The 72089-nt window shown below is 45.8% G+C and overlaps 1 protein-coding gene across 1 annotated transcript; it reads left to right on the top strand.

Annotated features, from left to right (window-relative positions):
* Positions 1–37883: 37883 nt before the first annotated feature.
* LOC117837199 (alpha-1,3-arabinosyltransferase XAT3) lies at positions 37884–44407 on the top strand. The gene is made up of 3 exons (XM_034716788.2): positions 37884–38141; positions 38845–38916; positions 43021–44407. Exons 1-3 carry the CDS (start codon positions 38024–38026, stop codon positions 44208–44210), a joined length of 1380 nt encoding a protein of 459 aa, XP_034572679.1. The 5' UTR covers positions 37884–38023; the 3' UTR covers positions 44211–44407.
* The last annotated feature ends 27682 nt before the right edge of the window (positions 44408–72089 follow it).

The raw sequence follows: 72089 nt of genomic DNA, 5'->3' as shown, positions 1-72089 counted from the left end.
TCGTCAAAACAAGAAGCCAGGAGGAACTCATTGCGGACTTGGATGAAACTTTCTATAGTTTACGCGCTTTCCGATGGAAACTCAATCCTACTAAGTGCATCTTTGGAGTACCTTCCAGCAAACTACTCAGGTTCATCATTAGCCATCGCGGCATTGAGGCCAACGCGGAAAAAATATCTGCCATCACAAACATGCAAGCACCAGCTAGCATCAAGGATGTGTAGAAACTTACAGGCTGCATGGCCGCTCTCAACCGGTTCATCTCGAGACTTGGAGAACAGGGACTACCCTTCTTTAAGCTTCTCAAACACCAGGACAAGTTAAAATGGATGGAAGAGGTAGACAAGGCACTAACACAACTCAAAGAATTTCTGTCAAAGCCTCCTATACTCACTGCTCCTTCTCCAAACGAAGACTTGATCCTATACATATCTGCTACTACTCATGTCATTAGCACGGCAATAGTAGTCGAACGGTGTGAACCGGGCCACACTTACAAGGTCCAACGACCTGTCTACTTCGTCAGCGAAGTACTCTCGGACTCCAAAACTCGGTATTCACTGATACAAAAACTCTTATACGCAATTCTGCTCACCTCTCGGAAACTGCGCCATTATTTCCAGGAGCACAACATCACAGTCATCTCTGAATTCCCGCTCGGTGAAATTCTTCACAACAGAGATGCCACGGGTAGAATCTCCAAATGGGCAGTTGAACTCGGACCTCTCACCTTGGACTTCAAGCCAAGGACAGCTATCAAATCCCAAGCCTTGGTCGACTTCGTAGCTGAATGGACTGAAAATCAAGTACCAACACCAGTCGAACAGCCGGAACACTGGGTAATGTATTTTGACGGGTCCCTCAAACTTGAAGGGGCCGATGCAGGTGTATTACTCATCTCCCTCAAGGGAGACCAGCTCAAATATGTACTGCAAATCTTCTGGGAAGCATCTAACAACAAAGCCGAGTACGAAGCACTGCTACAAGGCCTTCGCCTTGCAATCTCCCTCGGTATCAAAAGACTACTGGTGTACGGCGACTCGCTAGTCGTTATAAACCAGGTCAATGATGAGTGGGACCAGAACAAAGACAACATGGATGCTTACTGCAAAGAAGTCCGTAAGCTGGAAAACAAGTTCTCAGGCGTGGAATTTCATCACATCGTCCGCGACAACAACATTGCCGCCGACGTCTTATCCAAAATGGGCTCAACTTGTGCAGAGGTTCCAGCAGGAATTTTCGTACATGAATTGTGCAAACCGTCCATACTCGAACAAATAACACGGCCAGCGGTCCCGACTGCTGACGTCTCTCATGAAATCATGATGATAGAAGTCGACTGGAGGACACCCTTCATCGACTACATCAAAGATCACCAGCTACCATCCGACAAAAATAAGGCTGAGCAAATCTCCCGACGAGTAAAAAATTACGTCCTAGTCGGAGACAAGCTTTACATGAAAGGTGCATCATCCGAAGTACTCATGAAGTGCGTTACCCGGGAAGATGGCCAAGAAATCTTAGAGGAAATTCAAAAAGGAATATGTGGCAACCATGCCTCTTCACGGACAATAGTTGGCAAAGCTTTCAGAGCACGCTTCTACTGGCCAATGGCTCTGACCGACGCTAAACAACTAGTCCAGAAGTGCAAAGGTTGTCAATTCTTCACCAAACAACAACATGTACCGGCCTACAAACTAGTCACCTTACCTCCAACATGGCCGTTTGCCTGCTAGGGGCTCAACATGATAGGGCCGTTACCAACTGCGCCAGGAGGATTCAACCGAGTACTCGTGGCAATCGACAAATTCACCAAGTGGATCGAGGTCAAACCAGTCACTTGCCCCAAGGCAGACTGGGTCCTCGACTTCTTAGATAAAATCGTACACCGCTACGGCTTTCCCAATAGGATTATCACAGACCTAGGGTCAAACTTCAACAATCATGACTTTTGGAAATACTGCGAGAATAACAGCATCGACGTTCGCTATGTCTCGATCGCTCACCCGCGAGCCAATGGACAAGTCGAGCGTGCTAATGGCACGATACTCGACACCCTGAAGAAAAGACTACATGACATTGGGAACACCAAAGGCGGCAAATGGCTCAAAGAGTTACTCAATGCTCTGTGGAGTCTACGTACCCAACCATGCAAGACCACTAGGCTCTCGCCCTATTTCCTCGTGTATGGCTCGGAAGCCATACTACCCGCCGATATCATGTGGAAATCACCTTCAGTTGAACAGTACGACGAAGAACTGGCAGAAGAAACAAGGTGAACAGATCTAGATAGTCTCGAAGAAGCAAGATGTGCAGCGCTAGTGCAATCTGCCAGGTACCTTGACGATTTGAGGCGTTACCACGACCGCAACGTCAAGGAACAATCTTTTAACTTGGGAGATATGGTCCTCAAGCAAATCCAAGACACAACAGGGTTGCATAAACTCAATTCACCATGGGAAGGTCCCTACATCATATCGAAGGTCACGGGACCTGGATCTTACAGATTGCAAGAGCTCTTAGGAGAACAAGTGCCAAACTCTTGGAATATAGAACACCTTTGTCGCTATTACCCATAGCAGCACCCGAGTAATCGCTTTGAGGCAACAACTCATGATGACTACTCAAGCTAACAGCTCGACTACTGGCTTCAAGATACATTAGTCTTGACTCAAGCATCATCAACTCAACAAGGATCACTGCCATGGCACAATTTCCGTCAAGTAATTCTTTACTCAAAATTGAAGATACGTCAGCAAAGTTACATACGAGTAGGAGTACTCGAAATACACAAAGACTACAAGCAACTGCCTACTGGCGGGCTGCATTTAAGCCTCAGGCTTTTACTATATCACAAGGCCACTCAGGTCTGCTGACTACAATGGGAAGTGCCTACATGCAAGGAAGCTGCGCAAAATGCAGCCATATCCAGGTCCTCTACCCAAGGCAACACTAGGAACTCCTGCATCGCCACTGCCTTGATAGCGGCAATGATGAATCCCGCGCGACGCGCCTAGAGGGAACCAAGGCTGCTCTTTTCCTAGCCTTGCGGAGCCAATCCACTCTATGGCCACACCTCCACCTCTAAGAGAGCGGGATAAAGACCGCGGCACTCATCACCCATCACCCGCGAGTTTCAGTGCGTACCCCACTGGATCACAAGCTGCAAGATGAGGCGCACGATGAAACCTCCTACGAGGATTCTTCTAGCATCGCGGCTATCCCTACGAGCGCAGGAGTCTGTGGAGGGAAGGTGGCCTCAATCTACGAGGAATCTTCTAACACCGGTGCACTCTTTGACGGCTCTCTACACTCAAACAAAAGCAACCGAAGGCAATCCATTGCTACTCAAAAACTTGGTTTGGGTCGACCTCCAGATGGACCTATTTATAGCCGAAAGATGCAACTACCACCTACCCAAGAGTTACTGTGCGCCCGTGATCAATGAAGTCTGATGACTTCTGACTCTGCCCACGTGAAGGCACTTAGGATACAAAGGACAAAAGAGTACAGTACACCCGTGCATCCACAAAAAGACAAAAGAGTACAGTACACCCATGTACCCTCAAAAGTAGAGTACTTGACAGCATTGCGACTACTCGAAACTCAGCACTACTCTAAGACAAGCACGACCTACATCATTACCTCGGGCGCACCCAACCCCAGGACTTAGGGTCGAGCGAGGCGGTGCTCCTCCCCAAAGGGTCGGGCTTAGTCGACCCCGGGACTTTGGGTCAGACAAGACAAAGTAAAAATACTCTTCGCAAGACAATCACTTCAAGCAACAAAACAATGGGCAAGCATTCATTTGTCAAAATATTGTTCAAAGTACTCGACAGATTCAAGAGTACATAAAAACGCTCAAGGCTCTTCTGGAGAGACAAACTCCGACATCTTCGACGCGATAGGCTCCGCCTCCTCGAGGTACTACGCATATGCTTCTTTTGTGCAGTTGCGAGCCACGCCATCGCCAGCTGCCACCAGGTCCGTCCTCGGGTAATATGACTTCACGACTGCAAGGACCTATTTGCAAACAGCTTTACAAAGTCCCGCCACTTTACTCGGGGCAGCCTTCAATCGCTCGACTAGTGATTGCGGCCCTGCGCCTTCTTCCACGAGGGCTATGGCGTTTACCAAGTCTTCAGCTGCCACAGTTAACTCCTAGAGTTCACCTCGGAGCCTTCCCATGGTCTGGGCATGATCTCTGCATGCCACCATGGCCATGGCAAGCATCACGCCATTCTGCATCTTCCTGTCCCGTTGATGCTTGCAAGCAGCCTGTGCTTCCTTTAGCGCAGCTCTAAGACGTTCAGCTTCATCCGCCACTCGATCGTGCGCGTTTCTCCAGTCGAGGACCTGGCTCCTTGCAGCCGCCTCTTGCATCTTGAGCTCTACAAGACAAAACAAGTTCAACCACAGCCGACTACAATTGGACATACTCAGAGTATGCAAAGTACTCACCTTGATACTTTTTGTTCAGCGACTTGTAGCGGTTCTCCATATTTTGCTGTAGGACTGCGTGATCCGACCGTTCCACAGCAAAAGACTTCGCTCCAACCTCATGAACCCTCAGAGCTTCTGTCAGTCGAGCACATTCCTGCTCCAATTGATGACTTCATTCCTGAAGGGTCCGAGTATGCAACGCAATACGATTAGTTAATAGCCTCACAATTACTCGATCTATGTGACAGCTCAAAGGAAATTCACCTGGAAGCTCCAGAAAACATCGACGGCCCTCTGGAACTCCGATTCAGAGGGCAGGCTGAGCACTGGTCTTTGAGTACTCTCCGCAAGATGAGGAGTTGTACCCAAAGTGGCACCTACAACATTTCTCATCAGTCACATGATTGATTACGACTACAATAACAAGACTACAGAGACATACCTGAAGCAGTTGCCTCTTTGGATTTTTCCACTACAGCCAAAGATCTGCCAGTGGATGTTGCTAGGGTAGCACTTCCCAAACCCAATGCGGTGGCGGGAACTTCCACCGAACGGATGACGTCTTGGAGCATAGACATGGTAGCTCCAAGGCGACCGGCGTCGACTTCGGGTACCTCCTCAACAATTAAATCCTCCAAGGGTGCTGAAAATGTAGTCGGGGGATCCGACTCTACCCCTGTCTCCACAGAGATAGTTTCCTACGCATCCCTGCATCAAGAAATGTCATTATACGACTTCAAGACAACTTAAAGATATACACCGGATAAGCAATCTCACCGAGTTGAGCATGGCGGAAATCGCACACGTTTCCTCTCCACAACAGATGGCCGAGTAGTCGGCGCCGCAGGAACAACCGCCGGCGCTGTCTTCTCACCAAGACCTGTAAAGTAGAAGTCAAGACTGCAATTCAACTCAGACAAGTGAAACTAGTCAGGACAGAATGCTTACCACTGGCGATCACACTGGACAACAAAGAACCAGTAGCGACTACTAGCGACACCTCCTTTTGCAACACTAGCTGCTCCAGCGGGCGACCCCAGGACTGCCTGGTCAGTAACGTGCAGCGTGGCGGCCGACGGAGTCGGTGCGGATAGCTCGGGGGCTACTCCAACTTCTGTTTATGGCACCCTCTCTAGCACCATATCAACAGATACATTACCGACGTCCGGGTCGGTCATGACTACTTCTTCAGAAGCAGCCTCATCATCACCAAACGCCGTGTCAACAATCTTTATGACCAAGACAAATTAGTCACAACAATAGCAAGTTCAAATTCATCAGCTACAGATGAGTTCACGACTACATACCTTGGTACCCCGAGCTTCTCAGGGGTTGAAGCAGAGTTAGCCACAGACATCTTGCGGACTACTCTGCGTTTCTTAACAGGATGAGAGGGTTCATCATCTGACTCCTCAACAACAGTTTCTGACTCTTCTTCCGACTGCGCCAAATAGCCGGCAAGAACTCGAGACTACAAAAAACAAGTCGATATTAACAACAAATATCACACAAGTCAAAAAGTACAAGTCAGGTGCAAAGACATACCACTTCTGGCTCATACCAGGCATCGTACTGTCGAAGAGCCGTAGGGATTACTAGTACTCCCTGATAGTTCCTTAAGAACTTGGCCAGCAGCACCTCTACATCATCATCAGATATATCCTCATCGGACATACGCGATGGATCCTTAAGACCAATTTACTCACTTCCCGAGTGAGCACGGTTTTGAAGCGGTTGGACTCTTCTCTTCAGAAAGCTGGCCGCCACATTGATTCCAGTTAGACCGAGTGCCTTCAACTCGGTAATTTGCTGTATCAAGTGATCAAGCTCAGGGGTGTCTTCGGGTTCGCTCACCTAGTTTTCTGCATGCTTGGGCGCGTGACTAGTCACCACATGCAAGCGAGGTTCATCGTTCCCAATTTAGAACCACCTCTTCTTCCACTCCCTATGGGAGTCAGTCAAGTTATACTCAATGTATGCACCCGAGTTCCTGAGTTGGAACCCAACGCCTCCAAAGACTTCTGTCCTATGGACACTAGGCTACGGCTTACAGCGGAACAACTTCCTAAACAACTCGAGACTTGGAGGAACTCCCAAATACACTTCGCAGAGGTGTACAAAAATTGACATATGCAGTACACCATTGGGGTTCAAATGCACAAGTTGAAGCTTATAGCACTCGAGAATACCTCTGAAGAAGTCAGAGGTGGGCACTGCCAACCCCCTCTCCACAAAGTGCGCGAGCATCACTGTCGCGCCTGGATGTTCCTCAAATTGCCACGCATTTGGAAATGCGGGGCGCCACTCAAGAATTACCTTCGGCTGCAGAAGCTTCGCATCAACTAGTGCTTGCACGGCTTCCTCTTTCATCACTGAATGTTGCCACGTTGCTCCAGGCGGCGGCGGCGTGGTCTTGTTCATTGGCCCCACCTTCGGTGCCGGCAGCACCAGTTCTTTCCCCTTCTTGGACTTCACCTTGCCCGTCGCTGGAGCCTTACCCTGGATCTTTTCGGGTTTCTTGCCCATCTTCTTGGTGCGCATCCGACCGACTTAACCTCAAGCTAAAACGGCACTCACCCTCGGATCTCTCTCAAGGGGTGGCTATGGCGGCGGCGGCACTTGCAGCGGCGCAAATGTGGAGCAGGAGAGCAGGGGAGGAAGAAAAACAGATCTGATTACCGTATGGCGTAAATCTAACCGAAAGGGGACCCTCCAGTTTTATCTCCGCTAGCTCCGGTTTCCGCACGTCAGTTACGCAACGGATGGATTTTAAACAGATTAATTGCAGATTAATCACCTTAAACATTCAACAACTACTCTTTTCAATGGACTGCTAACCACTTCAACGATAAAAATCGCCTAAGTGCTCGGGGGCTGCGGGTACCATACCCGATGGTCAGTTTTTTTTTCAAGATTTCCAAGGGTAAAGCAGACAAAAAGCTGGATTGACCCTAAGCCTGACTCTTCGACTCAACCTAAGGCTCGGGGCTACTCCATATGGAGTGCGATTGACATCGCACTACCATATAAAAATTCTCGGAACAGAAACAACTTGAAGGAAAAAGAAGAGTACCTTCCAGCCACGCGATAGTACTCGAGCACTTCAGTCCGCAACCTCTACGACGAACTACTCAGATAGCGCCCACAGTGCCCAAGACTGTGGCGCACGACTACAAAGTACTCGAGGGTTTGTTGGGCATGCACCCCAGGCCCACGAGTAGACCTTGGACGACCCACTAAGGGGCGTACTCGGACACGATCAGGACAAGGGATAGGTGTATCCCACTTGGACTAGTCGAGTATGTATATGGAAAACTACTCGGGCCTTACCGAGTACAACTCTGTAATTGTACTCGACTAAGACTCGAGCATGTAACTCTGCCTACTCGTGTATATAAGGGTGGGCAGGGACCCCCCTCAACAACAACTCCAGTTTATCCAGGATCAATACAAACCAACACACAAGACATAGGGTATTACGCGATCTAGCGGCCCGAACCTGTCTAAATCGTGTTCCTTGCGTCAGCATTGATTCCTTGATTCTCGACGATCCTTACCGCACAAAAGACCACCTAGGGTACCCCCTAGGCAGGTTGCTGGTCTAAAACACCAATAGTAAATGTGCTAGAAGTCAGTATAGTACAACCAATAAGTTAGTTAGCCACTTGATCAACCCATAATCCCCTAGGGCTTCATGGACTAACTCTCATCCTTAATGTACCAATGCAAGTTTTATCGAAATGAGTGTTTAGGGCTTGTTGCTTTCTCTGGTGTATGCTTTTGGCTCGGATACCAGCTGTGGCAAAACCACCCAAGTTAACCCGGCCCAAGTGTACTCAACATCGCCTCAAATGTGAATAGACACTTTAATCTAATTAAAGTGGTAGTCTGTTGAGTTTCACCTGATAAAACCACGTGTTTCTGATCAAAACAAGCATACCAATCTCACATGAAGATGAGTCCAGAGATTACAACAATCGAAATAACATATTATAGGTCCCAAATTAAGTTATTACAAACCAAGTTTCAAACGCATAAAGAGTGTTCAAAGTTCAAAGCAGCGGAAAATAAGCAAAAGTTCTAATGTCAATACACAATACCATGGTGAAGCCTTCCATGATATCACTCACCACGATCCTCGCCCACCGAGGACGGGTTCCACTCAACCGTCCATCTCGGAGGGAGCTGGCACGGCCAAGTCACACTAGCAATCATGTTATCAACATCAACATTACTTAAAAACATAGCCACAAGCAAGCCTGAGTATACTAATACTTTGCAAGACTTACCCGTCATGTGGTATCTAATCCATCGACTCCTAGACATGCAAGGCTTTTTGGCTGAGGGGTTTGTTTTGCCAAAAGCTTCTAAAGTGGATCCTTACTTTCAAGTTTTAGCATCAAGTTCTAGTTGATTAACCATTCTAGGTAAGCACCTATTCTAAACAAGCATGGTAGAATAAGCAATTTAATCAAGCATCAATATTAAGCATCATCATTTGTTCCTCTTCTTACTCAGTGCAGAAAGACGGTTAAGCAGTCCCAAACTGTGGGAAGCAAATGATTCGAATCAAATTTCTTAACCTTGCAAGGTGGAGCTAAACACACGACATATGCGTACCACACTGGGTTCACATATATCAACTGTTTCCATCGATCCCCTGCACGTGTCCAAGTCCCACTTCTCTTGGATACAAGGCCCCACCGGTCCCAAAACGATGCCATACCGAGGCTGCACTTGTATCCACATGATGCATTGTGGGAACCTGGTTCTAGAGAGAGCGGGGAGTATGTCCACGCCCCGGTTCAATCAGGTACTAGGCTTCCCGATCCCATACTTGGTATGTGTTTAGTACTTTCAAACATTTGACCACAACTCTAACATATTTTGACCTTAGCAGTTTTTTCCTCTAAACAGATGGGACATCCACCATTTCAAAACATATTACCATGCCCCGCCCGTCAACCTTATGATTCCAACATAAGTAAACATGCAACTCCTATAGCTCGTGGGTGAAAGGAAATCACTTGACTTTTACTGTGTCCCGATTTAGCATAGCAACTAAACGACTTATCATGCTAGTAATCCAAACATGGGTACTAGGAGCATGCAACTAAGGTTTCAAGAAACTCCTATGAACTTAATGCACAAACATAAGTAACATAAGTATTGCATAAATTGGAAACTAGGGATATGCTCTAGGGCTTGCCTTCTTGTACTACATTAGCTTGGGGCTCTTCCGATTTGAGGTTCGGGTCTTGAGTCATCTCGATCAGGTTCAATGCAGCAGTAGAGTGTTGTTCTTCAGCTTCCGGAACCAACTCGTATGTACCATCAGCGAGATTAGCTTCTACACGAGATGCATATGCGTAAGATTTCAATTACAAGTTTTTATGGTGTAGATTGCATTTCGTTAACATTGTAAAAGTTAGGGTGCATTTTGACCACATTCACTGAGACAAGTTTGTACACCTTTCTTTCTTTTTGGTCACCTTCACCTAAACAAGATTTTTAACAAAGCAAAACAGGTGGGTTGTGAAGATAACCTAGTTTTTACTTTGATGGTGATTTTATACACATATAAGATTATAATAACTTAGAATTCATAAAAGAAAGGTGGTATCATGTTGGTACTATTTAGCAATCATTTCAAAAGTTATCCTATTGCTGAATAAAAACACAATTAATCATTTTGCTAGTCTACCATTTCTAGTAGCAATATTTATTAATAAACTAGCTCTTAAACATGAATAAATGTTTCTGGAAGTATCTGTTAAGATATGAATATGAAATTTTTACATAAGCTTTTCCTTTACACATGTGATCTACTGTATAAATTTGAGGTGCATTTGACATCTACATAATTTACTAAAAATCAAACAGTTTTAAAATGCAGAACATGAAGAATGATTTTTAACTAGAGTTTCATCATTAGGTTGGTTCCACACATTTTACCGAAGGGTTACCAACACTAACATATGCTACTGTAAATTTTTCAGTGTTTTATGAGCATGAAAACTATTTATCACATAATAAGGAAATTAAACAACATGTATTTTCGTAAGCAATGGAAAACACATATTTTATAGGAGCAAGTATTTTTACTAGTCATACATGGACATCAAGATTCTAGCAAAATATAGCTTGCATTTTTATCTACTGTCCACAATTTAAAATGCAAATAACAAGATTAAACAGGAATTAAGCATTTGAATTTAAAACTATAGGAACATCATGGATTCCAGTAGCACAACTTACAGATCCAAAGCATTCATGTTAAAAGAAAGCTAACCAAAGTGGTTTCACTTTTTTCAGAGCACTATATGATTTATAAGGCATTTATTGGCTTTTATGCTTGAGGGATATGGGAACCCTATGGGTCCCCACCAACAAAGATACTAGCCGGACCTGACAAGTGGTCCCGCCCGACCAGGGCGTGCGGGCTAAGGACATGAAGTTACTTGGAGTACACGCCAAGGAGGCCGAGCGATTCAAATCAACAAGGATATTGCGGAACGCGTGTTGTAGTCCGACTCCGATTACCTTCCCTGTAACTACCAAGTACATTAGTTTCAAACCGACTTGAAACCCTAAGTCATCAGCTTATATATGGCGGCCAAGGGAGCCTCCCGAGGGCATCAAATCTCTCAAGCAATACAAGCCACCAAGCATGCAGGATGTAGGGTATTACTCTCCGGTGGCCCGAACCTGTCTAAAACCCCCATGTCCCTTGTGTTCTCGCAATCACCTTCGAGTTCTTGGTTTTACAATCACTTCCACCTACAAATCAACCACATGGGTAACCCCCTGGTGGACTACTAGGCTTCAAAATCCGATAGGGGATATCAAGAGTCTTCCTGTGCCGGCGCCCTAGAGTTTGAGTGATCCATCGAAATACATTCTCCCGCCATTCTACCATGAAATTGACTAGTGCCTGGGACTTGATTGCAGTCCTTGACTTCAATTCCAGGGACAATGCTGTGAGTTCTACTACCCACTTAAATATTTTTCTCATTGCATCCCGATTGTGGAGAATTTCTCCCGGGTGAAGTCTATGATGATGGAGATGTTGTGCTCCTAGATGTAGTGTTGTAGCTTTCGCGAGGTGAGTAGTATTGCGTATAGCAATTTATAAACTAGTGGATATCTAGCCTTGGAATCCAACAACAACTCGCTGACAAAGTAGACGGTCCTCTATACTTTGTATACATGGTCGAGTTTCGGTCTTCCAACCACGATCGCCGTACTGATGACGTTAGTAGTTAAGGTGATGTAGAGCCGTACTATGGAGTTGCTGACTTGATCAATCATAGGGAGCCTGAAGGGATGCATTGGACAATGTTTGTTGAGGACTGTGTAATTGACACACATCCTCCACTCTTTGTTTTCTTCTTTCGTACTAGGATGAGGTTGTCAAGCCACTCTGGATTCTTTTCTAAAGCCCGCCGTGAGTAGTTTGGCCACCTCTTTCTTGATGGCTTCCCTTTTATCTTGGGTGAATCATCATAGGTGTTGCCTTTTTGGTGTAGCTTTTCGATCCATGTTTAACAAGTGCTCGATCAACTCCCTAGGCACCCTCGGCATATCTGCTGGCTTCCACATGAAGATATCTCAGTTGGCCCGAAGGAAGCTGACGAGCGCGCTTTCGTATTTAGGATCCAGCCAAGAGCCAATTAGGGTTGTCCGGAGCTATCACTAGTCTCAAGATCAATGGCTTTGATGTCTACTTCACTTGCCGGCTTGACCCTGGTTGCCGCCAACTTCTTTTCTCGGATCTTGAGTTCTGACGGGGATAGTTTTTAGGATATGGCGAAGACTTGCATCATCGAATTTGGTACTTGTGTAGTTGTTGCTAGCTCCACGGCTTCTGTGTCACAGTCGTATGATCACTTCAAGTCTCCGTGGACGAAGAGTACTCCCTTAGGTCGTGGCATCTTGAGTACTAAGTACACATTGTGTTGGATGGCCATGAGTTTGGCCGATGCTAGTCTTTCGAGGATAGCATGGTATGATGTTTTGAAGTCTCCCACCTCAAACCAAATGTATTCTGTCCGGTAGTGTTCTTTGGTCCCAAAGGTAACTAGCAAAACCACCTGTCCAAGGGGTACAGCCGTGTTGCCCAGAACAATCCCGTAGAACGAAGAGTTCATTGGGGTGAGCATATAAGTGATGTTGAGGCCCATCTTCTTCAGTGTCTTGGCGAACAGTACATTGAGACCACTACGCTATCGATGAGTACTTTGGTGAGACTAGAGCTAGGGACTAATGGATCCCTGACTGTAACAACTCTACCTTAATTAGGTGTGGTTAAACTTAAGAAAGTCATTAATCACTAAGTAGAGGAAATGAAATGTCCAAATTGCCCCTAAAAAGCTCATTTTTGGAGTTAAATAAGAAACATGAGATTTTATATATAAACTTGAAATTTTGTCCAAATAGGAGTTGTAAAAATTTTATTTGCAAACAATTTTTATTCATAGCAATTAAGCTAATTTGGAGTGGGAGAAGGTCAAAAACAGGAATCAATTTAGGAGTACATCAAAATCCTGCAAATGACCTAAGTCCTAGAATTTATGTTTTTCCTCAACTTTGCAACCTGTTATCTCACAATTCTATATCTAAACTCGAGTTAGACCCCTAATACAAGTTGTAGTACTACGAGTGTGTTACAACTGTGTTATACTGACCCAAGTCTAATTCACAACCAAACCTGTTCAAAAGCTTAGTCAAAGTCACTCAAAATAGTCAAACCAGCACAAAGTCTAGAAGAACGTCTAGAGCGCGCATCTTGGCAAGCCCGTTCCTCCTAAAAGTAGAACTGAACTCGAGAAAAGTCCTTAATAGAAGTTAAAGTCCTAATATCAAAGAACAATTCCTTCAATAACACCCTTGCCTTAATTCAAATCCCAAACCCCTCAAAATTGCATCAAAACCGGCCAAAATCCCTGAAAACAGTCAAGTTCCTGAAATTGCCCAAGTTTGGGACAAACGCGTTATACTGATTTTTGGAGCTTCTTAACTTGAAATCCATTTAGATTTCAGGTGAAAACCTTTTGTAAGACATGGAGCTAGAGGTTAGGGTTACAAATCGTAGAAAGGAAGTTTTGGGCATGCAGTTCAAAAAATTTTATTTTAAACGCCCAAAAACCCAGCCTGTTCCGTGCCCTTTTTGCTTTGTCCCGGAACGCACCGAGCCAGAACGCACCGTGCCACGACGCGTCACCCCAGCGCGCTGCCGCCCCATGGCACACCCTTACCGGTGGCCCACTAGGGCCCTATCGGCGGCCACGATGGGACAAGACGTGCACCGCGACCCCCAATCCAGCGCCTTACTTATCTTTTCCCCCTTCCCATTATCCTCACCACCCTATCTATGCTCGAGCTCTGTCTGCCCCAACATGCCACGCCACCGCCATGGACCAGCCGGCTCTGCCTCCCTAATGCGCTGCCTGACTGCGACGTCTCAATGCCCGGCTTTGCCAACCAACGGTCGCAGCAAAGCTGCTTCTTCGCGCCCCAAATCACCCCGGGCCAATGGCCACGAGATAGCGCTTGAAGCTCGTGCCGCATCGCCAATGGCGCCCCTCCTCTAATGGCTTGCCCGCAGCCCCACCGTGCCCTCTCGTCCTATCCATTGAGCCGCTCCCAAGCATGCCTCGCCTCACTCCCCGCACCCTCCCCGCGACTATTTAAGCCCAATGCGCCACCGCTCGCCCTTCCTCCCCTCTCACCAAGCTCCGCCGCCCCTGTTTCCGAGCACCGCCGAGCCACCCTCCCGTGGAGCCCCTATCTCTGCTGCTCCCCATCCCCAAGTCGTTCTGCCTCCATCGAGCTCCTTGTCATGCCCCAAGCGTCACCAATCTCTTCCCGGTGAGCTCGCGCGCCTCCCGCGCCTATTCTTGCCCTCGATTAACCCCGGGACTCACCGGAATCAAGCCGAGCTCATCGCTACAAGGGCCTCCCTGCGTCTCCCACCTTTTTTCCACGGGCCTTAGCGCAAGAACCAGGGACCCTTCGCAATTAAACCTTAGTCGCAAGGCTTAGATGGCAAGTTTGCCTCGGTTTATTGTTTATTTTCGGCAGAAAATAGGATAAACTTTGTACATGCACCATAAATCGTAGAAAACTCAGAAAAATGCAAAATAAATTTTGTTGGACTCAATGAACTGTCTTGTTTCATATAAAAATGATCTTGCATATGTTACTATTATAAATATTGTTTTATGATTTATTTCTTATCTAGGCCATTTAAATCATAGTAAATCGAAGAAACATGTAAAAATGCTAAATTCAACTCTAGGATCTATGTTTTAGATAGTAGGAACTTAGAAAAATGGTTAGGAGTCTAGTATAGACTTTTAAGTTACTATTTTAGTTTATTAATTGAAATCTACAGGTAGATTTTTCATTTTGCATAGGGTTTTAATCCAGAGATGATAAAAATGTGAAACCAATTGGGATAGGTCAGCGGTGAAGTGTAGTTTGTAGAAAAAGTATAGACCTTGGTCAAAAATAGAAAGAAACCCACTTTTCTTTTTAGAGAAAGAGAAATAGGATTAATAACTGGGAAATAGTTGTCCTTCACTAAAAATCATGAAAAATTCACCAAAGTCTCTGCAATGCTCCTCCGACCCACTGTTAAAGTTTCACCCTCAGAATTAGTGTAGGTTTTGAGATAAAAATAGTGAATTACATGCTACCATTGGGTAATAAAATAATTTTAATTATTTTTGTACTAATCTAATGGATCCCAAATTTTTATAGTAACTCATTGATAACCTGAGTGAGATACTGCTATTTTCTCAGTATCTTATGTTACTGTTTGAATATGGAAACAAATTTTGGAAAATGAAACGGTTTAAATGAATAAAGAAAACGTTAAGTCCTAGTAAGCTTAATTGGTAATTTTTGGAAAAGGTACATAAAAACATTCAGAAATAAATGACTTTCCAAATGAACCCCAAACAATCCTAAAAGCAACCCCCACCCTCCTTGTGAAGCTCTAAGTTGTAAGAACCTTATATATGTACACAATCACCATCAAAGTCAACCCCAAGTTTTAAACCACGACACACCTTACTTCATGAAGTTAATGAAAGTTTAGAACCTTGTTTAGGTGAATGTGGTCAAAATGCAACTTACACTTCAACAAAAATTCATGTCTTGCATCCTTCATATGAAAGCATGGAAAATTCATGAATGCATATGCATGTCGTGTAGAAGCTAATATCGCTGACGGAACCTACGAGCTCCACCCCACGTCGGAAGAGGAACCCACTGTAGAGCTACATCATGTGGAAGCTGAGCCCGAGCCAGATCAAGACCTGGAAGACCAACAAACTTTCTCTGAACCTGAAGGCAAGCCCCGGTGCATGCTTCCCTATTTTTGAATTATGCAATATGTTGATGCTTATGATTGTGCATTTACGTTTATAGGAGTTGATTGAAACCTTAGATGCATGAACTTAGTACCTTTGATCTGAACACTAGTTGCTAAAGTCGAGTAGTTGCTGTGCTAAATAGGACTCGGTAAAAGTCGAGTGATTGCCTGTCACTCGTGAGTTATAGGAGTTGTTGTTTACTTATACTACAACTATAAGTGAACGCTACCTTCAGGTCCCTCCAAGTGTCGAAAGACTTCTTATCTAATGACTCGAGCCATGTGAGTGGCGTAGCTTCCATGCAGATGGGGAAGTAGATGACCTTGGTGTCGACATTTCCTCCAGCTGCTTGCACTGACAGCGAGTGGCATCAGAGCCATTGGACTGGGTCCTTCTTGCCATCGTACTTGGTGATACCCGGGGGTTTGAATTTTTTAGGTAGAATTGTCCTCCTCACATGATTGGAGAAGCTGGGGAACCTATTAGAATCATCCCCTAGGTGTTCGACTTCTTGCTCACACTCGCGGCACCGTCTGTCAATGATGGTACGGGCGTTGCGGCCGGCGTTGATCTTGTTGCAAAGATCTTCTAGTGGGCATTCAAGCTCCGAATTAGCCCCACAGTGGCAACGGCCTCCCGAGGGTCCCACCCGACTACCCTTTGCTCTAGCTTGGCTTTTTCTGGCACCTCCAATTTGACTTGGTCTAGATGGAGTGCATCTATGGCTACTGCAATGTTGACTATGCTTGGATGAGGAGTGTTGAACAGAATGCATCGGGTTCTACTAATCAAATTGTTCGTACGCACGCTCTGCCAGTTCAGCCAATTGTCTAGTGTACTTGTCTTGTGGCATTGCGCAGGTAATGAGATCAATGGATGCGATGGTGGCAAGGGGAGTACGATGATGACATGATTGAACTACTTCAAATGCGTTATCCAGGTTCAAGATTGACAGGTTTGTGTTGGACGTATGCCCTAGAAGAAATCATAGAGATGATGACATTCCATTTGTATCCATGATTTATATTGTGTTCCTTGAATATCCATTAAAGTCTACTTGAATTGATTTGCAATTATGTGAATTGTATGTGAAACTCTTTACTTGTATGGTTATTCTAAAGTTATCCCTAGTCAGAGTTCATGTGAGGACACACATGAATATTAGACTAGCACATGTATTAGTTGATGACTATATTTCACAAGTCATGGACATAGAGATGTTAAACTAATAATGTGGGCACATGTGGAGACACGTGCTAGGACTGACCCAACACGAGAAGTAGTTCTCTCTTTACACAACATACACGCTTTGTCCTTAGACCTGATATTGTCGCATGTACTCAAGATGTGGATCGACTTACTTAGGGGCTATCAAATGCTACGCCGTAACAGGGTAGTTATAAAGGTAGCTTTCGGGTTTGTCAAGAAGCATGCTATAAGACATGGTCAATCAAGATGGGATTTGCCACTCTCTGATTGAGAGTGATATCTCTGGGCCCCTCGAGTGATCAGATCCGAAAATGCATGGCCATGCTACATACGGTTAAGAGTTAACCTACAAATGGATTCCAAATCATAGGATAGAGAAAGAGCGGTCGGCTTGAAGCTAGACCAAATATCATGAGGCAAAGGGAATAGCATGTATATAATGTTGTGATGGTTCGTCTGATATGGTCTTCGTGTGCGGATAGGAGTTGGCACGTCTTGCTAGAGGCCGCTACCGACTATTGGGCCGAGTAGGAGTACTCGGGCCATGTCTATACGTATCCGAACTCATAGGGTCACACACTTAAGGGGCTGGAAGCCCAATTCAGATGTGATCCGAGTTGGATTAGGTTTAGAAGTACTAATGGGCCTCGGACCCATAGGCCCGTTAGGAACCTCTATAAATAGAGGGGTGGGGGCGCCCTAGGCTTTACACCTTTTGGCGAAACACATCTGCTGCGCCTCCCATGCCCTCGCCTGTTGCAACTCACGAACCTAGCAATCCGGCTTGCGACGCTTCCTCCCTGCACGTGTGGATACCTTGGAGGTGTAGCACCTACAGCACTTGGACGAGCCACCGACGAGCTACGACGAGCCGCTGACGAGCCACGACAAGCCGCCGACGAGCCACGACGAGCCAACGATGAGCCGCGGAATGAGGGCAATCTTGCTGCACGTGGACGAGCTGCTGAGGAGCTGCTGGACGTTGACATGATCGACTACGTATGACTACGCTGATCGACTTCGCTGCATCGACGTGAATCTACATCTTCTGCACCAGAGCATCGAGTGGTAATCCCATGATCCTTATACGGCAGTTTTCCTAGTTTACGCGGCAGAAAATTTTTGATTTGCGCTAGTGTAGCCTACCTCATATCCCAACAGTGGTATCAGAGCCATAGCTGTTTAGTTTTGGATTCGGGATGTGTGCATATGGAGATATGCGAGTTTTCAGTTTGATCTATATCCTGTTTTCGTGTTCTTGCTACAATGGTAGTGTAACGACATACTCCTACTGATCGGGTTTCCGCCATCGGAGTTAAGTGATACATGTAATTCTAGTTGCAGTGAGCGAAGATCAATGTGATTCGTCGAATCGAAATCCAGGTTCATACGCCAGGCGCATGAGATGTGCAATAGTAGATTGGATCTACTACCGGGTCGGGATTTTGCCGTGTGCGTGTGCTTCGGTAAATCAGCCGTAACTTTTCGATATGATCTCAGATTGGGGCGAATTTTATATGAAAATTGATCTACAGAAAAAGTAACACGTGAAATTCAACCGCTTTGCTGTTTTTGGCAAAATTAGATCTCCCAAATTCGGCTTGGAAGCTGGAGTTTCGAGCCTCCGAAGTTTGGAACGTTAGGACGCTTAACTCTGTTTTGCAGGATGTATGTATCTTGTGATCAGTATGGCCCCTTTATGTATGTGATGCATGTGTGTAACTCATTCGTGACCTACATGTCGCGCGTACGGCAGCACGGCTGGAGCCATATGTGTTGTCACTTTAATGTATTTAATGGTCTGCGTACCAATCTGTGATGATCCAAGCAACTATGTAATCTTCATTAGTAGCTTCTTTACTAGCTATTAAGCGTAATAGCATGTTCTAGTTCTTGGAGGACTCATCACCAGGAGGATGGCGCACATAGAACATGGAGATGGAGATCACCATAAGAAAACGGGCCATACTGTGTCACAACTGTATGAATGCTATTCTGTTTATGTTTTACTTTCTGCATGCTGTGATGTTAGAAGTAGAACGATCCCTCACAAAGTTTAAGTTAGTATACCCTCCCAACTAAAACTTGCACCGTCCCATGTCTTGTAGAATTAGTGGTGGGTCTATGAAATTAGGGTGCCACTAGTTTTCCTTGACTAGACGGGTTTGTGTCGGACACTTACATGCATAAAGGTTGGTTTGCTTGACAAGGTTATCTTAACGGTTAAGGACCTTGAGGCATAAAGGTTGGGCGCCGAGACATGGAGATGTCACCGAACAACAGGAGTCATATGTGATATGATTAGCAAAAGTTGCTTACCGATCTACCTTGTTTGGTAGCAGTGATGCTAAAGCTCACTAGTAGACTTATTAGTTGTGGATCCTGAATCACTAAGTATCAATAGAGGGATATTGATTTTAGTGGGAGTAGATTCTGTTAAAATAGTTTAATGTGATTTGCTCTATCATGGATATGTTTGTCTTAGTGTATTTTGCGTTACTTTTGTTGTAGATTAAATGGCACCTAGCAGCACTACACCATTTGCTTTGCGTTCGGTCCTTGAGAAGGACAAGTTGAATGGAACAAACTACTCGGATTGGATCCGTAACCTGAGAATTGTTCTCAGGGCTGAGAAAAAGGAAGATGTTCTAGACAACACACTACCAGAAGAACCTTCAGATGATGCACCTACTGCTGCTAAGAATGCTTACAAGAAAGCATGTGATGCTAACCTCGAAGTAAGCTATCTTATGCTTGCTTGCATGGAACCCGAGCTGCAGATGCAGTTCAAAACAAACCATGAGGCACATGATATGATCGTGGCGCTTAGAGACATGTTCCAAACACAGGCCAGGACTGAAAGGTTCAATGTGTCTAAGGCCTTTGTGGAGAGCAAGCTAGCAGAAGGCGCAGTAGTACACGTAATCAAGATGGTTGGTTACACTTAACGGTTGGAGAAGCTGGCTTCCCACTGGGCCAAGAGTTGGCCACTGATTTCATTCTTTCATCTCTTCCGCCTAGCTATGGGAACTTTATCTCGAACTACCATATGCATGGGACGGAGAAGGGTCTGAATGGCCTGTGTGGCATGCTTAAAACAGCAGAGGCTGACATCAAGAAAAGCGCTAGCAGCAGCCATGTGATGGCTATACAGAAAAGCCTAACTTTAAGAAGAAGGGCAACGCTGGAACGTCTAAACCAAACCCAGCGCCCAAGGTTAAAGCTGGACCTGGACCTGCTCCAGACAAAGAGTGCTTTTATTGGCATGAACTTGGTCACTAAAAGAGAAATTGCAAACAGTACCTAGCTTCGTTGAAGAATGGCGGAAGTAAGAGTACTTCTACCTCAGGTACGCTTGTTGTTAATGTTATAGACAACATTTTTCTCGCTGATACAATTGTTAATTCTTGGGTATTTGATACCGGATCGGTTGCTCATATTTGCAATTCGATGCAGGGAATGATAAGAAGTAGAAGCGTGGAAAGAGGAGAAGTTGATTTCCGCGTGGGCAATAATGCAAGAGTTGCTGCGTTGACCGTCGGGACGATGCAACTCCACCTCCCGTCAGAATTTATTATGGAGTTGAATAATTGTTATTTCCTTCCTAGTTTAAGTCGAAACATTTTGTCTCCTTCATGCTTGATGAAGGATGGTTATTCATTTGCGGGTGAAAACAATGGTTGTGTGATCTCTAAGAATGATATGTTTATGGCTTTTGCACCCATTGTGAATGGATTGTTTGTTTTAAATCTTGATGGTTCACGTGTCTGTAACGTAAGTGCTAAAAGGCCTCGGCCTAATGATTTGAGTCCTACCTACTTGTGGCATTGTCGTTTGGGTCATATAAGTGAAAAACGCATGAAGAAGCACCATTCTGATGGACTTTTAACTTTGTTTGATTTTGAATCGTACAAGACATGTGAGGCTTGTTTGCTAGGCAAGATGACCAAGACGCCTTTCACAGGTTTTCATGAGAGAGCAGTAGACTTGTTGGAACTCGTACATAGCCTCGGCTATTGGATCTATCATGTATGCAATGATAAGTACTCGCCCAGATGTTTCATATGCGCTAAGTATGACAAGCAGACACCAGTCTGATCCAGGTGAGAGTCATTGGACAACGGTGAAAAACATTCTTAGTACTTGAGAAGGACTAAAGATATGTTCCTCGTCTATGGAGGTGAGGAGGAGCTCATTGTAACAGGTTAAACCGATGCTAGTTTCCAAACCGACAGAGATGATTCAAAGTCACAATCAGGATTTGTGTTCATGCTAAATGGTGGTGCTGTTAGTTGGAAGAGTTCCAAGCAGGAGACGGTGGCCAATTCTATGCCAGAAGCCAAGTACATCGCGGCTTCGGAAGCCGCGAAGGAGGTTGTTTGGATAAGGAATTTCCTCATTGAGCTTGGTGTGTTCCCGAATGCGTCCAGCCCATTGAATCTCTACTGTGATAACAATGGGGCAATTGCGCAAGCAAAGGAGCCAAGGAACCACTAGAAGAACAAACACGTAATGCGGCGATTTCATCTCATTCGAGACTTTGTTAACCGGGATGAGATCGAGATATGCAAAATACACACGGATCTGAACATTTCTGATCTGTTGACCAAACCACTCCCGCAGGCTAAGCATGATGCGCATGTAAGAGCTATGGGTATTAGGTACCTTCTAGATTGACTCTAGTGCAAGTGGGAGACTGTTGGAGGTATGCCCTAGAGGCAATCATAGAGATGATGACATTCCAGTTGTATCCATGATTTATATTGTGTTCCTTGAATATCCATTAAAGGCTACTTGAATTGATTTGCAATTATGTGAATTGTATGTGAAACTCTTTACTTGTATGGTTATTCTAAAGTTGTCCCTAGTCGGAGTTCATGTGAGGACATACACGAATATTAGACTAGCACATGTATTAGTTGATGACTATGTTTCACAAGTCATGGACACGGAGATGTTGAGCTAATAATGTGGGCACATGTGGAGACACGTGCTAGGACTGACGCAACACGAGAAGTAGTTCTCTCTTTACACAACATATACGCTTTGTCCTTAGACCTGAAATTGTCGCATGTACTCAAGATGTGGATCGACTTATTTAGGGGCTATCAAACGCTACGCCGTAACAGGGTAGTTATAAAGGTAGCTTTCGGGTTTGTCAAGAAGCATGCTATGATACATGGTCAATCAAGATGGGATTTGCCCCTCTCTTATTGAGAGTGATATCTCTGGGCCCCTGGAGTGATCGGATCCGAAAATGCATGGCCATGCTACGTACGGTTAAGAATTAACCTACAAAGGGATTCCGAATCATAGGATCGAGAAAGAGCAGTCGGCTTGAAGCTAGACCAAATATCATGAGGCAAAGGGAATAGCATGTATATAATGTTGTGATGGTTCGTTTGATATGATCTTCGTGTGCGTTTAGGAGTTAGCACGTCTTGCTAGAGGCCGCTACCGACTATTGGGCCGAGTAGGAGTACTCGGGCCATGTCTATATGTATCCGAACCCATAGGGTCACATACTTAAGGGGCTGGAAGCCCAATTCGGATGTGATCCGAGTTGGATTAGGTTTAGAAGTACTAATGGGGCTCGGACCCAGAGGCCCGTTAGGAACCTCTAGAAATAGAGGGGTGGGGGCGCCCTAGGGTTTACATCTTTTGGTGAAACACATCTGCTGCGCCTCCCATGCCCTCGCCTGTTGCAACTCACGGACCTAGCAGTCCGGCTTGTGACGCTTCCTCCCTGCACGTGTGGATACCTTGGAGGTGTTGCGCCTGCAGCACTTGGACGAGCCACCAACGAGCAACGACGAGCCGCCGACGAGCCACGATGAGCCGTCGACGAGCCACGGCATGAGGGCGATCTTGCTGCACGTGGATGAGCTGCTGAGGAGCTGCTGGACGTCGACATGATTGACTACGTACGACTACGCTGATCGACTTTGCTACATCGACACGAATCTACATCTTCCGCATCAATGCGTCAAGTGGTAATCCCGTGATCCTTATATGGCAGTTTTCCTGGTTTACACGGTAGAAAAATTTTGATTTGCGCTAGTGTAGCCTACCTCGTATCCCAACATCGGCATCAAAGAACTACTGGTATACGGTGACTCTCTAGTCGTCATAAACCAAGTCAATGACGAGTGGGACTGAAACAAGGACAACATGGACGCTTACTGCAAAGAAGTCCGCAAATTGGAAAACAAGTTCTCAGGCTTGGAATTTCATCACATCGTCCGCGACAACAACGTAGCCACTGACATGTTATCAAAAATGGGCTCAACTCGTGCAGAGGTTCTAGTAGGAATTTTCATACACGAACTGCACAAGCTGTCCATACCTAAACAAGTGACACCACTAGTAGTCCAGACTACAGACGTTACTCGAGAAATCATGATGATAGAAGCTGACTGGAGGACACCCTTCATCGACTACATCAAAGATCACAAGTTACCCTCTAACAAAAATCAAGCTGAGCAAATTTCCCGATGAGGAAAAAACTATGTTCTAGTTGGAGACAAGCCCTACAGGAAAAGTGCATCATCAGGAGTTCTCATGAAATGTGTTACCCGTGAAGATGGCCAAGAAATTCTAGAAGAAATTCACAATGGAATCTGTGGCAACCATGCATCTTCCTAAACAATAGTTGGCAAGGCTTTCAGAGCAAGTTTTTACTAGCCAATGGCTTTGGTCGACGCAAAATAGTTAGTTTGGAAGTGCAAAGGCTGTCAATTCTTCACTAAACAAAAACATGTCCCTACCTACAAGCTAGTCACAATACCTCCAACATGGCCGTTTGCGTGTTGGGGGCTCGACATGATAGGGCCATTACCAACTGCGCCAGGAGGATTCAACCGAGTACTCATGGCAATCGACAAATTCACAAAGTGGATCGAGGTCAAACCAGTCACTTGCCCCAAGGCAGACTGAGTCCTCAACTTCTTGGACGAAATCGTACATCGTTACGGCTTTCCTAACAGAATCATCACAGACCTAGGGTCCAACTTCAACAATCACGACTTCTGGGAGTACTGCGAGAACAGTGGAATTGACGTTCGCTACGTCTCGGTCGCTCACCCACGAGCCAATGGACAAGTCGAGAGTGCCAATGGTATGATATTTGAAGCTCTTAAGAAACAACTACATGACGTCGGTAACACAAAAGGAGGCAAATGGCTCAAGGAATTACCCAATGCTCAATGGGGACTACGAACCTAACCATGCAAGACTACTGGGCTCTGTCCCTATTTTCTAGTATATGGCTCAGAAGCTACACTACCCGTAGACGTCATGTGGCAATCTCCCTCAGTCGAACAATACGACGAAGAAATGGCAGAAGAAATAAGGCGAACAGATCTAGACAGTCTAGAAGAACCAAGATGCGCAGCGCTAGGACAATCTGACAGATACCTTGATGGGTTAAGGCGTTACCACGACCGCAACGTCAAAGAATGATCTTTCAACTTAGGCGACATGGTCCTCAAACAAATCCAAGACACGTCAGGGTTGCATAAACTCAATTCACCATGGGAAGGCCATTACATTGTATCCAAAGTTACAGGGCCCAGATCTTACAGACTACAAGAGCTCTCAGGAGAACAAGTACCAAACTCTTGGAATATAGAACACCTCTGTCACTACTACCCGTAGTAGACAAAAGAACTCGAGTAATTGCTTAAAGGAAAAACTCATGTCAACTACTCGAGCCAATAGCTCGACTACCGACTACAAGATACACTACTCTTGACACAATACTACCAACTCAACAGGCATTCCAGCTCTGGTACAAAGCCTCAGCGGTAGAGTAATTCTTTACTCAAGTCCGAAGATACATCAACAAGTTACATACGTGTAAAGGTACTCAAAATACAATACAAAAGGACTACAAGCAACTGCCTACTGGCGGGCTGCATTTAAGCCTCAAGCTTTTACAATATCACAAGGCCACTCAGGTCTGCCGACTACAATGGGAGGGACCTACACGTAAGGAAGCTGCGCAAAATGCAACCATATCCAGGTCCTCTACCCAAGACAACGCCAGGTACTCCTACACCGCCACTGCCTTGACAGCGGCAACGATGAATCTCACATGCCGCGCAAAGAAGGAAACAAGGCTGCTCTTTTGCTAGCCTTGTCGAGCCAACCCACTCTACGGCCACACCTCCACCTCTAAGTTAGCGGGATAAAGACCACGACACTCATCACCCATCACCTGCGAGTTCCAGCGTGTACCCGGCTGGATCACGAGCTGCAAGATGAGGCGCGCGATGTACCCTCCTACGAGGATTCTTCTAGCATCGCGGCTATCCCTACGAGTGGTAGAGTCTGTGAAGGGAAGGTAGCCTCATTCTACGAGGAATCTTCTAGCACCGGTGTACTCTTTGAAGGCTCTCTACACTCAAACAACAACAACCGAAGGCAATCCATCGCTACTCAAAAGCTTGATTCGGCTCGACCTAAAGGGCGGTCTATTTATAGCCAAAGCGCTGCAACCACCAACCACCCAGAAGTTACTATGCGCCCATCATCGATGAGTCTAGATGACCTCTGACTCTGCCCACGTGAAAGCATTCATGCCACAAAGGACAAAAGAGTACAGTACAGATGTGCACCCCCCGTTCAAAGAGTAACAAAGCAGAGTACTCGACAACGGCGTGCCTACTCAAACTCAGCACTTGGGGCAACTTCAAACAACAAACTATGGACAAGTGTCAATGCACACAAAAATATCGTTTAGAGTACTCGAAAGTTTACAAGAGTACATAAAAGCTCAAGGCTCCTCCAGAGATACAAATTCAGACATCTTCGACGCGATTGGCTCAGCCTCCTCGAGGTACTGCGCATAGGCTTCCTCTGTGTAGTTGCGAGCAACGCCGTCACCATCCGCCAACAAATCTGCCCTTGGGTAGTATGACTTGACCACAGCAAGGACTTGTTTGCAAACAGCCTTGCAGAGGCCGGCCACCTTACCCGGAGCAGCCTTCAAGCACTCGACTAGTGATCGAGGTCCTGCGTCCTCTTCCAAGAGGGCAATAGCATTCACTAAGTCTTGAGCGGCATCAGTTAACTCTTGGAGCTCGTCTCGAAGTCTTCCTACGGTTTGGGCATGATCTCTGCATGCCACCATGGCCATAGCAAGCATCACTCCATTCTAGATCTTCTTGTCTTGCTGATGCTCGCAGGCAGCCCGTGCTTCCATCAGCGCAGCCTAAAGATGTTCAGCCTCATCCGCTACTCGATCATGCACGTTTCTCCAGTCAAGGAGTTGGCTACTCGCAGTTGCCTCCTTCCTCTTGAGTTCTGCAAAAATGACCAAGTTCAAACAACCGACTACAGTTGGACATACTCAGAACATGGAAAGTACTCACCTTGATACTTTTTATTCAAAGACTTGTAGCGGCTCTCCAGTTTCTGCTGCAAGACTTCGTGATCTGACTGCTCAACGGCAAAGGATTTCGCTCCATCTTCATGAACCCTCAAGGATTCCGTAAGCCGGGCACACTCCTGCTCCAATTGTTCGTTTCGCTCCTGAAGGGCCCGAGCATTCCTTTGCGTCCTGTCATAAAGATCCTGCAAAGCAAAGCAAACGATCAAGTCCCTTAGTTACTAAATCTGTTAGACAAGCGAAGAAACAGACCTGGAAGCTTCGAAAAACATCAACAGCTCTCTGAAACTCCGACTCAGACGGAAGCCCGAGTACTAGACCCTCAGTACTCTTCACATCGTGAGGAGCTGCACCCAAGGCGGTACCTAAAGATAATAACATTAGTCAACCCAATACTACGACTACAATACCAGGACCCCGGTTACATACCTGGAGCAGTTGGTTCTTTGGATTTCTCCACATCCACTACAGCCAGAGCTCCGCCAGTAGACGTCGAAAAAGATACAGTCCCAGAACCCAAAGCAGCTGAGGGGTCCTCCACTGAGTGGATCACTTCTTGGAGCATAGACATGGTAGCTCCAAGGTGACTAGCATCAACTCTGGATACTTCTTCGATAGACAAATCCTCCAAAGGAGCGGAAAGAGTAGTCGGGGGAAACGACTCTACTCCTGCCTCTACAGGAATAGTCTCCTCCGCATCCCTACATCAAAATATAAAGTCATCACACGGCTTCAAGAAAGCTCAAAGATACACACCAAGGATAAACAACTCAACGAGTTGATCGTGGCGGCAATCGCACACGCTTCTTCTCGGCAACAGGTGGTCGAGTACTTAGCGCCACGGGAGCAGCTGCTAGCGCTGTCTTCTCGCCAAGACCTGGAAAAAATAGGGTCAAGACTACAACAAACTCAGACTAACAAAAAATAGTCGGGAAGAAAGCTCACCACTAGCGATCACATTGGATAACAAAGAGCTAGTAGCAACTGCTAGTGATACTTCTTTCACAACGTCAGCCCTTCCGACAGGCAAACCCAGAACTGTCTGACTAGGGACTGGCGGCACATTAGCTGATGGAGCTTGGACTGTCAGCTCGGGGGCTACTCCAGCATCTGCTGGCGGCACCTCCTCTGGCACCTTCTCAATAGACACAACACCGATGCCCGGGACGGTCATGACTACTTCTTCGGAAGTAGCCTCATCACCACTAGGAGTCACATCGACATCCTTTTCAAAACAAAAGAAATCATCAAAGGACTACAGGGTAAACTTTACCAAGTCACCAATAAGTACACGAGTACATACCTTGGTACCCTGAGACTTCTCAGGAGTTGAAGTCCAGGCCGACTTAGCAGCAGATCTCTTGCGGACTACTCGGCGTTTCTTTACAGGAGGAGAGGGTTCGTCCTCTGACTCCTCAACAACAGATTCTTCTCCTTCTAACTGCGCCAGATAGCCAGCAAGGACCCGGGACTACAAAGACAAGTCGATATTCAAAACAATAGCTCAAAAAGTTCAAAAGGTACAAGTCAAGTAAAAGACCATACCACTTCTGGCTGATAGCAAGCATCATACTAACGAAGAGTTGAAGGAATAACTGGTACTCCTTGATAGTTCTTGAAGAACTTCGCTAGTAGCGCCTCCACATCATCGTCAGATATATCCTCAGCGGACATACGCGATGGATCATCAAATCCCGAGTACTCACTCCCCGCGTGAGCCCGTTTCTGAAGAGGCTGAACTCTTCTCTTGAGAAAAGTGGCCGCCACATTAACTCCAGTCAAGCCCAGTACTTTCAACTCGGCAATCTGGGTCAACAAGTAGTCGAGCTCTGGGGTATCTTCAGGCTCACTCACCCAGTTCTCTGCATGCTTGGGGACATGACCTGTGACTACCGGCAGGCGAGGCTCGTGGTTTCCAATGTAGAACCATCTCCTTTTCCACTCCCCATGCGAGTCAGTCAAATTGTAGTCAATATACGTGCCCAAGTTCCTGAGTTAGAACCCGGCACCTCCAAAGATCTCTGTCCTAGCGGCACTAGGTTGAGGCTTGCAACAAAACAGCTTCCTAAATAGCTCAAGGCTAGGAGGAACCCCCAGGTAGACCTTACACAAGTGTACAAAAATTAACATATGCAGCACACCATTGGGATTCAGATGAACAAGTTGAAGCTTATGGTACTTGAGGATACCTCTAAAGAAGTCAAAGGTGGGCACTGCCAACCCCCTCTCCACAAAGTGTGCAAGCATCACCGTCTCATTCGGATGTTTCTCGAACTGCCACGCATTCGCAAAAGTAGGGTGCCACTCGAGTACCTCCTTCGGCTGTAGAAGTTTGGCATCAACAAGCGCCTGAACAGCCACTTTCTTCATCACGGAGTTTTGCCATGTCACTCCAGGCGGCGGCGGCGCAGTCTGGTTCGTCGGCCCCACCTTCGGTGCTGGCAACACCAGTTCCTTCCCGTTTTTCAACTTCACCTTGCCCGCCGTTGGAGCCTTGCCCTGAGTCTTCTCGGGTTTCTTCCCCATCTTCTTGGTGCGCATAAGATGATCGCAGCCACAGCAAGAGCAAGATAACCTCAGATCTCTCTAAAAGAGCTGCAATGGCGGCGGTGGCGCTAGACAAATCGCGGCGGTGGAAAAGAGGAGCAGAAAGGCAAGAAGCAGATCTGTTACACTGGAGCGTAAACCGAACCGAAAGAGGGCCCTCCAGTTATATCTCCGCCACCTTCGGATTCCAAGCGTTAGTTACGCAACGGAAAGGTTTTAAACCTATTTAATGCCATAACATCCAACGGCTACTCCTATCAATGGGTTTTGACCACTTCAACGATAAAAATCGCCCAAGTGCTCGGAGGCTGCGGTACCGTACCCGATGGTCAGAATTTTCTTTTTCAGATTACCAAGAGTAAAATAGTCAAGAAGCAAGATTGACCCTAAGCCTGACTCTTCAACTCAACCTAAGGCTCGGGGGCTACTTTATATGTAGTGTGATTGTCATCGCACTACCATATAAAAGTCTTGGAATAAGAAGCAACTCAAAAGAACAAGAAGAGTACCTTCCAGCCACGTGATAGTACTCGAGCACTTTGGACACTGCAATCTCTACAAAGAACTACTCGGATAGTGCCCACAATACTCAAGACTGCGGCGCACGACTACAAAGTACTCGGGGGCTTGTCGGGCATGCACCCCAGGCCCACGAGTAGACCCTGAACAGCCCACTAAGGAATGTACTCGGACATGATCAAGACAAGGGGATAGGCGTATCCCACTCGGACTAGTCATGTATGTATATGGAAACTACTCGGGCTGTACCGAGTAGAACTCTGTAATTGTACTCGACTAGGACTCGGACATGTAACTCTGCCCTCCCGTGTATATAAGGGTGGGCAGGAACCCCCCTCAAATAGAACAACTCCAAGTGCATCTAAGATCAATACAAACAAACACACAGGATGTAGGGTATTACGCGATCTAGCGGCCTGAACCTATCTAAATTGTGTTCCTTGCGTCACTATTGACTCCTTGATTCTCGATGACCCTTACCGCATAAAAGACCACCTAGGGTACCCCTAGGCGGGTTGCCGGTCTAAAACACCGATAGAGAGTTGTTTTTGAATGAAGCCCTTAGAGAGTTGTTTTGCTTAAGGGCAGTTCATATGCTTAGCGTGCTTTACATGGGTTGCTTTAATCTTAGTCTTGACTAATAAACTATGCATAATAATGTGGGTTCCTAATGTTTTAGCAACATGGAACCTTAGGGCTTGAGCAAATGTTCGAATGATGGTTTATGGAAATAAGAAGAATGGATTTAAGGTTTCAGAGAAGTTTATGTCTTGCTCCAGTTAAGGACTGGTACGTGGAGCGACCACCCAGAAAATCCGTGCAACCACGAGACCTAATCGGGTTTGGGCTTGGCAAATTAATTAGAAGAAATCAGTAATTAGAAGAAATCAGGATTAATTAGGATAAATTAGGAGAAAGTAGTGTACCATACTCCCCCTCCCAAATTATATAGTCGTTTTGACTTTTCTAGGTTCATGTGTTTGTATCCATTTAAATATAGTGTATATATACATGTATACAAACACCTATGAACTTAAAAGAGTCAAAACGATTTATAATTTGAAACGGAGAGAGTAAATCGAATGTATATATCGTCTAGTGTGTGCTTCTTTTATAAAACGTAATTATATACCAGGTAAACGAGAGTTGCATACATGCCCATCGGGACCCCTAGCAGTATGCATGGAGAATTCATCGATCTATTGGTATATGGATGTTTGCGTCCCAGCAGTGAATTCTTGGTCATTTGACTTCAGAGGTCAGATCAATTTCCCTGCATGATCCGATCCATTCCTTGCGTGATTCCTGCTGACTTCCACCAAATAGTGTGTTCTTGATTAGCATGCTAGTGTATTTTTTTATAGATTGGATCATGGTATCTATCTTGAGAACTGCGGTCCACAGAAATAGGTTTTGATGCTAAACTATTTTTTATCCTAAACGTGAATAGCTTCTCGTCTAGCTGTAAGTTACAACTAGCTTAGTTATGACTATTCACGTTCTATGGATCAAAACTTATGGTGGAACTGTCCTCCCCGGAGTGAAAAAAATTTCGATAAAAAAAGTTTTATTAATTTAAGATAGTCACATCTCGATACAGATAGTCAGATATGTTGAAACACTTGTAACATACTGTCTTATAAAAGAAACAAAGAGAAACCTTTGCAGGATGACACGCATATTGATCGAATTCGAATCGTGCATGATAATCCTATCAATATGGCATGCATGTACAAACCCATTGGTAAAAAAGTTCTCGAGAAACGAAGATATGAAATCTTTCTTGACTGAAACCGCGTCGCGGTGAAAGCCAAATAATTAGCCACGTCATCATGATGTTACCTAGCGAACAATATCCTCTTCCCTTTTTTTCAGGTGCCGCTTCCATATATTGTTTGGAATTCTATAGACTACTATGAAATCTGGACACTTCGGAGAAGAGGTCCTAAACTTGATATTCCTTTTCTTTTCCACTCCCAGCCCCACATGAGGACCTTATCTTTATATTTAGGGTCTCTTTGGCAGAGCTCCACGCAGCTCCAGATCTAAAAAAACAGTAGCTCCACTACAGAGCAGCTCCAACGGGGATTTATGTTCTCACCGTGGAGCTGAGCAAAAGTGTTTGGCTGAGACAACAGCTCCAAATCCAGAAACAGAGTTTTTGGTTGGATTGTCCACTAATACCCTTGGTATTTTCCATTTTTTCTTCTCATTTTTTTCTGAAAAAAGGAAAATGGCCGGAGGAAGAACATACATGTCTCCAACTACTACGAGATGAAACTGTCATTTTCCAGATTCATTAGCAAAAGTTAAAATAAGGAAAAAAATGTCATTTTCCAGAGGAATTGCAAGCAACGCAATCACGTATTGACGTGTTTTTTATATATACGTATGCATCTAGTTTCATTCGTCTACACTGACAGGTAGTTAGGTATTACACGACGACTTTGATATGCTAATTCAGCTGAATTTTATCCCGTTTTTCAAGGTTGTGTAGTTTTACAACTTTGATATGCCCAGTCATTTTCCCCAGCAGTTGATTAATTGTTCATACATAAATAATTGTCCATACCTTGAAAATAAATTTGATAATTCACTACTTCATTACATTCTACCTCCAAGCAAGAGCAAGATTGGTGGCCAGCTCATCGCGAAAAATATCCATTGTAGTGACACTGCCTTCTGAAGTGGATCCATCCGATGGAACTACAAATCGATTGTACCGTTGCGGTATTGTAAGGACAAAATTAGGATCACGATCAAACCGAACAAAGTCTGAATCCTCACTATTATGCTCACGAATGAAATTGTGAAGGACCATACAAGCAATAACTACCATTTTTGTTTCCACATCGGGTAGTTCGGCATTTTGTATAAAATTTGCCACTTCATTTTCAATACGCCAAAAGATCGCTCAATCATATTTTGAATAGAAGAATGGATGCGATTGAATTTTTCCTTTGGGGTTTTTGGTTCCATACCTCTGTGCCACTCAGGCATATGATCCCTCTCACCCTTATATGGAGCTAGATAACCTGGATGATTGGGATACCCTGCATCGACAACGTAGTATTTACCTACAAATGATGACAAAAAATAAATTTATTTGTAGTCACGTATAATGGTAAAGTAACTATTCCAATAAATTTTACCTTGCGGTGGATGTGGAAAGAATTTCTTATCCACACTCAATGCATTGTATAACACACTTGTGTCATGCATAGCTCCTAGTTGGCCCGTTGACACATATGTGAATCGCATATCGAAATCACAGACTGCTAAAACATTTTGGGTGGCTATCCCTGTCTTCCCGATATACCTCACTTGATCATCCGGTGGAAGGGAAACACGAATATGGGTGCCATCAAGTGCTCCAATGCAATCTTTGAAATGTGGATATGCTCGCTTATCATCCCTTATTCTCCTATGAACATTATGAAAATTTGGATCTTTTGGCCTAATGAAATCCTTTGCCATGGCCATCAAACAGTTCAGAACATTCTCAAATTTTCGACTAATAGTTTCACCAGAGTGCTTGAATCGATTTTGACATTTTCTATTAGACTCATTTCCCGCACAGATAAATAAGAAAATTCCTAGTCTCTCTTCGGTAGACATGTGCAATGATGGTTGTAGCCCATACCTCTGTACCAATAAGCCATGAAGATCAAAGAAGATTTCTGTGCTCATACGCAACTGGCTGTGGCATTTGCCTGGAGTGTGCAAAGTCTCCCAAATAAAACCCATTCCACTGGTGGTAGATGTCCTTGTAGGGTTTTTAATAAGGAACATATCAACATATATTTGAGCAAGCATAGCACCTCCTAGGATAGTTTTGAAAAATTCCTCATTCTCATCACTAGAATCATCACTAGACAACTGCAAGAATAAAAATAACATGTCCAAATAACAACGTAAGATGAATAAAAAATAACAAATTGACCATCACAAATTATCCACACAAGATAGATGAATAAAAAATGACAACAAATTGAGCATCACAAATTTGTCCATATGACATAGATGAATAAAAATGACATGTCTAAAAAAAAGATAGCAAATCACTCGACCATCACTTTGCAAACATCATATCGTACTTCCTATTAAGCCAACTAAACCTAGCCTCATTGGTGGGAATAGTCATGAACATTTCCCTTTGCTCTTTCTTGACAAAAAGCTCAGTTGCCACAAAATGCTCATCACTGCCACACGCAGCCCCACATGCGGCAACATGGTCCATTACTTGTTCAATAGTGATCCCAGCTTGCCTGCTTGCCACAAAAGAGGAAGCATTATCTGATATCTTGGAGATTTGTTCTTGTATAACTAATGCTGTGCTTGCCTTATGTTTCTTGTTAGGTTTATCAAGGATCACATGGACTTTTTTCTTAGCATTGGCAACGGAAGGAGAAACCTCCTGGACCTCATCGCCATTGTCTAAATCATTGTTACCACCCATCTCTAACCCATCCTCGGCATCATTGAAGTTGGAACTCATAGGATTGGGTGCTTCTTGGCTTGGGGGTATGATGAGGTTGGAACTCATAGGATTCCAATGATCTTGCTCTTCATTAATGATGTTTCCAAACATCACCTTCAACTCATCTTCATTTTGGAGAGGCCTATTCTTAAATTTCCCCATGCCAGGAATGTCCTAAAAGTGTTTGACAAAGGTATTAAATTGAAATTATACAAGACTAATATAATCTATATATGAACAAAATACCATGCGAGAAGTGCTCACTTTTTTTGTTTTTTTCCACCACTTGGCGTCCATATTGATAGTTCCCTTCTCCCAGTTCCAACCAGTACCAATTTGCTTTCTCATTAATTTGTTCCATGCAGACAAATCACCCCTCAACTTATCCCACTTGTTCTTAAGTTGACTTTTTTTCAACATGATACCGGTACTCTGAAAAAACCTTTCTTTCACCTCGAAATATCCCACATTATTCAAATGAGTGTTTGGTCGATTTCCTTTTCTAACTTGTTCTGCAAACAACTTGCAAACAATGGTGGTACAGCCATCATTCCAATCCATATGATCACCCTATTAATGATTTCTCCAAAATATTGTTCAAATTCCAACTCTATTATACAACAGCTCCACTACAATGGAAGAAAAATATACCTCATCATCCCTTGCCCTTTTATTAGCTGATGCAGCACGCCTCCTAGCTTGCGCAACCGGCGTAGAAGATGCCTGCGACGCCATCAGGAACTCATCGCCGATCACCGCGTCCTACATGCCATTTGCCAATAATCCAATTAGTATAGCCTATCAGAAGATGCTGTCACAATACTAACAGAGTTAAGATTTATGATCTTTTATAATCTTGAAGTCCTGAACAATGAATGAATTAGCTCAGATTTGATAGCTGTCAACTAGGCGAGTAATTCTGTAAACTGATTTGCCACTTGCTTGCGTTGGACAGTTTCATCTATATTATATCTGTTAGCTGTAAGTTTCAATAGCCTCACGATCAGAAATAAAATCTTCCTTTCACCACTAAATACCAAAGAATAAACATGAACTCATTTTGCATAAAAGTGGTATCTATTCCAATTATATAGTCTGTGCAATGCTAGATAGAACAAATGAAATCAAACTATGCTCCACAGCCTGCATTCGTCAGTATTCATTTCCGAGATGAGTTTGCTTAATGCCCTTTTACCAGCAAGGTAGCAAATGTGCACTTGGTGTTAAATGCTAGTTTCCCCCAACACATGGTATTTTTCTGTTGCATCAGACTATGGGCGAGTTACAATTGCCAGGCAGAACAAGATGGCCCTCGACTCCAACTTCGAAGTCTAGGGCCACCTTGTTTACTCATAAGCAACGATAAGATTTATTTTCTGCCCTAAAAAAATGATAAGATTTATTTTCAGTAGAACAATGGCCACGCAATTTCAGTTCTAATTACGAATGATGAAAAATTGCCAATTGTGAGCAACTAAAAAGTCAGTTTGTATTAATATGTCAGAAAGGTTGCACACCATATTCTATACGGGGAGCTGGAGCAAGAGTGAACCAGTATAACATTCATCGATGGTACAATGTGGTGAACCAGTATAACAAATACAATGCATATAACGTTCGGTCATTTTTCCCTCGGGTGCAAATGCAATTATCGCTATCATGCTGAACAGCTTGCCTTCAGGTTGCGTTCAGCACGAATTAGCTAGTCTCCGCAATGTGAGCAAATGAAATGAAACTAAGCTCCCAACACCAAATGACGTTATGATCTGCAACTCAGATCTCCACATAATTATTATAACATGATAATCATGAAGCCAGGGGTAACCCAGAATGGTTTGCAAGGGGGCAATTCAATGGAACCCATTTCATGCAACTGTCTTTCACGAGTTGATTAACAATATCAGAGACAATATCAGTTGAGGCATTACTCACCAAGCCATCCGCGGCTACACTACCACTGCCGGCCGCGCCGCCCAGGTCAGCCACGGCCCGGCTTGCGCCGCCCAGGCCAGCCGCGGCCAGGCTTGCGCCGTCGGTCGGGCCGCCCAGGTCAGGCGCGGCCATGCTCCCGCCACCGCCCATGGCCGGAGATCCAGTGATGCCGTCGGGATGGGGAAGTCCAACCCTAGGGGCCGGATTGGAAGACGAAGGGGGCGGAGGAGGTGGAGGAGGTGCTGATCTCCTCATTCCCGGCGGCAGTCCGGCCACCGACGGTGACGAAGGCGCTGGAGGTGGCGGCCGGCGTTGGACGCAGTGGCATGCGCTGGAAGAAGAAAGGTCGCGGGAGGAAAAAAGAAAGCAGCGTCGGAGGAAAAAAGAGAGGCGGCGCGGAGAAAAGAATACGCGAACCGGTACGAGGATGTGTAATCGATGGTATTGGTGGGTAATTTCCACCAACTCCATGAGGGGTTACAAAACCAGCGTTTTGAGAGCACCCCACCTGGGGTGCTCCGTGAATTTGGTGGATCTGGGAGCTGGATCCAGTTTTTTTGCGGATCTGGATTTCACGGAGCTGCACCGTTTGGCTGGGAAAAATGGGAGCGGAGCTGTTTTTAAAGATCTGGAGCTGCGTGGAGCTCTACCAAACAAGTCCTTATAATGCCGAAGCCTCCCAGTGACTCCGTTTTACCTCGCTTCCTCTCGATCGTCCAAAACGCCGCGTTATTGTTCAGTTGGACAATCAAATGGTCGATAATATAGTTGGAAAAGGGAATGGTCTCTCCAATGATACTGTGTGTAATACCTTTAAGACAACTTTTTTTTAAGGAGGCTGCTACAGAGAGAGCGGTCTCCAAATAGTTTTCCACCGAGAACCCCCCATCTCCTTATATGTTCGCTGCTTCCTCGAGAAAAACATGTCGTCTTCTTCTCCCACCTCGTTCTTATCTTCCTGTGACCTACGACGGCGCTTCCCGCCCGTCCCGCCCCCACTGCTCCACCAGCTTTCCCCCTTGCCGATGTAGCCTTTGATGCGGGGTGCCTCACCCTGCTCTCTCCTACCCTTCCCCTGCCTTCCCCACTAGCCCGCCCAGCTCCGGCAGCGCCGCCACATCCACAGCCACCTCCCACAACCTTCGCCAAAGCTAATCGCTACCGCTACAAGCCCAAAGCCACCCCCCACGCCCGCCCACCCGCCAGCAACCCTTCCCAACTGGCCTCCTCCACCACCCCCCGCTTAGCTCTGGCGGCGGCACAACCACCACAACCACCACCCACAACCTCCGCCACAGCTAATCACTACATCTACAAAGCCCAGAGCTCCCTCGCCACCAACCCTTCCTAACTGGCCTCCTCTACCACCCGGTTGGCAGTGCCATCACCACCAACTTCGCCGCCCCAACACCCGCGACAGCTGTTGGGCTTGCCACCGTTGTCGGCATGACCATCCCTCTTAAACCTCCGGCCATTGTACCCCCACCCCCGAAGAACTTAGAAACCCCGAATCCCTTCACCACGCCCCCACGGCCTCTACCATTGAGAACTCTCTCGATTTAGATCGCAGAAGAAGATGTGTTGGGATTACTTCCTTCAACGCTTTGTTACTTCTCTCTCTTTCCCTTTTTGTATTCCAACTCGTCCATATTACTTCCATGTCTTCTCCAAATCGAGAGAGGGTCCTCCGGCTAAGCTTAAATTGAGAACTCTCTCGATTTAGATTTTGTGTTTATTTAAATAACCTATTACATAATCTGCGTCGATCATCTATCCGAACGCCGCGCATTATTCTAGTACGATATGCAAATCAATCCTCACGTCTTGAAATAAACAATGTCGCAGAAATTTTATAACGATTGGCTCTTCCTTCTGAACTCTGATTCCATTAGCCTGCACGTGCATGGCTTTAATGCTGCGTGCAAGTCAACCCATGGACTTGTTGGCAAATCGAAGCGCAAACGTGATTGAAGATGGACAGCAAGTTCAAATAAATAGCACACATCACTGACACACACACAGTAGCTGCTAACTAGCTGGGTAGCAGCTTGGCTACGAGCAGTGCTTACTGGCTAGGGTTCAATTGAGAGGATCTGAGAGGTCTGGTTCGAGCTTGTGGAGATGAGGGGAAGGCACAAGAGCAAGAAGCATGGGAGCAGCACCGTGGCGCTGTGGCTCCTGCTGCCTCTTCTCGTATTGATCGTGCTCAAGACCAATCTCCTCCCGCAGGTTGCACGCTGTAAGTCGCTTTTTCATGATGTTGGAGAAGAAAGATTGCTTCTTTCTCTTTTTTTTTTTGAAGGAACAAAGATTGCTTCTTTCTTCATCAGCTTTTGCTTCCTCGTTTACTAGTTATAATCAGAGCCATCGTCTTCCCTCTTGACATTTTGCTTTTTGTATATGAGTGTCGATCATCTGTAACAGGCACTTTGCTCCATCATTCTTTTTCTCTGAAATTAAATAGATTTTAAATACTAATATGACCAAACTCTTGGTAGATAATGAACATAAATTTCCCGTTATGACCTGCATCTGAAGATGAACACGGGAGATGATTAATTTTCCATATATCACTTCCATTAAAATACACATACAGAGACGATTAGACCGTCTCCTTTTTCATGTAGGGAACCAGATTAACCAAAATATTATCTGAAATGGTCACAAGGTTTCACCCTCGATGAGCTTAGTTTCTGTACTGAACCTTTTTGTAATCGAATATACATCTTGTTGTCAAAACTAAAGTTTCACCTCTCCATTCATGTTCTGGACGGAACAGGATGGCAGCAATGCCACACAACGTAGTGAAGGTAGAAGATGTAGAATGGCAAAGATATGCCAAGAAACTTAACAACTGTAAATTACATCAGTGATGCTTCAGTTCTCTTCCTCGATTTGTATTAACAAGAGTTTACTCCATGTGGCCTCTCATTCAAATTCAGATTCCATTGTCGGCTCACCACCTTCTTCTGCATCAAGAGACGAGACGACTGGCGGCGGCGACGCGACGAAAGGTAATTAACTATACAGTTTCGCAGAACCAAGGTTTGCATATTCGAGAGTGACTTATTACTGACCAGTGCATTCACGTGCTACTTGCACACTACCATATAGAGGAACCAGCCATGACGAGCTATCACTGATGGTTCAATAGATGCAAATATTGCTTGATTTATTAGAAGGAAAAGAACCATCAACTATAGGCAATTAAAAGATTGGAGCCAGCTAATCAGTTCTATTAGATTACAGAAATGTGATGTCTCCGATGCATCCCATGTGATAGCGGATGAATTCACGCAAAAAAAAAAATAGATGTATTCAACTGAGGGTTTAGGATTACACATATAGCCCAGGATCAAGGCAATCTCATCCACCATGACTTATAGAAACAGAATCAGGGGACATTGCCGATGGGGCATACGCATGAGTTATACGGGAAGCCGGCTGGGCAAGAGCCTTGGCGTGCAAGCCTAGGGAGACAAAGACGGAGGTTGATAACATCTGGATTGGAACTCTATAAACACCGAACTAGGAAGTCATTTGGTGAAGATATCAACAAATTGAGACGTCGTCGGGATATGAAGAATCGTGAACATCTCCAGTGGCAACCCGCTCACGCACAAAGCTAAGTGTAGATCAATCTTGACATTTCGTGCGCTAATGCTGAACCAGGTTGGTGGACAAGTAAACGGTGCTGACATTGTCACGATAGACAAGGGTGGAGCACAGTAGGGGACAATGGAGCTCTTGGAGCAGTTGTCGCAGCCAGCTCACATCAGCAACCCCATTGGTGACAGCTATGTATTCAGCCTCTACATTGGAGCGGGACACAGTGGTTTGTTGCTTAGAGGACCATGAAACCAGGTTGGAGCCAAGGAAAACAGCAAAGCCAGAGGTAGACCTGTGCGTCCAGACAACCAGCCCAGTTAGCATCAGTATACACAACAAGCTCAGACGGTGACGACGCCTGAAGAAGAAGTCCATGGTCCAAAGTGCCATGGAGGTAGCATAGGATCCGTTTCACAACCGAGAGGTGAGGATCGTGTGGACCATGCATGTGACGGCACACCTGCTATAAATGTGAGATTTCCGGCTGAGTAAACGTATGTGAGAAACTGCAGTGCTCCGACAAGGCTACTAGAGTAGCATTGCTGATAGGGTTACCTATCGCGGCTGAGAGCTTGGCATACAGACCACCAAGGCAACGCTGAACAGCCACACCCGAAAAATGATGCAGCTCTCTGAGATCCTTCATGGAGAATTCCTGCTGGAGGGCAGTGATAGTGTGACGAAGGAGATCAGGACTAGGAACTGTCAACACTATGTCGTCCACCTAGAGGAGCAGGTAGACTGTGTTAGCGGCGGTGGATGAACAACAAGTGTCTGACTTAGCTTCAACAAATCCAAGCACGAGCAAGTGAGACGCGAAGTGGTTGGACTATGCGTGAGGGGCCTGCTTCAAGCCATAAAGCGACTTGTTGAGCTTGCAAACATGATTCGAAACAGTGGGGTCGACGAAGCCAGTCGGTTGGGAACAATAGACTGTCTTAGGCAGGGTGCCATGCAGAAAGGCATTCTTCACATTGAGATAATGGATGGGCCAATTCTGCGAGAGTGCCCGGGATAGAACAGTGCAAACTATGGCAAGCTTCACAACCGTGAACGTCTCATCGTAATCCACACCTGGGTGCTGGGAGAAATCGTGTAGAACCCAGTGAGCCTTGTACCGATCAAGGGAGCCATCTGCATGGAACTTATGATGAAAAATCCACTTGCCGGTGACAATGTTGGCACCTGGCAAACGAGGCACAAGGTTCCAAGTGTCATTGGAGAGCAGGACCGCATCTTCTGCCTCCATAGCACTACACCAATTGGGATTGGCGAGAGCGCTACGGTAGGTCTTTGGATTCGGCAAGAGTGTCAACGTGTGGAAGGCTGTTGGCAGGTAGAATCCAAGCTTACATGTGGCCATGGAGTGCTGATTGACAACTGGTTGGATGGCCACTGCCCCACAAGGAAGATGCGAGGTACCGACAGGTCATGTGACAGCCAGCCGCACAGGACCGTGAATTGGCCGCGACCGGCAGGCATAGGTGCACGCCATCGAAAAGACCAACAAAGATGGCACCAGGATTGCAGGGCGGGGGCAGTAGAACTAGTGCAGGTTGTCGGGTAAGTGCCGTGGCCGTGCATGGCGGGGCACGGGCACCAGTCCTGGGGCCACGCATGGCGCAGGCATCGGACTTGCGACCACGTGGGGCACGGGAGCAGGCGAGGATGTTGCAGCCGTGCATGTCGTGGGCATAGGTTTTGATCCAGGAGGCGTGGATCGAGGGGCCACGCATAGTGCGGCGCACCGTGGCCGCGCGTGGCACATGTAGTGGCATTGGAACCAAAGCGGTGCCCTGTGGGGACAGCAGGGCGTGCGGCGAAGCACCGTGAGGTCATAGGCAGACTTGTAGGGGGAGCTAGAGGACCAATAGGCGGAACCAATGCCTCATACTCAGGGGGAGAGATCAGATCACTTTGGACACCCGCAGCTTGGGCATAAAGATTAGTAACGACGGTGTCTTCATAGGTGTTGGCGTCGTGGTGACCATGGTCTCCATCGTCGTCCTCCTTCATTGGAGGATTGGCCCGTGAATGTGCCAATTCGGCCTCGCGCACGTGATCAGCGGCAAGGCGGCGCTCGCACTCAAGGGCGTTGAGGGTGGCACACACGCGATCTTGTGCGGCGGAGGCAGCCTTTGCGGCAGCTTTGACGGCGAGCGAGGGCCTCGCACTCCATTCCTTGTTCGGCCACGTGCTGCTTGGCATCGATGGCGGCGCGCTCACGCTGCTCCATGGAGGTGGCGGGGGATTGAGGTAGCAGCACCATGGGATTGCGGCAAGCGACGGTGGCGCATGCGCTTAGGGTTTAGCAGAAGCTAGAGGTCAAGGATTGTGATGGTCTCTTGATACCATGACAGCGGAAGAATTCGTGCAAAAACTAGATGTATTCAACTGAGGGTTCAAGATTACGTCCAGGATCAAGGCAATGTCATCCATCCTGGCTTATAGAACTAGAATCAGGGGAGATTGCCGAACGGGCACACACGTGAGTTAGGGCAGCTGGCAATGCGAGGGATTGGGATAGCCATCCCGATACCTACTCTGTTGAGCATACTTTTCCAGCAGATTTATCAAATTTTAGCTTAGAGAGTGGGATAGCCATTCCCTCGGAGATGCTCCAAGCGTAGAGAGAGAAAGACGAAGCTTGCTAACACCATGAAGTATATCAAACTCTGTAACTGTATAAAACGTAGCGGCTATATTAATTAAAAAAATCATTTGTGACTCAGATGCACGAAATTTGAATATTGTGATAGTCATGTCAGTGTTGTTTGAACTAGGTTCGTGGAATAGTATTTTTATTTTGTGCCGCACAAGTTGACCGGTAGAACGAAATATTCTAGGCTCTAGCTACACTTGGTGGTCAGGCGGCCGAAGCGCACGCTTAACTTCAAGCAGACCAGTACAATAGTGTGCTGAACTATTTCTCTGCAGAGTGCAAATCAATATCTCCAAATAATTACAGCATGATTAGTACTCTATTTTGAAGCAGGTATTATTATTGTGTTTATTTTTACAGTAGATTACTGCATGTACATTTTTATTGAAATCCATTTAATTTGCTGCAAATTATAACCAACAAAACCAAATCGCCGCCACGAGCAGGGAAAAAGATAGTTCTGTGAGAAATTCAGGTAGAAGGACATTTTCGTACTGAATACTACTATACGTCGTCCCATCTTAGCTCTATGAACGATGTTTATTACATTGATTCTCGCACCTTAGAAGAGGGGCTTTTTATGAGTTGTAACCAATAAGTGAGAACAATTGCATAAGAAATGTAACAACTACTCCCTCTGTCCCAAATTACAATTCGTTTTGATTTTTTTAAAGTACATATATGTTGCTACGTATCTAGATATAACATATATCTAGGTGTATAGCAAAAACTATGTATCTAAAAAATCAAAACGAATAGTAATTTGGGACGGAGGGAGTAACAACTAACAAAAAATATTCAAAGTATTTCCTAGTCACTAATCTATCATTATGTCATATATACGCAGATGTGGCAGCACCAATACTAGGCAGCATAAGCTGCAACTTCAGCAATCACCAATCCGACACCTGCACCATGGAAGGTGACTTGCGCATCCACGGCAAATCTGCCACCGTCTACGTCGTCTCGGTGTCCACCTACCGGCCCGAGAACTCGACGATCAAGCTCCGGCCGTACGCGAGAAAGTGGGAGGATCAGGTCATGCAGCTGGTCCGGGAGGTCACCGTGCGATCCAGCCCTCCAGGCGCCGACGACGACGTCATCCCACCGGAGTGCTCGGTTCGGCACGATGTGCCCGCGGTGGTTTTCTCCACCGGCGGATACAACCGAAACTTCTTCCACGTCATGACCGACGTGATCATCCCACTCTACCTCACGGTCCGTGAGTACAACGGCCGCGTGCAGCTGCTCGCCACCGACTACGAACCCAATTGGATCGCCAAGTACAAGGCCATCCTCGTCGCGCTATCCGCGTACCCTGTCATAGACATGGACTCCGAAGACACCGTGCGGTGCTTCCCGTCGGCTCATGTTGGGCTGGAGAGCCACAAGGAGCTCAGTATCGTCCCGGGTCTCTCCCGCAATGGCTACACCATGGCGAGCTTCCGGGACTTCATCCGATCCGCCTACTCTCTGCAGCGGCCACGCGTGGCGCCGGTGAGCAGGAGCTCCGGACGGAAGCCCCGGCTCGTCCTGATCCTGCGCCGCAACTCCAGGCAGCTGAAGAACGAAGCTGATGCCATCGCCGCCGCGACCGAGCTGGGCTTCGAGGTGGTCGCCGCGGGGCCTGACGACGTCAGCGACCTGGAACGGTTCTCCGGGCTGGCCAACTCCTGCGACGTGCTCATGGGCGTGCACGGCGCCGGGCTGGCCAACATGCTGTTCCTGCCCGACAACGCCACGGTGGTCCAGATCATCCCGTGGGGCGAGCTCAAGTGGCCGTGCCGGCATTCGTTCGGTGATCCGGTGGCACCCATGGGCCTCCGGTACCTCGAGTACGAGGTGACGGCGGACGAGACGACGCTGAACGAGACCTACCCCAGGGACCACGCCGTGTTTACGGACCCGGTCTCCGTACACCGCCAGGGGTTTGACAAGGTGTGGAACATCTTCATCAACGGCCAGCACGTCATCCTAGACATCAAACGGTTCAGAGGGTTCATGGAGCAACTGTACCAAACCATCACGACGGAGTAGAGTAGGCATCATCAGGTGGCGGCTCATCCGCGGGATGGATCAATGGAATGTGTAATTCTGCTCTTAGTTTTGCTGTTTGTTTTTCACCTCCTAGCAGGGTTAACTGTTAACTTGAATAGTTGTGGGAGTGTTGGGAATTATTTAGAGTTGTAACAGGACAGCGAACACAAGTTCTTTAAAATTAATCATCAGGAGAAGCGTGGTACGGAAAGGGAAGAAACAAAGTACTCCCTCCATCCCAAATTATAAATTATAAGTCATTCCAAGAATCTTGGAGAGTTAAAGCATCTCAAGTTTGACCAAAATTATAGAGAAAATTATAAAGATTTATGACATCAAATAGATATACTATAAAAATATAATTGATGAAGAATCTAATGATACTTAGATGACATCATAAATGTTATTATATTATCATATAAATTTCATCAAACTTGAGATACTTTTGACTCTCCAAGATTTTTGGAATGACTTACAATTTGGGATGGATGAGTAATAAACACGTGAATTCAGATTTATCAGCTGAATCAACTATGCTTACGAAGGTTTGTCACAAAACTGCTCCTATATAACAACGTTTTAACATGGCGGGGATAAAGCAGCAAAGAAAGGATTTTGCTAGGAGTGGACAAGCTATCTCCTTGGCGTTGAGAGATGGGGAGGAAGGGAGGGAGGGGTCCAAGGAAGAATATGAAAGGAAGAGAGGCTTACATCCTGTGCATCACCCTTTTTTTTTTTGCGAAAGGACCTGTGCAACCCATCTTTTGGGTGCAAATACCACATTTTGGTTTAGGCTACGGATGGATTTACCAATCCTCTGTACATTTATGTAATTCGTATATAAATGTGAAAACTTTGCTTAGCTTGTAGTTGGTGAGATCAACTTGTTTGTTACTAGCTCCATTTCAAATTGTAGGTCGTTTTGGATTTTTGAGATACATAATTTTTACTATTAATAAGAACATTCCTAGCATTCACTCATCTTCACATGAAACTCCACTTGATATAGCTGGTCCAATTACAAGAAGTAGAGCTAAACAATTGGAGAAGGAAATTCATTCTCAGGTGAACGCTAACCTTATGTTTAATAATCAGTTTATGTTGAATGAGCCTATGCTTTTGAGTTCTTGTTCCAATGTCCTTAGGAATGATGGAGTGTATGAACTAGCATGGGATGAAGATGGATTCAAGCCTCTGGACATTTGAACCAAGAAGCCTATGGTGTGCATGAATAAAATGGTGGTTCATCACCTTTGCATGGGAATGCAACCAGAAGCTAGATAACTGACACATGGTACGAATTCCAAGCATCACCGTGGACAGAATACAAGGAGTTAGACGGTGTTCTATATGTCGATGGAAGCGTCTTCAAGTCTACTTTCTAGTCCATCAAATGGTTCATTATTTGGACTTCCCAATAAAGAGTTATGCTCATTTTAGTAACTCCTGCCAGAAGCTGAAAGACGCGTGAACCAGCCACGAAATCAACTAGTGCATGTGCATGCTGCCATTTACTCCAAGCTGAACGCCCCTATCTCTATATATATCTTGTACTAGACAATGAAAGGTCAGATCTTGATTAGCTAAATTCAGAATACACAAACTTGTGGAGTTTTGTTTATGCGTGAGTCTTGAGAGGCTTGCAACACTTGTTCTTTCGATTCTTGAGTGAGTTGTAGAACGCCGAACTGCGGTTCACCCAGCTCGTGCCTTCACGTCTATAGGGTGTGATTGCGTGGACTGTTTCGTCGATACGTGGAAGGGTGATTGTCTTGGTAGTTCGTCGCGTGGATAGCCTCGCGGTGCACTACCTCTTTACCAGGTCACGCAGCGACAAGTTATCAAGTTTACGGATCCTTCAAAAAGATCGGGCCACACAACTAGCTACACGCGTTGCATAGGCGTGTGCATATCATCTGGTAACAGAGCCTCCATTTCCTCCATAGGATTGTTCTTGTTTTTGGTAGGATAGAGTTTATATACCTACTGTCCACTAATAGCCAAAAAGAAAACCTACAACCCAAATTCCATATGTACTACTGATTTTGTAGTTTGCTTTATCGAGTTTTAATCCTTTAAGACTTGTCTAGCTGCTGAATTTTTTTCCACATCGTCCTACTTGTTATCATTGTTCTAATCATCAAATCGCTTGCTGCATGTACCCACCCATCCCACCCTTGTTGTGATCATCATTGCCTGTTGCATATATATATCAACAAAAAAAAACAAACCCACTCGTCCCACCCTTATTTTCTACCCGCCACAAATTCCCCACCCGAGTTTCTTGTTTTTGTGCTGCGCAATCCATCTTAATTGATCCTTATACGCCCCTTTTGTTGAAAGTTGTGCTGCGTTTGTCACAAAGGTTAAAAGAAAAGATGTATATGGGTCAAAAGAAGGACTGAAAACAACGAGTTCTTGTTCAAAAAAAGGAAAGAAAAAAAATCAAAGAGAATTGTGTTCAGCACTGTGGCAGAGCACCTCGGATTAACTTAGCTAAAGCACAGTTAAGTCGCCTAACACGCGAATCACATGCTTTAATCAAGTTAATTCGACAATCCATCGGATTTCATCCGATAGAACCACTTAGACTGGACCGAGTTAGCATAGCTCACCTGAAGGTGAGTGGTTCCAGAGAATACAACAGATCAAACAAACAGTTCAATGATTTTATTACACACTGGTTCAAAAATCAGAGTTTTTACAGGATTCAAAAGCTGCAGAAAGATAAAATAGCGGAAGCTAGCGTCGGGGTCGGATGTCCCTGATAAGGCCGATCAGAACATCAATGATCCCTCTCCTCACCGTCCGAGGAGGGATCCCACTCGACCGTCCACCCAGGAGGAAGCTGGGGCAGCCAAGTGCCAACAGCAACACACTCAGAAGCTTCAACTTCACCTGAAAGAGATGCCACAACAAGGCTAAGCTTCTAAGCTCAACAAGACTTAACCGACCAGCGGAAAAACTACTCCACCACTTCTAGACATGCAAGGCTCTTTGGCTGAGGGGTTTATTTTGCCAAAAGCAACTATAGTAGGTCCTTACTTTCAATATTTTAGCTCCGGTTCTAAGCTCATCAACCAGCCTATTTTTGCAACTTATGCTAAGAAAACACACTTCCAAACAATATGTGTATATAACTCAAACATGAAGTTCATATCATCCTCAAGTTCCATCTCTACTCAGTGTAGCATAGCGATCAAGCAGTCTCAAACTGTGAGAGGCAGACGAATCGATTCGGGTTTCTTAACCATGCATGGCGAACCTAATCTCACGACATCCGCACACCACCGAGGGTCGCTTCCTGCGTCGGTCGTCCCCATCAATCCCCTGACCCGTGTCGGGCCCACTTCTCTTGGTGCAATGTTTCGCAGACATGGCCTCTGCCATTCTGTGACCACACTTGCCACCACATGCGGCCGCAGGGGAAACTCTGTTCCGGAGATAGTGGATCGAACCGCTCACGTCTAGGTTCAATCAGGTACTAGGTATGAGATTAGTACTTTCAAACACTTGATCACGAACACCAACACTGTCCAACCTTAGACAGATTCAAGTAGACAGACGGGGCGATCCACCGACCACCAAAAGAGTTCACCAGGCCCTGCCCCGCCCACCGTCCTTATAGTTGTAACCAGAAGGAGAACAACCAACTACTATAACTCGCGAGTGACAGGAAATCACTCGACTTTTACCGAGTCCTATTAAGCATTGCAACTACTCGGACTTATCAGACTAGTGTTCAGATCAAGGGAACTAAGTCATGCATCTATGGTTTCAAACAACTCCTATAACGTAAATGCGCATACACATGAGAGAAGCCATGTGCAAGTTTAGAAAGTTGGGGTCATGCTCTGGGGCTTGCCTTCGAGCGGGGCGGAGGCAAACTGGTCTTCTGCGAGTTCTGCTTCAGTTCCTGCAGTCGGCGGCTCAGCTACTGCTCCGTCTTCTGGCACCGAATGCAGCTCGTATGTGCCGTCGGCGAGATTTAGCTCTACATGGAAGTGCAAATGCAGGGGTTAAACATTTAGTTGGTTATTTCAACAACACTTGCAATATTTCACTCAGAAACTTGTAGCAAAGCTACAAGAAAAGGGGTGGAAGTCCAAGCTTTAGTTGATAGAGAGCAAGACGAAAGGGTTGGGTTGGGAGAAACTTATGATCTAACTCTCAGACCTAAAGAATAACTGTACCGGGGTCCTCAGACTTAACACAGAGAAGTCCCCAAAAATTTACACAGATACCCTCGGGTCAAAGAAAAAGATACAGCCGAGCTCTCGGACGAGGCAGACAAGGGTCGGCAAAACAGACAGGGTCAGGCGAGACGAAAAAAAAGAGTCGGGCGAACCGGAAAGGGGTTAGTAGCTTATCTTTAGGCAACTGGTGAAGTCTTGGGGTCGGGAAGGAACAGACTTAGGCGGAAGGACTCGAGACGCTAAGGCTTGGGCGGCGGCAGGGTTGGGAAAAGCGGGTTTGAGCGGAGAGGGGAAGTTCCTTAAGAGCTTAAGCGGCAGCACTCAAATGCGAGCAGAGTAAGGTGCGGCGTGGCAGCGATGGCGAAGGAAACTCCAGTAGGGGCTCTTGTACTCCCTTTTATAGCGGAAGAGAAAGAGAGTTCGAGCAGCGCGAAGATCAGGTAGAAAAGGGTGGAGTGCTCTGCCGTGGTGGCGATTGGGCGGCACCTCCATTGGCCGGCGAAGCGGAGCTTTGGGGATAGGGTCGCTGGTCATTGGGCACTGGAGACAAAGCCGGTGCAAGCGCGGTTTTGCCGGGATGAAGGGTTGGCGATGGAGAGCACGGGTCTGGTCGTGTCGAGTGGCGGATTGGGTGTGGCGGCTCAACTAGCGTGTGATAGGAAGGAAGGAAGGGCGCTGCAGGCGAGGTGATAGGGCAAGCGGCGACACTAGCGAGCGCAGGTTAGCGGCTTTGCCAGGGCACGTTATTGGTGAGGCGGAAAAAGGAGTTGTCTCTGCCGAATCCGGGGTTGGCGAGGGGGGTATTGTCGTGGAGCGCGCGCGTGGGCAGCGCAACTGTGGAGGAGACGGAAAAGCTGGAAGGCATCGGGGCGTGCGGTCGGGGATCCGGGCGAGATGATAGGTGCGGGAGGCGAGGCGGTCTGGCGCGGCAGCGGCAAATCCACTGTCGCAGCGGCGACAGGGCACCTCGGCGCGGCCGGCGAGGGTGCGAGCGAGACGAGGCGAGGCGGAAAGGACTACAGGGGCTTTCACGCGCGATTGGGAAAGAGGCGCGCTGATCTATCTTGTCGCGGCCGGCGACTGGGCGAGGCGGCGCTCGTCGGGGAGGTTGAGCCACGCGGCGGAGAGGCTGTGAAGCAGGGCGCACGCGGGCTCTAGCGCGTCTGACTCGAGAGATCCGTGGGATCTGGTTTTGGGTCCACCATTCAGTCTCTGGCTCTCCCACAGCTCCAAGATTTGGAGGAACACTGGTTTTGGGACTTAGAGAAGAGCTGCTGTTTGCTGGGTGGGTGTGATTTTGCTGGGTTTTCAGGGGTCGGGCTGATGGAGACTGCAGATTTGGGATTTGTCTGGATATTAACTCGGCTGATTAAACTAAGGTCGTTACAAGCACAGCAAAAGGGGTTTGGGCAGCAACAAGTTTCGGTTGGTGCAATTGGTGTTCATCTATCCACTTCCTACACCTTGTTCCTTTCTTTGTGCATCTTTTCCTTTATGTTCAGCAACTTAGACTTGTGTTCTTGGATTATTATTCGGTTTTGCATCACTACATTTCAGCAGATTCCACTTACATATTAACCCACCAAGCTCCACTTAAAAGCACCGTGAGTTGTTGCACCGTCATTGCTGTTACAATCACTCTTCCACTACAGATTGCAGCCACAGTTCTTGCTCTTTTCAAGGAGAGAAAGAACTTGTTTTGTAAGTGGTGAGGGAGTGATTCCACATATTCATTGTCCTATTATTTTTGTCTTCTTGTTACTAACATGGCTGGTGATGAAGACTCTTTTTCCCATACTATTTCTGCTCAAGAGCTTCAGGAGGTGCGTGAACAAATGCGTCAATTGATGCAAGGAATGCAACAACTTCAGCAATCCATTCAGCAACAACGTGGGGAACCTCCACCTCATGATGATGAGGATGATGATCGCCATGGTGGTGGCGGTGCTGGTGGCCGTGGTGGTGGCCGTGGCCGAGGATTTGCTGCTGGTTTTGATAACTTTGCAGGTGGCCGTGGCCGAGAATTTGTTGCTGGTTTTTGTCATGCATGACGTGTTCCTGTTAGTGATTCTACTGATTTTGATGCTGAAACGCTTTCAAATTATAGTGCTGAACATGGAGGTGATCTTTATGGTCGCCGTGGTGGATATGATGATCATGGTGGTGACAACTTTGGCCATTTTGGAGCCCATGGTCGTGATGGTGATCACCGTTGGTGTCATCATGAACGACGTCACAATGATGATGGTTTGAGCAAGGTTAAAGTGTCCATTCCTCCATTCAGCGGCAAGGAGAATGCTGATGATTATTTTGAATGGGAAACCAAAGTGGAGCAAATATTTGATTTGTATGAATACCCTGCTGAAAAGAAGGTAAAGCTTGCAGCCATTGAGTTCAAAGGCTATGCCATAACTTGGTGGAGTCAGATCCGTACTGAATATCATATAGTTGGGCATGACCGTATAACTTGGGAAGACATGAAGAGGGAAATGAGACGTCATTTTGTTCCTGCATATTATTCTCGTGATCTACATTTGAAGCTAAAACGTCTTGTGCAAGGTACTCGCAGTGTTGATGAATATTTTCAGGAATTGAAAATGTGCTTACTTCGTACAGGGATAACTGAGGATGAGGAATCAACAATGGCTAGGTTTTTGGTTGGTCTAAATAAGCCCATGGTTGATAAGGTGGATATGACCAATTACACAACTCTCATAGAACTAGTTCATTTTTCAAAGAGGGCTGAAAGGCAACTTGCTATGTCTTACAAACATAATGCTTCCTTTTCATCTCCTAAAAATTCTACATCATGGCCTCAATCACAGCAGCAAGGAGCTGCCATGTCCAAATCTTCCTTTCATGGAGATACTAGATTTGCTTCAACTTCTTCCAAACAATTGGATGTGAAAGATAAAGCTGTCGATTCAAATCACCCCAATTCTTCTTCTAAAGCCACCCAACGCAAGACAAGCAAGATTGAATGTTTTAAGTGTGGTGGTCATGGGCATAAACAAGCTGAATGTCCCAATCGACGTATCATTATTGCACTTGCTTGTGGTTCTTATGATTCTCAAAGTGAAGAGGATGAAGAGTTTAACAATGTATTTGCAGACCTAAATCTTGATACTTGTGAGTATTCAGCTGAGGATGGTACATTTGAGCTAGGTCTGAATTGTTTAGCCATTCAACCTATTCCAACTTTTGCTCACAATGACATGTTACAAGATGTTATTTATCCATCTTCTGACGAGATTACTAGCGCTGATTTTGATGAGTTGCTTGCTGATTTTCCTGATTTGGAGCCTTCTACAATGAATACACCATCTCTTTCTTTGGCGGTTAGGAGAGTTCTTTCCACTCAGTTTGTTGCTGCTGAAGAAGGACAACGCCATAATTTGTTTCAGTCCCGATGTAAAGTGAAAGGTGTGGCGTCCCGCCCCCCCCCCCCCCGGGGCCGGGCCCGCTTACACCTGGCAGCTCTCTAGGATATCAAGAATTCCCTCACAGACCACCACAAGTCTTTTCTGCGCACTTTGTCCTCACTCGTGCACACCCAGGAAGAACTTCCCGGTCGGTCATCCATCCCGAAATTGCTCCGGGCCAAGCACACTTAACCCCGGAGTTCTTTGAGGATGAGCTTTCGGAAAAGAAGTTGCAACTTGTTGGTATGAGTATTCTATCAATCCTATTAAGCCTTGGGACAGGATGTCACATACTCACCCCCTTAGAAGACCGACACCCTCATCGGTCAACCCCAAGCCAGGAACATCCCCCCTTGGCCACGTCTGTGTGTCCAGTGCTAGCGCATGTGCCATGCTGTGTGACCACTGATGAGGACACCACGAGTACATCTACACCAGCAGCACCTCAGGCGCCTCCAGTTGCTCCTCCACCTCAGGCGCCTACAGTTGCTCATGCAGTTGGGCCAATCACTCGAGCCCGTGCGAGAGAATTAAACTTCATCATGCTGTTAAGGAACGAAGGCCCATCGGAATAAGAAGATGGCCCAACAGGGCAGCCCAGGTGGGGCGCCTAGGGTTGGGCGCCGTGACCCCTTCGGACTCCAGGGGCTGCGCCCCCTTTATTTAGTCCGAGTCCTTTTTGTTTACGACTTGAGTTTTGTTTTACATCTAGCTTTAGCTACTCTTGAACACGCGCAAATACGCGCTGTCCTTGTGATTCAGAACTCCACCTTCGAGTGATATTTAGATTGCTCGCCTCTTGTTCTTGTTCGTTCTTCGATTGCGGACAGGAATCGATCTTCGTGATCAGGCTGATCTCGCACCGGCGAGGTTGGTAACCATCGGGAGTTGGTTCAGCGATTGCATTGGCGCTTCGGGTTCGCTCGTCGTAGTCGGATCGTGAGGGTCTACTTCCACCAAGTCGAATTTATCTCCACTCACCGAAAGATCGGGCACTCCAACTCTATCAAGTGGTATCAGCTTTCCAGGTTGATCGGTGAGTTTTACCGAGTGTTTTTCCCTTCCTACAGTCCACAAAAACCAAAACAAATTTTTTTCAGGTTAGATCCTTTGTCCCAGCGACCGTTTAGCCTCGCACATTCTTTCAATAAGTGTCTTTGTTGAATTTGTGTGCCTACTCGTTCAATTGTTGCTGGTTACTTGTGTTTAATCTCTTGTTTCTCGTTTTTCATCTAACCCTAGTTTTCGCCGCCGCCGCCGTTCCGCTGCTCGCCAACCCTACCAGCCGCGCCCACCGCAACTCCCCCCGCGACAACCGCGCCGCACCATTCCACTACTCCGATCGCCCCTCCCCTGTCAAAAAAAAAAGATCGAAAGCAATCAGACAAAAAAAGGAAAGTGCAAAAAAAAAAGGAAAGAAGCAAAAAAAAAAAGACGAAGAAGAATCCAACAGGGAGAAGGAAGGTGATTCGGATTTGTTTCGTTGGAACCTCCCTTTGCGCGCGCCGTGACTCCTCCTGGGTCACGACTCTCTGGGGTAAATTCCCCCCCCCCCCACGCATTCCGTGCCAGCCTTTCAAATCCATATCTCTCTTTCTTGGTCCTTTATTATTCTGCGGTCCGCCTTACTCTAGAGAGAGAGAGAGAGAGAGAGAGAGTGTGCCGCAATTTGATATTTGAGATCCTCTGTGTTCATATTATCAGTTTTGGGGCACCCTCTGTGAAAAAAAAAAAACAGAAATAAGAAAAAAAAAAGGAGGTGCGCCCTCTCCACCTTGCCTCTGTTCTTTCAATTTTTCCTTGTTACCAGCAACTCTTGTTACGTGTTTGGCACTATCTTTCAACTTTGCATTATTGTTTGATTGTGCTAATCCTTCATTTGAGTGCAGCCTTCCCAGAACTCCACATAGTTCTACGACGAGCATATTTTGTTTCTCCAGGCAATCGCTCCTCCAATCTTTCGTGAGTTCCACCGGTTGGTTGCAGTTCGCCCCTGTGTGCGTGGTAAGAACGGATAAGAATTTGATAACAGCACTAGTGTGAGCGCCTTGTGAGCTGTTACACCCCTATTTTGTCGTCGCTTGTGTTCTTGTCTTTGCGCTAACCATGGCAGATGATGTCGACGCGGGGGCTGACCAGCTGCAGGGCATACGGGCGCAAGTTGAAGGGCTTGTCACCGACATTCAGACGATTCATGAACGGCTGGACTCGACGATCTCCTCGACGACCGAGCGGTGTGATCAGCTCGACCTTGCACAGACGGCCGCTAAGGCCACACTCGACTCAGTTGTGGCAAGACTCGATGCATTGCACACTACAGTCGCAGAGTTGCAGCAGGGTTATGGTGGTGACTCGGACCAGGACGATGGCGACCGCCGTGGCCGTGCCCGCCGCGTGCCACGCCGTCCCGGTGGTAATGATTCCTTTTCCAAGATTAAATTTAAAATTCCACCTTTTAATGGCAAATATGATCCTGCTGCATATCTTGATTGGGAATTAGAAGTTGAACAAAAATTTTCATGCCATGATATTCTTGCTAATTCTCAAGTTAAAGCTGCTATTAGTGAATTTACTGATTTTGCTTTAATCTGGTGGCGTGAATATAAACACAAACATCCCAATACCATTCCAACCACTTGGGAGCAATTAAAAACTGCTATGCGCCACAGATTTGTGCCTTCTTATTATGCTCGCGATTTGCTTAATAAAATGCAACGTTTTCAGCAAGGTTCCAAATCTGTTGAGGAATATTTCCAGGAATTACAAATAGGCATGATTCGTTGTGGGTTATTGGAGGAAAACGACGCTGCTATGGCACGTTTCCGTGGTGGTTTGAACCGCGAAATTCAGGATATACTTGATTATAAGGACTACACAGATATGACAACATTATTTGAATATGCTTGCAAAGCTGAACGTGAAGTGCAGGGACGCCGCTCGAAGACATATTCTAACTCTTTTGCAGGAAGAAGCTCGACATCCAACTCCGTACCCGCTCTCCCTGCGCCACCCACGCCCACCACTACACCGCGCGAGCGAACGGCCAAACCTGCAAGCGCTCCCCCTTCCACGGGCGCCGCCCCTCCCACAGGCCGTACACGGGATATTCAGTGTCATCGTTGCAAAGGATTTGGCCATGTGATTCGGGACTGTCCGAACAAGCGCACTTTGCTTCTTCGTGACGATGGTGAGTACTCTTCCGCTAGTGGTTCTGAAGATACTCGACATGCGATGCTTGCCACTGACCATGCAGCTATGGAGGTACATGTCAACCCGGGCGACGCCGATAGGTATGAAAGCCTTGTTGTGCAGCGTGTTCTTAGTACACAGGTCGCCCCGTCCGAGAAGAATCAGCGACACACTCTTTTCCATACCAAGGGCGTTGTGCAGGAGCGGTCGATTCGCATCATCATCGACAGCGGCAGCTGCAACAATTTGGCGAGTACCACGCTGGTTGAAAAGTTGTCTTTACCCACTCGTAAGCATCCACATCCATATCACATTCAATGGCTTAATGATGGTGGGAAAATTAGAATTACTCGATCAGTCCGTGTTCCTTTCTCCATGGGTGCTTATTCTGCTTTTGTCGATTGTGATGTTATTCCCATGGAAGCATGCTCTCTGTTACTTGGGCGACCTTGGCAATATGATACTGATAGCTTGCATCATGGTCGTTCAAATCACTATTCTTTCATGTTTAAGGGTCAGAAAATAATTATACATCCAATGACACCTGAACAAATTCTTAAAGATGATCTTGCTAGAGCTGCTAAAACTGCTAAACAACTTGAACCATCGACATCTATTAATTCTGAAATCAAGTTGAATGCTCCTGTTTTGCTTGCCACACGTGCTGATTTTGATGAGTTACGCGATGCTCCTTTGCCATGCTATGCCCTTATATGCTCTAGTGTGCTCGTTTCACTTGATGATGCACCATCTTTGGATATTCCCTCTGCGGTTGCTAACATTTTGCAGGAGTACGCTGATGTCTTTCCAAAAGATTTGCCACCGGGACTTCCACCACTTCGTGGCATTGAGCACCAGATCGACCTCATTCCCGGCGCACAGCTTCCGAACCGTGCACCGTACCGTACAAATCCGGATGAGACGAAGGAAATCCAGCGCCAGGTACAGGCGTTGCTTGACAAGGGTTATATTCGTGAGTCTCTTAGCCCTTGCTCCGTTCCTGTGTTACTTGTTCCAAAGAAAGATGGCTCATGGCGTATGTGTGTAGACTGTCGTGCTATTAATAACATTACCATTCGCTACCGATACCCTATACCACGCCTTGATGATATGCTAGATGAGCTTAGTGGTGCCATTATTTTCACTAAGATTGATTTGCGTAGTGGCTACCATCAGATTCGCATGAAATTAGGTGATGAATGGAAAACGGCTTTTAAAACGAAATTTGGGTTATATGAATGGTTGGTTATGCCGTTTGGTTTGACAAATGCTCCCAGCACATTTATGCGTTTGATGAATGAAGTTCTGAGGCCCTTCATAGGATTGTTTGTAGTTGTCTATTTTGATGATATCCTCATTTACAGCAAGTCTATGGAAGAGCATTTAGAACATTTGCGTGCTGTTTTTGATGCATTGCGTGCGGCCCATTTATTTGCTAACCTCGAAAAATGCATGTTTTGCACACAACGTGTCTCGTTTCTTGGCTATGTTGTTACTCCACAGGGCATTGAGGTGGATAGCAGCAAGATTGATGCCATTCGGGAGTGGCCTACACCGACAACGGTCACACAAATTCGAAGCTTTCTTGGCCTCGCAGGTTTCTACCGCCGGTTTGTTCGTGATTTTAGCTCCATTGCAGCGCCTCTACATGAGCTTACAAAGAAGGATGTTCCCTTTGCTTGGAGTGATTCGCAAGAGGTTGCGTTCAGCACCTTGAAAGATAAGTTAACCAATGCTCCTCTCTTGCAGTTGCCTGATTTTACTAAAGTGTTTGAGCTTGAATGCGATGCTAGCGGTATTGGGCTAGGTGCTGTTTTGTTACAAGAAGGAAAACCGGTTGCTTACTTTAGTGAGAAATTAAGTGGTGCTAGCTTGAATTATTCTACTTATGATAAGGAGCTTTATGCTTTAGTGCGCACTTTGCATACTTGGCAGCACTACCTTTGGCATCGCGAGTTTATAATTCATTCTGATCATGAGGCTTTAAAACATATTCGTACCCAAACAAACCTGAACCGTCGTCATGCTAAATGGGTAGAATTCATTGAGTCTTTCCCTTACATTATTAAACACAAGAGCGGGAAGGAAAATGTCATTGCTGATGCTTTGTCTCGTCGTTATACCATGCTGTCACAGTTAGATTTTAAAATCTTTGGCTTGCAAACTGTGAAGGATCAATATATGGATGATGCTGATTTTAAAGATGCTTTCGCCCACTGTATTCATGGCAAACCATGGGGCAAATTTCACATACAGGACGGGTTCCTGTTTCGCGCTAACAAGCTGTGTGTTCCAGCTAGCTCGGTTCGTCGTTTGTTGTTACAGGAAGCGCATGGAGGCGGTCTCATGGGGCACTTTGGCGTCTACAAGACGCATGAAGTGCTGGCTGCCCACTTCTTTTGGCCCCGGATGCGCGCTGATGTTGAGCGCCTTGTTGCCCGCTGCACTACTTGCCAGAAAGCTAAGTCACGATTAAACAACCATGGTTTGTACATGCCTTTGCCTGTTCCTACTTCCCCTTGGCTTGATATTTCTATGGACTTTGTTTTGGGATTGCCTAGAACTAAGAAGGGGAGGGACAGTATTTTTGTGGTTGTTGATCGTTTCTCCAAAATGGCTCATTTTATACCTTGTCATAAGACTGATGATGCTAGCAATGTTGCTGAATTGTTCTTTCGCGAGATTATTCATTTGCATGGTATTCCAAATACAATAGTCTCTGATCGTGATGCTAAGTTTCTCAGTCATTTTTGGAGATCACTATGGAATAAAATGGGAACTAAATTGCTGTTTAGCACCACTTGTCACCCTCAGACTGATGGACAAACTGAGGTGGTTAATCGAACCTTGTCCACCATGCTTAGGGCTGTTTTAGATAAACACTTGAAACGTTGGGAAGATTGCTTGCCTCATGTTGAGTTTGCTTATAATCATGCAACGCATTCTTCTACAAAGATGTGTCCTTTTCAAGTTGTTTATGGTTATATTCCTCGGGCGCCTATTGATTTGTTTGCACTTGATGCCGAGGACACCCCACACATAGATGCCGCTGCACATGTTGATCAAATGATTAGCTTGCATGAGCACACTCAACAAAACATTGCTGCTGCTAATGCTAAATATCAGGTTGCGGGTAGTAAAGGGAGAAAACATGTTACTTTTGCACCGGGTGATCTGGTTTGGTTGCATTTGAGGAAGGATCGTTTTCCTACCTTACGTCGTTCTAAATTGATGCCACGTGCTGCTGGTCCTTTTAAAGTGCTAACCAAGATTAATGATAATGCTTATATCCTTGACCTGCCTGCGGAGTTTGGTGTTTCCACGAGTTTTAATGTTGCAGATTTGAAACCGTATGTGGGCGAAGATGAGGAGTTGCCGTCGAGGACGACTTCAGTTCAAGAAGGGGAGGATGATGAGGACACCACGAGTACATCTACACCAGCAGCACCTCAGGCGCCTCCAGTTGCTCCTCCACCTCAGGCGCCTACAGTTGCTCATGCAGTTGGGCCAATCACTCGAGCCCGTGCGAGAGAATTAAACTTCATCATGCTGTTAAGGAACGAAGGCCCATCGGAATAAGAAGATGGCCCAACAGGGCAGCCCAGGTGGGGCGCCTAGGGTTGGGCGCCGTGACCCCTTCGGACTCCAGGGGCTGCGCCCCCTTTATTTAGTCCGAGTCCTTTTTGTTTACGACTTGAGTTTTGTTTTACATCTAGCTTTAGCTACTCTTGAACACGCGCAAATACGCGCTGTCCTTGTGATTCAGAACTCCACCTTCGAGTGATATTTAGATTGCTCGCCTCTTGTTCTTGTTCGTTCTTCGATTGCGGACAGGAATCGATCTTCGTGATCAGGCTGATCTCGCACCGGCGAGGTTGGTAACCATCGGGAGTTGGTTCAGCGATTGCATTGGCGCTTCGGGTTCGCTCGTCGTAGTCGGATCGTGAGGGTCTACTTCCACCAAGTCGAATTTATCTCCACTCACCGAAAGATCGGGCACTCCAACTCTATCAACCACTCTGGGCCCACACCAGCCATGCACACCATGCCTGCGCAACTGCGACCGCACACGCCCGTGAAACCGCGAGAGTCAGCTGTCCCGCCCCCCAGGGTCGGGCCCGCTTACACCTGGCAGCTCTCTAGGATATCAAGAATTCCCTCACAGACCAACACAAGTCTTTTCTGCGCACTTTGTCCTCACTCGTGCGCACCCGGGAAGAACTTCCTGGTCGGTCACCCATCCCGAAATTGCTCCGGGCGAAGCACGCTTAACCCTGGAGTTCTTTGAGGATGAGCTTCCGGAAAAGAAGTTGCAACTTATTGGTATAAGTATTCTATCAATCCTATTAAGCCTTGGGCCAGGATGTCACAAAAGGACAAGTGTGTCGTTTCATCATAGATGGTGGGAGCTGCAATAATATTGTTAGTGCTTTGCTTGTTGAGAAGCTTGGTTTGCAGCCACGTCGCCATCCACATCCATACCATATGCAATGGTTGAATAATTCCGGGACAGTTAAGGTTTCAGTCATGATTCGTTTGTCATTTTCCATTGGTGATTATCATGGAGAGGTTGATTGTGATATTGTCACCATGCAAGCATGCCATTTGCTGCTTGGTCGGCCCTGGCAATTTGATGTGGATTCGGTGCATTTTGGACAATCTAACAAATACACTTTCATTGCCAATGACAAGAAGGTGGTTCTTGTTCCTTTATCTCTAGAGGAGATACATGCTTCAGATGTGGCTCACATGAAAAGAGAAGAATCTGAGAAAAGAAAATTGAGTGAGACCCCCAACACTAGTAAGGGAGAGACTCCTACCCCATCCAGCCACATAAAGCCTCATTCCACTTCAAAACAGCTACGCCAAAATGAGTGCTTATTTGTGAGCAGGAGTGATTTGAGTGAAGTGAAGAACACCACAGCCCCATTCTTTGTGCTCTTGCACAAGGAGGTCCTACTTTCAACTACCGATTTACCTTCATCGCTGCCTAGTGTTGTTCTTGATCTCTTACAGGACTTCGAAGATGTTTTTCCCGATGAGGTACCACCTGGACTTCCTCCACTTCGCGGAATTGAGCATCAAATTGATTTGGTACCAAGTCCTTCTCTTCCAAATCGTCCAGCCTACCGCACCAATCCCGAAGAGACAAAGGAAATTCAGCAACAGGTAAAAGAGCTTTTGGACAAAGGGTATGTTCATGAATCCTTATCACCATGTGCTGTTCCTGTTTTGTTAGTTCCAAAGAAAGCTGGCTCTTGGTGTATGTGTATTGATTGTCGTGCTATCAATGCTATAACTATTCGACATCGTCATCCCATTCCAAGGCTTGATGATATGTTAGATGAACTGAGTGGTTCAACTATTTTCACAAAGATTGACTTACGTAGTGGTTATCATCAAATTTGAATGAAAATAGGTGATGAATAGAAAACAACATCTAAAACTAAATTTGGTCTCTATGAATGGCTTGTGATGCCCTTTGGTTTGACAAATGCTCCTTCAACTTTTATGCATTTGATGAAGCATGTGTTAAGAGCTTTCATTGGCAAATTTTTTGTTGTTTATTTTGATGATATCCTGATCTATAGAAAATCATTTGATGAACACCTTGATCATATCCGTCAAGTTCTTACTGTTTTGAGAGCTGACAAATTGTATGGAAACATTGCTAAGTGCACATTTTGCACAGACCATGTTGTTTTTCTTGGATTTGTTGTTTCTGCAGATGGAATTCAAGTTGATGAAGAAAAGATTAAAGCAATAAAGGATTGGCCTACACCTACAAATGTGAGTCAAGTTAGAAGTTTTCATGGTCTTGCAGGTTTTTACAGGCGTTTTGTTAAAGATTTTAGCACCCTCAACAATTTAACAAAGAAGGATGTTCCATTCAAGTGGGGTGATGAACAAGACCAAGCCTTCAATGAGCTGAAAACAAAGCTTTGTGAAGCACCGCTGCTACAACTTCCTGATTTTGGTAAGACATTTGAGATTGAATGTGATGCAAGTGGTATTGCCATAGAAGGTGTACTACTTCAAGAAGGTAAACCTATTGCCTACTTTTCTAAAAAGTTGAATGGTCCACATCTGAATTATTCTGTCTATGATAAAGAGCTTTATGCCTTAGTTCAAGTTTTGGAAGTTTGGCAACATTATTTGTTACCTAAAGAATTTGTCATCCATTCTGATCATGAAGCTTTGAAATATCTAAAAAGTCAAGGCAAACTGAACCGTAGACAAGCTAAATGGATTGAGTTCATTGAAACATTTCCCTATGTTGTAAAACATAAGCGTGGAAAAGATAACATTGTTGCCGATGCTTTATCACGGTGATGTGGTTTGGTTACACAATTAGATACAAAAGTGCTTGGTTTAGAATCCATTAAAACACTCTATGCAGCTGATTCTGATTTTAAAGAACCTTTCTCTCATTGCATTGCTGGAAAAGGCTGGGACAAGTATTATGTGCATGATGGTTTTTATTTTGGACTACCAAACTATGCATTCCATCCTGCTCGATTCATCAAGTTCTTTTGCAGGAAGCACATGCTGGTGGCTTAGCTGGTCATTTTGGCGTCAAAAAGACATTAGACATGCTCTCCGATCATTTCTTTTGGCCACATATGCGACGTGATGTCCAGCGATATGTTGCATGCTGCATAGTCTTCTTGAAAGCTAAGTCCCGCCTTAATCCCCATGGTCTTTATACTCCATTACCAGTTCGAATGTACCTTGGGAAGATATATCCATGGATTTTATATTGGCGTTACCTCGATCTCAGAGGGGGAGGGATTCTATCTTTGTTGTTGTTGACCGATTCTCTAAAATGGCACATTTTATTCCATGTCATAAGAACGACGATGCTTCACACGTTGCTGATTTGTTTTTCAGGGAGATCGTTCATTTACATGGAGTGCCAAGGACTATTGTTTCAGACCGGGATACAAAATTTCTAAGCTATTTTTGGAAGACATTATGGGCTAAGCTTGGTACGAAGTTGTTATTTTCCACCACTTGTCATCCGCAAACCGATGGGCAAACTGAAGTTGTCAATCGTACCTTGTCCACCATGTTGCGTGCTGTGTCGAAAAAGAATTTGAAGCAGTGGGAAGACTACCTTCCACATGTTGAATTTGCTTATAACAGGGCAGTCCATTCCACAACAAACTTTTATCCATTTGAAATTGTTTATGGGTTTAAACCTCATACTCCCATGGATCTTTTGCCTTTACCATTGCAGGAACAAATTAACATGGATGCATCAAAGAGATCAGACTTTATCAAGAAACTACATGATGAGACAAGGAAAAATATCGAGAAGAAATCAGCACAATATGCAAAGCAGGCGAACAAAGGTAAGAAGAAGGTTACATTCCAGTCGGGAGACCTTGTGTGGTTACATCTAAGCAAGGATCGTTTTCCCCAACTTCGCAAGACTAAGTTATCTCCTAGGGGTGATGGTCCGTTCAAGGTTCTCCAAAAGATAAATGATAATGCTTACAAAATTGAGCTGCCACCTGAATATTCCAAAGTGAGTGCAACATTCAATGTCAAAGACTTGCTTCCATTTGTTGGTGAGCCTGAGTCGAGGACAACTCCTTCTCAAGAGGGGGAGGCTAATGAGAACATTCCTAGCATTCACTCATCTTCACATGAAAATCCACTTGATATAGCTGGTCCAATTACAAGAAGTGTTGCTAAACAATTGGAGAAGGAAATCCTAGTTATTTTCTTAGTTTCTTTTTTATTTTATTTCTCTCTTGCATTTTTCTTTTGGCATCATCACCTTGGAAACTTGTTGTCCTTTTGGTTACATTGTGTGTCCTTTCTTGCATCAGACTGGATATGGAGAGCAAATAAAGCATGCGTATCCAAGGTGGAGGCATAGAAGACAACCACGATGCTTTATGTACAGCGGGACATTGTGTCACGACCTAAATGTTACAAACAAGATTAACATGTTAACGTAAGCATCATGAGCATCATTTGTGCATAATGAAGCATCAATGCATAAGCATTCATTTAAGTTCATGAATTATTGTTTATTGCTCAAATTCAACTTTGTGAATAAAATCAAATTTAAGCTATGCAAATGCACTCCCTGTTATTTTATTTAAATATAACAGGCAAAATTGTGAATTTATAGTATTTTTTCTGAATTTTTGGGTGATGTTTTTCTGGTGTTAAAAATTCACTTAAGTTTCAGTTTTAGCTGTTTTCCTTTCACAATTGTGTGCAAACCGGAGCAGTTCTGGAGGTGATTCAAGTTCCATTTTCTTATTTGTGATTTTGTCTTTCAAATGAGTAATTTTAGGGACTTTTGAGTGACTGTAGCTGAGTCGTTTGAATTTGTGAAGTTGAACGGTTTGAAATACCCCATGCCCACTAGTCAGCGCCTCCTTGCACCTCTCCCGCGCCTACTCACCTGCTGGTTAGGCAGCGCCTGCGGCGTTCGCTCGGCTGTCGTGACCGGACTGACCACCATAGCCATGGCCACACGAAAACCCACCCTAGCCTCCTTTCTTCATTGCCGCCACCACTCCATCTGACCCAATCTTGCTCGCCAACTCAATTTACTGTCGATGGTGAGTCTCCAGCCAATTCCTTGCAGCTGGAGCTTCCTCACAACCCCACGCATCCGTTTTGCACCATACTCGCCATCCTCCCTCACCGTGCAGGCTCTCCCCGGCAATGCCCGTCCAACCCTCAACCACCATCCATTGTTCCCTGTTGTGCCCCCTTCTCGTCGCCAACCCTTCCTTGCTGGTGAGCCTCGTGGCCTTAGGCTACTCCCCTCCGCTGCCCGTGGGCCCCCTTGCTTGGCACCTCGCCATCCCCCATCGCCGGCCATGCACAGCCGGCCTCGTGCCTATGTGCGTGGGTTTGTTGTGGGTGAGAGAAGAGAGAGAATGAGAGGAGGTATGGGAAAAGATCTAGTGACCCAAGTGCAAGAGAAACAATAGATCTAAGGGCCTAAATGCAAATGACCTCGGTTTTCTATGTTTTCTAGATCTGCAAAATTTAAAAATGCAAAGAAATGTGAAGAGAAATGCTAAAAATGCGAAACTTGTTTTGTTGGATTTCTGATGAAATCTAGTTTTATACAAAAATGAGTATGCGCATGTTACTATTGTAGATCTAGTGCTAATAATTTTCTTGTTATTTGCATGGTAATTAGCATAAAAATGATAAAATGTTGAAACCACTTTTGTTAGGCTATGTTTTTTTATAAAATCTATGAAAAATAAAATTCATGTTTTTCTGGATGGTTTACATGCCTTTTATTATTTAATGTATTTAATGGTGGTCTATCTTGTTTATTTTATATCTCAATATTGAAAATTGATTTTGATGTTAGTCCAACTCTCATGATCTTGTATTATTTCTCTCTATCAGTGAAATTTATTTCATAATTGTTGCTCACCCCGTGGATTCATTGTTTCAATTCCATGCTTGCTAATAAGTTAATGAACTGGCTGATCCTTCCAATTAATCCTACATGATTGTTTGCTTGATTGTCATGTTCATGTTTATTTATTGAATGTGTCTATCATTTTCCATACATTTCATAAGCATTTGCACTCATGAGCATCATCTCTAATGCATGCATTCATTCATTCATTCATTCTAGAGAATGAAGTGCCGGAGTGCGAGACCGTTGAGCCCTAAGCCAAGGCCGAAGTAGAAGTTGTTATTGAATCCGAGGAGACCCAAGGCAAGCAGCTATGCATACTTATCCTTTTTATTTCTAAGTGAATTTGTTACTATGTATAGCTATGGGATGCATGTGAGTTATCTATTGCATTATTAGAACCTATGTCTTTGTTATTATTGCCTCCCTTGCTTTATACCATTTTCCTTGTCGCTTGAGTAGTATGGGTAATGTTAAATTAATTTTGTTAATTAGTTAGACATGTATAGACATAGAATGGTCAATTTGGTAAGTGAATGGTTATAGATTAATCAACACTGGTTCTAGTATGGATCTTTAATATTGTTGAGTAATTGAACATGATGGTTAAATGGATACGAGATTTGAGCGGTGTGTAGGGTCATGAGAATGGAATCTTGGTGGCATAGACCACTTGAGTTGATTAAGGACCATCCGTTGTTGACGTAGGTTTGAGCACTTTTCCGTGCTACCACATATCCCCTAATTGGAAGGGTAAGCCTAATACCTTACTTGTCGCGTTCAATGAGGACAATCCTAGAAGTGTGATCTTTGGACTGTGTAGAGAAGCTTAGGAGTGTCCTTGGTGGATCTAGGTCATCCTCCACACAAGCTAGGCGTGTTACACTCATCGTTCAGCGCAGTTTGGAAAGGGTTAAGATGAGTACCCCTGTTGGCGCTAAAGATCAGCCAATTGAATCTCAGCGTCAGACACACGACCCGGGAGAATCTGTTTAACTCCTGTTCGGGTGATCGCCCTGGTGCGTTTCGCGCGGCGTGCCAGCCAATCTGACCTGTTGATTGGCAAGGAAAGAAACGTGTCAGATCCCAGAGGTCACGATCGGCTAAGTTTCCGATCTCGAGGAAGCTTATCAGCGAATCGGCCGATTTGCTATAATAAGGAAATCGGCTATGGTGCAGCCGACCACTAGGTAACGTATGTGAAGAAAACTAGCAGAGTAAACTGGACAACGCTACAGTAGCAACACTTGAAACAGATCTAATCGGCTACGCAAAAACGGTGGATAAGCGATAAAGATAAATAAGCGGAAAACTCTGATTCCAAGCTGGATAACTGATGATAAAACTAGAATAGAAGGTGAAACCTAGAATTCTAGTAAATATCGATAACTGATGAATAAATCTAAACAAAACGATAGCGATACTCCCGAAGTTAAAGCTTAGATATTACTCGATAAACGGAACTTACAGAATCGGCCGGAGATCAGGTCGATGCAACCCTACCAACCCGTACGAACTCGTGAAAAGAGGAAAATTATTGGCGAAGTCGCCGACTTAAAAGTAAAGTACGAGGAAATAGTAGATTGTTGTATTGATTTAATGTTACTTTACAGATCTCTAAAGACGGCTATTTATAGCCTGTTACAACCAACTCTTAACCGACTAGGACTCTATCTCTAATTTTAAACGAAAACGAATATTTACAGGTATAACTCGTATCAGAGTTGTTGCGCTCCTGTGGGCCAATCCCCCTTTAATTTCTCTTCGTAATCCACTTTAAGCCCATATTGGCCCAATTGCCTCAACCTCTTAATCGGCCGGTCTCTACCAACTCCATCCGTCAAAACACTGCAGCGCCAATCGGCCGATCTCCAACTGTAGCACCAATCGGCCGATTCCCAATCGTGACCTTTTCATCTCGTCGCATCGGCTAATCCTTCCCTTTCTTGACGCCGATTCCATACGTGTCAAAATCTGGTGTCAACACATGCCCCCCAGTTTCGGAGTAAAACCTAATCTTTACTTCGAAATTCCTTTCAACTTCCCTTTCGAAACAAACGCATTAAAAATATCTTTCTGTTTCGCGGTCTTCTGCCTGATGATTGCAATCTTTTCGAAATGGGCGCCTAAGACAACCACTCCTCCTGAAAAATTGCATTGACGGCGCGGTAAAAATCCTACTTTTACCCCTTCTCAGACCGTCCTTAAATATCAGCACATCCCGTACTTCTTTTTCACAAGCCCACGTCTTCCTTCTTTGGTGCACTAGTTTCCTTCTTCCTTCGGTGCCTCTTTACCTTCCAATCTCCTCCTCCGGTGACCTTTTCCATCTGCATTCCATTCCACCTCCCCAATGGCAACCCCTTCAGGAACTTCACCAACACCCAAGGCCCTGGAGGCGGCTCCACCAGCGGTGGCTCTAGCGGCAGTGGCAGCAGCTCCATCGGCAGGAGCGGGAGCTTCATCGACGACGGAGGCCCCACCGACAGCTTCGGCGTCCGTAGCTCCACCAGCAATCCCGCCAACCACGATGAGCTTCATACCGGAGGTTCTTACTGAAACTTTTCCTTTTCACTTTTCGATGCCAAGGCATTTACCTTAGATCCGTTCTTATTTTCCTCCCTTTTTACCTTTTTTAGGCAGTTAGGCACCGAATCACCATTGGCCTTACCGAAACCCCTGACCTTATCTATCTTGGTCCTATGGGAAACCCATATCCAATTGATCTAATCAACATGGAAACCCATAGAATTCCATTTAAGTAGTCGACCATGGACTTAGATCACTGGTCAGGCACCTTCAGATCATGGCCGAATGAAACCCCCAGTTGGAAAGAGTGGTATCAAAGGATAGCCACCTCTAAAAGGGTTCAATGGGACGAGCAGAAAATCGGCCAATGTATCGACTTGTCTTTGTCCCAGATGGAAAGGAACGAGCCTTTAGTGATAGCAGCTTCCTATTTCTGGTCCGACGCTCTCAACGCGTTTCTCTTTGGACATGGGCCTATGACACCCACTCTGGCCGATGTAGTAATGTTGACCGGCCTTGACATTTCCTCTCCTGACACCCCTTTCCGCTACCTGGTCAAAACATCCCATCGGCTGGAAACAAAAGGAATCGGCGGGTGGAAAGGGTTTATTAAGAGCAACAAAAGGACCGTGACAGTCGCAGAGAGGGAGCACACGGCCTTCCTGATGATGTGGCTAGAGAAACACCTCTTTTGCGGGAGAGCAGCTGGCCCATCTTCTAACACACAGGCTCTGGCTGAGGCACTATCGATAGGAGCTTCTGTTCCTCTCGGAAAGCATCTACTAGGATCGGCCTATCATATGCTGCATCAGATCGGCGTCAAGTTATCCAAGGGAGAGCCGATTGGAAATCCAGGTGGACCCTGGTGGTTCATCAACTTATGGCTCAATCTGTACATGAGCAAGATCTCACAGCAGCGAGTGGAGCACATGACTTTTCCCAATATTGAATCGGCAGAAAATCCCATAGTACGATGTCGGTGCACTTCCTTTGGTGAAGCAGCATCAGCTTTCTCTAGTTGCCAGTACTCTGCCACCAAGGTAGCCGAATATTTTAGATGTTTCTACAATGGCTTCAGTGAAGAAGCAACTAGTTGGTTCCCGTATCAAAGGTCGGAACAACTCTGCGAGCTCCCCTCTTGTTTTGACTCGACGACCAACACATTTGATGACGACCTTACGGATGAGCTGATCAAGCCAGGGATCTTGCCGACAAATTTCTTCTTGGGGAAGGATGCCTCTACCTATGAATTTTATAATCCATCTGTCGCAGCACAACAATTCGGCTTGGGCCAATTGCCGATTTATGCATACTTCGCCGGTCGGGCAAAATTCTGAGATGAGCTCACCAAAGGCCTCGATTACAGCCGGTTGTACGATTGGATCCTAGATTCTAGTACCATAGACTTGACCAATTGGGTAGTGGTCCCTTTCGCCATTCAACAGTTCAAGCTATGGTGGGCAGAATGGAAACAACATCTCTTCTGCGCTTCTGCGGCTATATATTGCAACATCCTAGAACCCGACAACATTGATCCAAATGCAGAGGTATCGCCCCTTCTTTAGCCAATTTTTTATTCCTTTTTTCTTTCTATACCACTGACTCTTATTTTTATTTCAGTCTGAGAGCCGTGTCCCTCCAAAACGCAGTCGGAGCGGTCGGCCGATAGAGAATCGTTATTTGTATACGGAATTTCCCCTTATCGGCTATCACACCCCCTCTGTCGACGACATCACTGGCCGATTGAAGCAGGCGCAGAGGAAAATTGTAAAGAAAACAAGCCGCCGGGTGCGCGCCCGCACGGAATCGGCTGATCTATCCGCAGCTGCATCGGCGGAATCTTTGGCTACGTCGACCCTCCCAGTCATTGAAGAGGTTAACCCCCAAGCTGCTACAGAAGCTGGAGCGACCGCTGCATCGCTGTTGGTAGAAGCCATTCAGGTAAACTCACCATCTAATTCCTCCCGGTCGTTACTTCGATACTGACTTTTCCCTATACCAGGCCGCACAAATCGCCCCGGTGGATCCACAACAATCGGCAACGCCCCAGGCAGAAACTGAAGTACCAGTGCTCCCTCCCACTGAGGTACAGGGTCTCTTAACTTAATCCTTTAACATTTAAACAATGACCTGACCACTTTTGATGTAGGTTATCGGCACGCTAACTGTACTTTCCGAACAGCCGTCTGCCAGAGAAGTTTCTCAAGAGGCTGGCTCGAGCAAGATGCCGATAATCGTCGAATCCTCTTCCTCCAATGAGCCAATCGCACCAGCGCCCGAACCGAGGGTAACAATTCCGCAGGTGCAGATAGAAGAAATCCGCTTCAAAGAAGTAAGAAGTTTTATTACCCGAACTGGCCGATTCGTTATCATCATCGGCTGACTTACTTTTCCTTTTATTTATTATTTTGCAGGAACAGGACACACCCAATAATAGTCTCTTCTCATTTGCGATTGCACTTTCTGATGACGAAGAAGTCGCCTCTCATCATGTTACCTTGAGCTCCATCCCCAATGATGTCCGCGCCAAACTTGAGAGCATACGAACCCTTCTCCAAGAAGATATCGGCCGATTAGTGGAGGACGCCTCACCGATTCGGCAGCTCTTCGGTGACGTCAGCGGCCGAGTCCCAGAGGAAGCGGAAGAAGCCTTGGCGCCCGCCGCATATATTGAATCGATGCGGATCCCGGTGTTTAGGGCTCTGCGCCATATGGCTGATCGCGCCAAGCTGGCCAAGACTCGTGAGGAGGAGGATTCGTACAAACATCGGGCCCAAGAGGTACACCATCGGATCCACTTCCTCGAGAACTCCCACTCCGGAATCATCGGTACCATAGATCGCCTCAAGCGCCGAAGGGCGGAGCTCGCCAAAGAAATGGAGCAGGTGGTCAAGGAGATAGCCATCGAAGAGCAGAAACTTCAAGATCTCCCCTCCGTCATTGCCGATTTAAAGCAGGAGAGACAGCACAAGGCCCATGAGGCCCTCAGACTTCATCGCCACATGCCAGAGGTCTCAGGATTGGCGGAGGACAACCAGCGGGTTTTAGATTTGGCTGATCAGATCAAGCGACGAGCAATTGCGGCTATTAATGCCCTTTTGGGATGATCTGTAAAAGTACTGGTCATATTTGTAATAACATTAATACCCTTTGACCGTTTGATGCCCAAACTCAATCTTGACCCGTCCTTCGTGGCGCCCCTTTATTTATTACCTTCTTATTCTGATGGGGCACGTCTTACCAAACCCTCGCCCTTTCTCTCCCTATAAATACCAGCCCTGGTATTGCTTTCAAGGGTACTCGCTCCACTCAATCCTTTTTTTTCCTTCGATTGCTTTTTCATCGGAATACTCGCAGAAATGTCTTCCTCGTCCTCTTCCTTCTCCTCCTCTTCTGTCAACCAGGTACGAGATCCGTCTTCGCTTTTTCCCCTCCAGTTTGATCTTTTTAAACCGATCTAATCTTTAGGCGGTTATGTGCTAATTTTTTCAGCCGAGGCGCCTCAGCCCTGAAGTCGAACGGGCGATCGAACTCATGCACTTCGACGAGCCGTTGTCACAGGAAGACAGGGACTTGATCAGGGCACACAGTGAAGAACTCAGAGATCACATCCCTGCCGACGTTCAACGGATCTAGGATTTCATCGACGGCAACTGTTACAGGCGGCCGCGAGTCGACAGGAGCCACCCCCACTCCCTCACCTGGTTGCCCTTGAAAACGCCGTGGCGGGAACATCTCGCTCGGTGCTAGATCGGAGCCATTCTCTTCCTCGCCAGGTTGAGGCAGAAACCGCGATGAAAGATGTGGAAGAACAAAGTGCCCGCCTTCTGATGGAATTAGGTCGGATTGAGAAAGAGCTTGAGAAGAAGCGTAGTTGAATATTTTTTGTTCTAAGGGCGACTTGTACCGCGTCGGTCGTGTAACTTATCATCCGTACCGAATGATAAATCGACCAACTTGAAGGATTACTTTTCTCCTCTAGGCGATTCCTTTTTCTGCATCGGCTGCATGATTATCCAGAAAATAACCGCTTTGTCTTGCCATGCTCCATAATGATTTTTACGTGTCGACCCATATACTGGGGTAATATCTTTTCAAGTACCTCCCATTCAAGGCCCTAGTAAATTCTTCCCCTTCGATTGTCCCCAGAATGTATGCGTTTCCCGGAGCGCATCGGCCGATTCTATATGGCCCTCCCAAGTGGGAGACCATTTACCGAATTTAGGATCTTTAGATCCAATCGGCAGCACCAACTTCCATACCAGATCCCCTTGGGAGAACTGCTTGACTTTGACCTTCTTGTCATACCACCTGGCTACTTTCTTTTTGTTTTCCTCAATGCTGATCAAGGCCCTCAAACGTTGACCCGCCAATTCGTCGAGTTCCCTTTTCATGAGCGAGGAGTAATCATCGACCGTCAGCTGATCCTGAAGCGATGTACGTCTTGAGCTCGTTCTCAACTCCCATGGCAATACCGCCTCGTGACCATACACCAGTTGATAAGGAGATACCTTGGTAGCTCCGTGGCAAGCCATCCTGTACGCCCATAGAGCTTCGGTTAAACATAAGTGCCACTTTTTGGGCTGTTCCTTGATCTTCCTTTTGATCAACTTAATTATCCCCTTATTGGAAGATTCGTCCTGGCCGTTAGCTTGTGCATAATACGGGGAGGAGTTCAGCAGCTTGATCCCCATATCGGCCATGAATTCCTTGAATTCTCCCGATGTGAACATCGTTCCTTGGTCGGTTGTGATAGTCTGAGGGATGCCGAAGCGATAGACAATGTGGTCTCTTACGAAATCGACCATAGCGGCCGATGTTAGGGCCTTTAATGGAATCGCTTCCACCCATTTGGTGAAATAGTCTATGGCTACTAGAATGAATTTATGCCCCTTACTTGATGGAGGATAAATTTGTCCGATGAGGTCTATTCCCCAACCTCTGAATGGCCATTGCTTGATAATTGGATTCATGGCCGATGTGGGTGCACGCTGCACGTTTCCGTATTTTTGATAGTCTTGACATCCTTTATAATATTTGAAACAGTCTTCAAGGATTGTCGGCCAATAATATCCATTATTACTAATCATCCACTTCATTTTATGCGCTGATTGATGAGCTCCGCACACAC

The sequence above is a fragment of the Setaria viridis genome, chromosome 9 (genome assembly GCF_005286985.2).
Source record: "Setaria viridis chromosome 9, Setaria_viridis_v4.0, whole genome shotgun sequence".
Taxonomy (NCBI): domain Eukaryota; kingdom Viridiplantae; phylum Streptophyta; class Magnoliopsida; order Poales; family Poaceae; genus Setaria; species Setaria viridis.
The sequence above is the reverse complement of the archived record's forward strand: the minus strand, read 5'-3'. Positions and strand labels throughout refer to the sequence as shown.

Bases quoted from the DNA above. Each gene is read 5' to 3' on its own strand.
- LOC117837199 (XM_034716788.2), top strand. From the start codon at position 38,024: ATGAGGGGAAGGCACAAGAGCAAGAAGCATGGGAGCAGCACCGTGGCG. The intron at 38,142-38,844 runs GTAAGTCGCTTT...ATTCAAATTCAG, and splicing joins CCTCCCGCAGGTTGCACGCT to ATTCCATTGTCGGCTCACCA. The intron at 38,917-43,020 runs GTAATTAACTAT...ATATATACGCAG, and splicing joins CGGCGGCGACGCGACGAAAG to ATGTGGCAGCACCAATACTA.